The 72,089-nt window shown below is 39.4% G+C and overlaps 1 protein-coding gene, 1 non-coding gene and 1 pseudogene across 2 annotated transcripts; 2 read left to right on the forward strand and 1 right to left on the reverse strand.

Moving 5' to 3' along the window:
• The first annotated feature begins 422 nt into the window (after positions 1–422).
• Positions 423–6,471, forward strand: PLK2 (polo like kinase 2). Its single transcript, XM_061129758.1, has 14 exons — positions 423–811; positions 1,435–1,542; positions 1,689–1,805; positions 2,004–2,133; positions 2,372–2,459; positions 2,911–3,006; positions 3,117–3,315; positions 3,435–3,582; positions 3,926–4,023; positions 4,333–4,462; positions 4,691–4,931; positions 5,044–5,173; positions 5,432–5,542; positions 5,677–6,471. The coding sequence occupies exons 1-14, from the start codon at positions 542–544 to the stop codon at positions 5,866–5,868; spliced, it is 2,058 nt and encodes a 685-aa protein (XP_060985741.1). The 5' UTR covers positions 423–541; the 3' UTR covers positions 5,869–6,471.
• Positions 6,472–15,391: 8,920 nt separating this feature from the next.
• On the reverse strand, positions 15,392–15,608 carry LOC133046902 (U4 spliceosomal RNA; annotated as a pseudogene).
• A 30,217-nt stretch (positions 15,609–45,825) lies between these two features.
• LOC133046925 (U6 spliceosomal RNA) lies at positions 45,826–45,929 on the forward strand. The gene has a single exon (XR_009690618.1). It is a non-coding gene; the product is annotated as a U6 spliceosomal RNA (small nuclear RNA).
• Positions 45,930–72,089: the final 26,160 nt, after the last annotated feature.

Raw genomic sequence — 72,089 nt, forward strand, 5'->3', positions numbered from 1 at the left:
GACATCGGAGGCGTCAGGTTGCGGGGCGGTCAGCAAGGGCTTTGCGGGGGAGGGAACCTGCGATGACCGCAGCGCCGCGGGCCACGGGGCGGGGCCGAGGCGTCGGCCCCCGGGTTTCTACTTCAAACCCAGAAGTTCGGAACATTCCAAGAATGGGGTGCTGGTCACGAGGACGGCCGGACGCCTGTGTCCGCCTCCTCATCGCGGGGAACGCTCCCCCGCAGCCAGGCCGCCCGCTTTCCTCACCCGGCTGGCGATCTGAAACCCAGCGGCCCTTAGCGACCTCTCGCCTGGCCCCGCGCGCTCTGGAGGCCGGTGGGCGGGGCGTCACCCGTGACGTCGCGTTCTGTTTCGAGTCTCCGCCCCCTCTCAGCCTGTATATAAGACTTCGCTGGGCGTTCGCACTCGCACAAGTGGACCGAGGCGTCGGGAGCGGGAGGTTGGCATCGGCAGCGGGGGGGAGCTCGAGGGCAGAGGCCGGCTCGGTCGTGTGTCCGCGCCTCGGAGGTGGTAGCCGGCAGTGTCAGGCAACGAGGCGACCATGGAGCTCTTACGGACTATCACCTACCAGCCGGCCGCCAGCACCAAGATGTGCGAGCAGGCGCTGGGCAAGGCTTGCGGCGGGGACTCGAAAAAGAAGCGGCCGCAGCCGTCCCCCGAGGAGCCGCAGGCGCAGCAGCCCCCGGCGCAGGTGCAGCCGGCGGCCCCGCACCATCATCACCACCACTCGCACTCGGGGGCCGAGATCTCGCGGATTATCGTCGACCCCACGACGGGGAAGCGCTACTGCCGCGGCAAAGTGCTGGGAAAGGTGACGAGCGGCGGGCGCCCGGCTGCCAGGCGGGAGGGGGAGGTCTGCCCGGGCGTTTCCCCCACACCCCCACCCCCCGGGCCGGGCCGGACCCGGAGTCTCCCCGCTCCCCCGCCGCTTCTCGAGGTCTTAGTGGTTGGATCCCGGCGCGGCGCGGACTGCTCACCTGCCCTCCTCTGGCTTTTGTGCGCTGACAGCGCGGGGGTCGCGTTCTCCATCCTTGACCGCGGCTCTGTCTGCCTCCTCCACAAGCCCAAAGACGATGATCTTGAGGCCAGAAGCTAGGGTTTGCTACACCAGACCTAGCGCTCCAGATACCCCTCCACCCCCACCCCAGAGAATTTTCTTGACACGTCTCTTCAGACCCTATTTCATCTCCCCGACCCCCAGCCCTGCTCCGTAAAGCTCCTCTTTGTAAAAGGAGAAGGGGCACCGTTTTAACTTAACTGCTGTTAGGAGTGATTTCCTTTCGTGAAGGAGCTTTTAAAAAAAGTAGACCGCGTCCCTCTGTCTACCCTTCCTCCTCATATTTTTGTTTTTCTTTCTCATTTATTTAATTTTAAAAAATCTGCCGTCCATATTCCTGCCATACTCAATTCCCTCTCGGCTTTGTTTCCTTTCAGGGTGGCTTTGCAAAATGCTACGAGATGACAGATTTGACAAACAACAAAGTCTACGCTGCAAAAATTATTCCTCACAGCAGAGTAGCCAAACCTCATCAAAGGGAAAAGGTGTGTATGACTGTTGAGTAAAATATTTTCTTTGTGTGCAGAGATGGCCCTTCCCTGTTAGGAACATGTCTTCTGCATGTGTAAGCAGCTGGCTTTGCAGAGGTGAAGGAGGCTACTAATAAGACTGATCTTGCTTTTCCTTTTAGATTGACAAAGAAATAGAGCTTCACAGAATTCTCCATCATAAGCACGTCGTGCAGTTTTACCACTACTTCGAGGACAAAGAAAACATTTACATTCTTTTGGAATATTGCAGTAGAAGGGTAAGTCTTCACTCACCAGAGTGCGTGTTCTTCCCGCATACTGACCTGGCATTCAAATTGCAATTTATCTGGGAATCTGATTGTGGACATAATTATAATATGGAAGTATTACCTTTCATTGCTCATCCTTCATAAGGAAACTACTGATTTTGGCAACTTTGTTTGACAGATTCTCTTTTTTCCTTCTCCTCCTCCCAGTCCATGGCTCATATCTTGAAAGCAAGGAAGGTGTTGACAGAGCCAGAAGTCCGATATTACCTCAGGCAGATTGTGTCTGGACTAAAGTACCTTCATGAACAAGAAATCTTGCATAGAGATCTCAAACTAGGTGAGCCTTTCACACCAAACCCTGACTTTTGTGTCAGAGAGGTGTGTGCCCTCTCCCTTTTCTTACATAATTAATGTTCTTAGTTGGGATCTAGCCAATGCAGTACTGCTTCTGAATGATGGCTCTCCTATTAAGCAGCTGGCCGCCTGCCTCTTGAGTGGATGGATGTGTGTGTACTTGGTTAGAATATTTTTTCAAGAGAATTCAGACTCTTTTTGTTTTTTTTTTGGTCATCCAGGGAACTTTTTTATTAATGAAGCCATGGAACTAAAAGTTGGGGACTTTGGTTTGGCAGCCAGGCTGGAACCCTTGGAACACAGGAGAAGGTAAGAGTCAGAAGGATACATCTCAACTAGGGTTTTGTGGAGATCAAACATGCCTTTTATATCTTCCAATTAATGTTTCAAAGGTTAGTTGATATTAAAATGTGTTAACTGCTACAATGTTAATTGAAGGAAACAGAGCTACTGTGGCCTAGGCAGAGTATCTTTTGCCCATAAGTTGATTATGAAACAAATCTTATATTTGCCTGAAATGTATAAAAATGTCCTGTTGTACCTGGTCTCAGTTGGCTTAAAGCACTTCGTCATGTGGCCGAAAACAATTGTACATGCATTAAAAAAATTTACCAGGTCACTTGGTGAAATGTCAAGTGTTCATATGCCAAAAATCAAAAGTCAAATGTTTCCAAATAGCAATTCAGCACAGCTTACCCAGAGAGCTAAGTTTAAACAAGAGGCGAGTCCCTAGTGAAATCTTTGTATTTTGTTCTTCCAGGACGATATGTGGTACCCCAAATTATCTTTCTCCTGAAGTCCTCAACAAACAGGGACACGGCTGTGAATCAGACATTTGGGCCTTAGGCTGTGTAATGTAAGTAAATGCACCAAAAAAATAAAAAAATCAAACTTAGGTGTAGATTTTAGCACTGGAAAAGAATTGTTTTATGATGGTTCCTTAAAGAGGTGTTTTCTTGTGTACAGGTATACAATGTTACTAGGAAGACCTCCATTTGAAACTACAAATCTGAAAGAAACTTACAGATGTATAAGAGAAGCAAGGTATACAATGCCCTCTTCATTGCTGGCTCCTGCTAAGCACTTAATAGCTAGCATGTTGTCCAAAAATCCGGAAGATCGTCCCAGTTTGGATGACATCATTCGACATGATTTCTTTTTGCAGGTTGGTGTGGTTTTTTTGTTTTCTTGTTTTTTTTTTTTTTTTTTTTGCATCTTTTTATTACATGCTCTTGATCCTAATTTCCCAGCAGGTTACTGAAAGACTTTTCTTATGCTTCACAGGGCTTCACTCCAGATAGACTCTCTTCTAGCTGTTGTCACACAGTTCCAGATTTCCACTTGTCAAGCCCAGCTAAGAATTTCTTTAAGAAGGCAGCTGCTGCTCTTTTTGGTGGCAAAAAAGACAAAGCAAGATATATTGACACACATAGTAAGTTATAAGACTTTTTCTGTATCCAATATTATATATATAAAGTTGATAAGTTAGTTGAAAGAGGCTTTCATGTTAACATAATTTGGCCAGTATGTTAGTAAACTGTTGAACTTTTGGTAGCATAATAAATCTAAACTGCAAACTGTAGTTGATAGTTTTGTTTCAGATGCATTAAAGTGTGCTTCTTGGATAATTGCAGCTGATGGCAAAGATAAAACTGTTGGTTTTGCCTTGAATGCTCTTAAGCTGATTATTAACACAAAAGGAGGAAATATGGCTTGCTCTGTTTCTATCTTGTTTGGATAGAATAATGCTCATAATCCTTTTTCTTGATTTACAGATAAAGTATCTAAAGAAGATGAAGAAATTTACAAGCTTAGGCATGATTTGAAAAAGACTTCGATAACTCAGCAACCCAGCAAACACAGGACAGATGAGGTATGCTAGAGAAGAATAAAGTAGTTATAAACACTTTATATCATTTCCATTCTTTGTTAATTATCACTTGGACCATGATATATTTACTTAAAAGTTTTTTTCCCCCCGGACCCTTTAAAAGGAAAGATTTTATCTCTTAGTTTAACAATGCATGCAGTTGAGTTAACAGAAATATCTTTTACTTGGCTTGTGTCCATTGCTGTTTGATAAGCTTTCCTAGTAATTGCTATAATCTCATCTTAAACTAGAATTCTCAACTTGAGATGAATTTTAAATGCTTGACTATCATCTGGCTCTTCTCTCTTCTAGGAACTCCAGCCACCTACCACTACAGTTGCCAGATCTGGAACACCCGCAGTGGAAAACAAGCAGCAGATTGGAGATGCTATTCGGATGATAGTCAGAGGAACTCTTGGCAGCTGCAGCAGTAGCAGTGAATGTAAGTTGTCAATCACATTTTAAATAGTGACACTCTAAATGCCAGTGTTCAACACTAAGCAGCTGAAGTCAGCTTGGTTTTTGGCCTGATTTAACATACAAGAAGCAATGTAGAGGATTGGAGCAATTTTGAGTCCTCCATCCGTAGAATTAGTGGAGGGAGACCTAGCACCTGGCATTGCCTGAGGTCTTGTTGTTAATTATTGTATAACTTCCTCTGACTTTTTAGGCCTCGAGGACAGTACCATGGGCAGTGTGGCAGACACGGTGGCAAGAGTCCTTCGAGGATGTCTAGAAAACATGCCAGAAGCGGACTGCATCCCCAAAGAGCAGCTGAGCACGTCCTTTCAGTGGGTCACCAAGTGGGTCGACTACTCTAACAAATACGGCTTTGGGTACCAGCTCTCAGACCACACCGTAGGAGTCCTTTTCAACAACGGTGCTCACATGAGCCTCCTTCCAGACAAAAAGTAAGTGTGTTCAGTTAAGGAAGCCCTGTCATTTCTTCACTTTTGCCCTAAAGAAATCTGAGAACAGTGACTGACTTTTCCTGTTTCTTTTTCTTCTCTCCCTGTTCTTTAGAACAGTTCACTATTACGCAGAGCTTGGCCAATGCTCTGTTTTCCCAGCCACAGATGCCCCCGAACAATTCATTAGTCAAGTGACGGTGCTGAAGTACTTCTCCCATTACATGGAGGAGAACCTCATGGACGTAAGTTACCCTTGCTTTCAGGAAGTGATGTTTGAAGTGTGGTCCACAGACCAGTAGCATCTCTATAGTCTCAGTGCTTTTAGAAGCATAGCATCTCATGTTCCATCCTCAGTCTATGCCTCAGGATCTCTGGGTGGTGGGGCAGGAACCTCCAGGCCATTCTGGCCCTTGCTTAAGTTTGAGAGGCATTTGCTTAGAAGAACTGAGTGCATACCCTGTCAAGTCTTCCGAGGCACTAACTCTCCCAATCTCTCTCAGGGTGGAGATCTGCCTAGTGTTACTGATGTTCGCAGACCTCGGCTCTACCTCCTTCAGTGGCTAAAATCTGATAAGGCCTTAATGATGCTCTTCAATGATGGCACCTTTCAGGTAAATGAACCCTTTAAGAAAGCACATGTTTAGGTCCCAAGAAAGGATTTTTACATAGCCAGTTCAATTATTGAGAAAACTCTTCTTATTTTGACTATTTAGAGATGCCTAATATCTATGTCTACTTTTTAAAGGTGAATTTCTACCATGATCATACAAAAATAATCATCTGTAGTCAAAATGAAGAATACCTTCTCACCTACATCAATGAGGACAGGATATCTACAACTTTTAGACTGACAACTCTGCTGATGTCTGGCTGTTCGTTAGAATTAAAAAATCGAATGGAATATGCTCTGAACATGCTCTTACAGAGGTGTAACTAAAAGATTTCTTGAATGGACCCTATGGGACTCCTCTTTTCCACTGTGAGATCTACATGGAAGTCAATAGAATGATCTACAGCACGTTGAAGAAGATGGACAGGTGGTGGTACGAAAACAATTCCTCTGTGGCCCACTGGACCTGATGGAACCTGGACCAGGCTGAGGTACACAGTCCTGAACTTTGGACAGACACGCTGAGAATGAAACCGAATGCAGTTTTCCTTGACGTACCTGTTTCTAAAGGCTTTTCAGACAATTTTGCAGAAAGGTGCATTGACTCTTAACTTCTCTCTGTGGAGAGTGCTTCGGACAGAGGACTTGGAGCTGTGAATATACTTCCTGAAGGGGAGGGAAAGGGAGGACGCTCCCATGTTGTTTAAAGGCTATAATTGGAGCAGCTTTTGGCTGCTTAACTGTGAACTATGGCCATATATATATTTTTTTTGTTTTGTTAATTTTTGAAGACACTTGTGGCTGGAAAAGTGCATTCCTTGTTAATAAACTTTTTATTTATTACAGCCCAAAGAGCAGTATTTATTATCAATTTTTTTTTATGTTGAGCATTTTAAACTGTTGGCAATAAAGAGAATGAAAAAGCAGAAACAGTGGTCTCCTGTCTTTGGTATGACACCAGCACTGCATCACCAGCACAGCCAATAATCCTGGATTCTTGGCACCCTTTGGCGTGACATTGAGTGTAGAAACAGGCTAGAAAGTTAGAACTTTAATTATTCCAGTAATAGTTTCTAGGAATCTTTATTTAATACCTCAAATGAAGTCATATACTCTCTGAGTAGGTCTGGCTTGAGAAGAGAAGAATATAACAAAACTATCGCTCTTAGATCACAACCAAAATCAAGGCCTCCTGCTATGCAAAAGCAATTTCTTTCTTGAGTATTTCCCCAGGACTTGTTTAGCTTGGGGTTGAAGGCTAGAGTAATCTTGTATAAACAGACCTCTGTTATTAAGGGTCAATAGGTTAAGGAAGTTTTATATTTTTTTCAAAAAACCTGTATTTATTTGGCTGTGTCTGGTCTTAGTTGCAGCATGCAGGATCCTTAAGTCATGAGGGACCTTTCATCGTGGCACACGGACTCTCTGGCTGTGGCATGAGCTCAATAGTTGGGGCATACAGGTGTAGTTGCTGTGTGGCATGTGGGATCTTAGTTCCCCAATCAGGGATCAAATCTGTGTCCCTTGCGTTGCAAGGCGTATTCTTAACCACTGGACCGCCAGGAAGTGCCAGAAGTTTATCTTACTATGGGCAAAACTCTTTAATACTTGCACCACCTAAATGTATAGCTCAGTTCAAAGCATCCTAAACACTTCCATTGCCGCCAGAAGTGAGAAGTAACTTTGTAAATAACTCATTTTATTTTCCTTCTGGTGCATGGAGGTTGAAGAAGGGTATGAGTACTGAGCTATGATTTTAAGCCCATCTTTAAACTATGAAATTATCCAAGAGATAAATCTGAGATGGTTTTCTTTTTCAGTGGGATCTCTTCTTTGACAGGTGTACGAAGCTGCTCGTCCTGTTTACTCTGAACTTACAGTGACCTGTATAAAGTGTAAATACTTTTTTTGTTCACTTGTAATCCTACTATAAGGAAGATACTGTCCTGAGAAAAGCAGCACTCTCTCATGTATTAAGCTCTTTTTGCACAGGGCTCCTTTACAGAGTAGTGCAGAGATGATGGTTGTAGTTTTCTGAAATTTTTCTAAAATTATTACAAACTGCACCTTACATGCTTCATTAATAAACATCAAATCTAGAGAACTGTTTACGGATATTTCGCAGTTACTAGATTAACTCCTGTTGACTGGAGTCCTCTGACCAGGTGTACAACTTCAGTCTTTGTTAAATGGTAATAGCTGAAGAAAATAGTAATAGCTGAAAAAAAACTGGATAATTATACCAATAACTGGGTGTGGAAAAGTGGAATCTATTATTATCTGTGAGCAGAGATATAAAAAAATAGTTTCAAACAGTAAAAAATGTGCTTTCATTTTGAATTTTATAGAGATAGATTGCATATTACTTCACCATTTCAAAATTGTGTACTTATCCATTCTTGTGTGTACTGAGCATCTTGTGCATGTTCAGTCACTCAGCCATGTCTGACTCTTCGCGACCCCATGAAATGTAACCTGCCAGGCTCCTCTGTCCTTGGACTTTTCCAGGCAAGAATACTGGAGTGAGTTGCCATTTCCTACTCCAGGGGGATCTTGCTGACCAGGGATCGGACCCACATCTCTCTCATCTCCCGCACTGGCGGGTGGGGTCTTTACCACTGTGCTGCTGAGGATCGACTGTCTGCCAAATCCTCGGCCTGGCATTGGAGATGCCGAGTGAGCCCAAGCCTCTCCCTGCCCTCGAGGAAGTCCCAGCAGAGTGGAGGAGACAGTGCATTTACATGGCAGTCTGATAAGTGCTGTGATATTATGATAAAAGTATGCACTGGGTGTCATGGGAACCAAGAACAGGAATCACGGGGCGTCAGCCATAGGCATAGGGTGGACTCAGAGAATAGATTTCAGAGAAGGAAATTCTTTTTTATTGGGTTTTGAAAGATGAATGAGGGTTATGTAAAGGTATGAGATGGGGAAGGGTATTATAAGCAGTGGGGTTAACACGTATAGATGTCCAAGAGTGAAAGAGTTCATAGGAGAAATGGGTAAGTATCATAGATAAAGGCTGGAAGAAACAGACCTGATGTACCCCAAGTGCCATCACAAGGCATTTATGTGTAGTTACTCTAAGACTTTAAGGAAGCAAGGGAACTAGTGCATGCATGTCTAAGTCACTTCAGTCATGTCCAACTCTGTGAAACCTTATGGACTGTAACCTGCCAGGCTCCTCTGTCCGTGGGATTCTCCAGGCACGAGTACTGGAGTGAGTCGCCATGCTCTCCTCCAGGAGGTCTTCCTGACCCAGAGATCAAACCCATCTCTTATGTCTGTGTGTTGACAGCTGGGTTATTTACCATTGGCACCACCAGGGAAGCCCAAGTGATCTAGCATTTCAGTTTAATAAAATTCACTCTAGGGGCATAAGCAAGATGGGTGGGAAAGAAGAGGAATATGACCCAAACAATAAAGTATTACTGTTCTGATCCAGGTGAGAAAGGACTTTATGGAAAGGAGCATATAATGAGTCAGTATCTCCTTTGACTCATCTAGTTCATTTCAGTATCCCCCATACTGTGGCATATGGCAATCCAATATTGAATGAATAAATGATAGTAGATTTGGGAGGGACTTAGTTGATTTCAAGAGGATTTGGCACTTTATTGAATGTGGAGCTTGAGGAAGAATGTGGGTCTTTAGGATGACTGACTGGGGCATTCAGTGACAGGTCGGCAGTGTACTCTGGGGTCATTAACTGAAATACATCAGGAATCTAGAAGGAAGAGCCTGTTATTTAGGGAAATCCAGTGAGTTTAGGACATGCTAAATCAACCTTGTATGAGGATGTTCAAAAAGATCCAGAAAGCAGTTGGATATACACATCTATACCTCAAGAGTGAGCAAAACTCGAGAGTAAACAGGCTTTGGATGACAGCACACAAAAATGAGTCCTTGTTATCCTTTCTATCCAGCAGCATTTTTTTTTTTTTTTTAATACGGAGAACATCTATGTAAAATGTAACAGTGTTGATAAACCTTTGCAGTGAAGGAAGGAGGATAAAAAATTCCCCAATAAATTCTCCTCAAAATCAAGGACCCTGGATTCCATAAAAACAACTCCTCCCAAAACAGAGGGATATGATGAACCCCTTCAGTCCTCAAGAGTGTTTGTCAGTTAGCCACCCTACATCCTGGCAATCTATAGGCTGAGATATAAGGCAATCATGAAAGATGTAAAACTTTAGTTTTTGTGCCAAGTAATAGCGAACTTCAGGTAAGTGTGGTATGACCATGGCAGTAACTCAGATTCTGAGTTCTTTGACACTTATACTTTATAAAAGCAGTAAAAATGTAGTAAAAAACAACAACAACACTCCTCCCCCATCAAGAACTGCTATTGAATATAACCTTAATGCTTTCTAGGGAGGAAGTGTCTCCAGTAAGTACACTTACTGTATACGTTTGGAGAAAGTTTGGAATCGGTTCTAAGTTCAAATTCTTGTTCAACCTTGTCTTAGCAATGTGATCTTGGCAAACACCTAACCTCTCTATGTTTCAGTTTCCTCACATGCAAAAGTTAAATGATGATAGAACACTTACAAACCAACAGTGCTCAATAAATACTTGATCCTTTTCTTTTTCTGTCCCCCCTGTCTCCTTCTATACCCATCATGACAGTAACCATAGTTACCTAGAAAAGAAAATAACTGACTCATTCTGTCCCTTCCAACCTTCCTTTCTGTAACAGTCATGGTCCAGTTATGGATACAAAATTCATTTTAGACTTTCAGAGAGAAGCGATTATTATTGGAGGCTACTGGTTGTACAGATGATGGAAGAGCTCAGAAATGAAATGGGAGGTGGTTAGGCAAACAAGAATGTAGCAGCAGCAGGAAGCCATTGCCACACCTTTGGCTGGAGAGATCCAGAATACTTCAGAACTGGGCAGGTGCGGAGGTGGGGTCCCTGGAAGAATTATGGTAGAATTACGGTGATCAGAGTCTACCAGGAATTTGAAATCATGAAGCAAATGTAGATACGGCTTGAAATAATCCCTGTACACATCTGGTTTAGAAAGGGGGTAAAATATTCTGGATTCTTTCTTCCTTTTGCCTTGCAGTCTACCAGTTACCAAGTAAATTGGATGTCAGGAGAAAGAATCCTGGGGTATATAGCTGCAGGAGTCATTCTTCTGTAGTAAAATGAAGCCAGAAAAGGGCAGGGATGGATCTGAGCTTTAACAGGCAAATACCTTCCTTCTTTCCTAACTTTTCTCTTCCATTAGTTTGGGAGCCCAAGCCCCACCCCCCACCCCCATCCTCTCTTCCTCTTAAATCCCAAAGTAACAAGAGTGCTTAAGCGCTCTGGTTCACTAGGCAGAAGGATGTTCACTAGGCTAGATGTTCACTTCTAGTTCACTAGTTCACTAGTTCTAAGCTCTATTTCACTAGGCAGGGGAAGATTAGAGGAGGAACAAGATGGAGTGAGGAACCTTAAAACTGGAGTCATTCTTGCTTTAGACCTCTGTAATTTGAAGCATCAAACTTTTTTTTTTTTTCCACTACAGAGATGTTAGTCTAACAGATGTGACTAAAACTGAGTAAGATACATTTTCATAAGGTATGTAGATAAATCAATGTTGGTATCTAAACAGCAATTCCATGCATGATAGTCAGTATATATTTTTAAGTCTTGGAATAAACTCTTTTAGAAACAGAAACCCACAGATTCCATTTTGTTTTTCCTTGACTTGCAAGAGATTCCAACCTATATTTGCTTAGATTTGTGATTTCTTCTAGCACTTCTTTTTGCCTTATTAACTTTAGTAATGGAAAGTATCTCTCTGTTTGAATTGCCACAATTTAATTATATTAGTGAATTCAAACTAAAAAGTTAAACTCCCATATGCAGTGTTGGAATTTAATATCACGGTTCATCAATGTTTGGAATTCAATTGAATATAATAGATCTTGCCCCTGGAATTGGCTTTATAATACAATTATATGTAAAGCAAAATTGATTTTAATGATTGAGGTACAATAACTTCATTACCAAGTTAAGGTGAAAATAATACATTTACTGCAATATCTCGACTCTGAAATACTGACTGATGAGATATTTTAACCCAACCATGCAAGTTAGAACAAATTCTGTTTTTTTAGGCCTGTAGCAAATTAGTTAGTACTGCAAGAAACTGGCAGCAGACCTACATGAGATAAAATCAGCACTGCCTGCCTTTGGTACCATTTTGGAATCAATGGCAGCAGAATGACCTTTAAATTTGGAATCATGTTGAACATGCAGTAAAAAATTTTAAACGGAATTAAAAAATATTTTTGCAAATGGACTATAAATGCATTCATAAATGGCAGTGAAACCAAATTGAGTTGAATGTAAGTATGAAAGTTAATATATTTTCCAAGTCCTAGCATGTAAGAAATTACAGTTAACCTCAAAAAAAATCTGTTATATTTTTTGTTTATGATACAAAACTTGTGGCAAAAAGTCAGTTTCTCAAATAAGAAACATTTGTAGTAAAACAAAATCAAAATTGAACAAATTATAAACATATATGATGTAATAGGAATAGTTTGGAATTTTAATCAGCTATACCAAGCTTAACAAAACTGGTCAATGACTTGATGAGTGTAAGGAACATGACACTGCTTGATTCTTATTTTCCTCTTCTATAAAACAGAGTAATAATAATATTAGAATCTATTAGCTTGAGGAATATGATATTGTTGGTATTTGACCATTTTTGATCTACAACAAAATCCATTTCTTTTCATTCAAAAAAACAAGAAAGCAAAGGAAATTTTCTCCCCTTTCACTATTGTTTTTATGAATATTTCCTTTGTTTTATATTGACATCATTTACTGAAGAGTAAATAAGAGTAGGGCTTTCCAGGGTGGCTCCGTGGTAAAGAATCAACCTACTGATGCAGGAGATGTGGGAGACATGGGTTTGATTGCTGGGTTGGGAAGATTTCCCTGGAAGAGAGCATGGCAACCCATTCCAGTGTTCTTGCCTGGAAAATCTCATGAACAGAGGATCCTGTACCCTATGGCTACAATCCATGGGGTCACAAAGAGCCAGATAGTACTGAGCACACGCACAAATAAGGGTATGCACAATATATGATATACACTTCAGCAAAGAGTATATCTTGTGCCTAATTAAATATTATTAGAGCTTTTCAATGATTAATTGCTTCATTCACCATGCTCCTAAGAATCAAGGATGCCCTCAAAGTGCTGCTGCTGCTGCTGCTAAGTCGCTTCAGTCGTGTCCGACTCTGTGATACCCCATAGACGGCAGCCCACCAGGCTCCCCCGTCCCTGGGATTCTCCAGGCAAGAACACTGGAGTGGGTTGCCATTTCCTTGTCCAATGCATGAAAGTGAAAAGTGAAAGTGAAGTCGCTCAGTCGTGTCCGACTCTTAGCGACCCCATGGACTGCAGCCCACCAGGCTCCTCCGTCCATGGGATTTTCCAGGCAAGAGTACTGGAGTGGGGTGCCATTGCCTTCTCCGGCCCTCAAAGTGAGAGCAATTTAATTTCTGATAACCAACAAGATTGAAGTCGTCACATAAACCATTTCCCATACTGTTAAGTCCTCCTTTGCTGCTTTTTCTTCTTATAGTCCTTTCTCAACTATTTTCCAAAAAAAAAAAAATTCCTCTACTCTGTTCTAAGGAATACCATTTTCTTTCAATATCATGAAGATTCTTTGAAAAATGTTTTCCCTGGGAAAATATTTTTGGAAATAGAGATCAAATAAGTGTAAACATTTCTTTAGATCAAAACTTATCAAGAACTTGAATGTGCATTGTGAATCTGCAGAGAGAAATCAAGTATGAAGGTTTCTCCAAATTTTTTTCCCCTGGTACACACTCTCTCTCTCTCTCTCTTTTTTTTTTGGATTAACTTTTAAGAACAAAAGCAATGTTCTTTGGAATGTAGTTTGCCAATGTATGCAGTAACTATATGTGGTAACTGAAATTTACTTTTTAAAGATCTTGAACCTGTCAGATAGATTGGGATAGAAGCCCAGATCTTAATGGCGGTAGGACAGTATTTAGGTGAATGGAGAATTTAGTACCACCTGTATATCACAGATGTCTTAGACACAATATTACTTAGAAAATTTTCCCTCTGGAGGGAGGAACTTATGGCCTACATATCAACCAGATGACTGGGTAACTATGTCAATTTTGCAGTATAGACATCCCATTCCTAGATAATAAGGAGAGCCCTACAGTTGACTTTTGCCCATTTCTATTTCTTTACAATAAATTTTTAGTCTATGTTCACTATGATTTGCAAAAGACGTTTTGGTTTTGGAAGAGAACATGCTGGTAATTCTTTACACTGGGTAGCAACAGTTGTGAAAGATGTAAAGCATCTTCCTCCTTATGCCGCCTCCTGTGAAGGAGCTCCCGAACAAAGCATTTGGACTTATCATACTGAATGCATTAGGGCAAGATTTATTAATTAAGCTTAATTGTGAGATCATTATAGAGGGCAAGATTTAATTGACTTATTTTAATAGTGTGATAAGGAAAGGAAATATATGTTCAGAACGGATATAGAAACTCAGTTCCGCTTTATCAAGAAACCCTAATTGAATAAATCTCATGCTGCTCCCAGAAACAATTTTTTAGTTCCAATCCAAATGAAGAAGGTCCTTCAATGTCCACTATATGATGTGAAACCCACTACTCTCATGTTACTGCACCTTTAATTTCCATTCCTTTTCCAATGGAAGATAGGTTAGGATTTTTTGATATTGTTGGTGTCTATGACCTTATTTTTATGCCTCGTTAAGTAGAGCAGCAGAAAAACTGAATCCAGGTTGCACAAATTTATATAAATCCTGCTACATATCATATGCTTTTTCTTTTTAACTTTACCTGCTTATTTAGATGACTATGACAATGAAGGTAAAAAATATTAATGACAGTCGATGACACAGGTACCATCTGGTAAATGAGAAGGAACGAAACATATTTGGAAAAGATATGGTTTCTCTAATGACTAATCTTTTACAGACTCATAATCAATTACTTGTCATTTCAACTAGGAGGCATACGGTGGTATTAAACAGTGATGTGATATCATCCTGGCTTTAAAGTAGAACAACTGCAATAGAAATATGGAGTCCTTGTTCCAGATAAAAGTGATTTCCTTCAATTCAGGTGGATATGACTGGAAAAATAATTTGTCTGGAAAAATGAATGAATTTGAAATGTACTTTGAGAGTAATAGATCTCATCGATTTTAAAATATTTATTCTGTGAAGTGTGGTGAAGCTCTTATGGAAATAAGAGTTTAAATATATACACCTCAGCTTCTTTGGTCAATATTAGCTGAACTGTTGATACCAACTAAACATATTAAGATGTCATAATTATTTATCTAGGAAAGGAAGTTGTAAAATAATGTTCTTCTGAGTCCCTAGATACATCAAAATAATTTCACCTTGAACTTAGTAACATTGTCAATTTAGTGACACATTTAGAATTGCAATTATATTGGTACATTTTATGGGCTAAGAATTAAAACTAAGAATGCACTTTATATCAGGCATATAACAGCTGGTTTGCTTTAGTGACATAAATACTACACTGAATGGACTGCATAGCAATTTTAATTTTTCATCATGGTTTCCCAGATTCTAATTAGCTTTTCTCTTAGCATTCATGGTAGAAGACTGACATAAAACAGTTTCTTGAAGCTCTCCTTTTACTTTAATAGGCAGAAGAACAAAAATAGGAATTAAGATTGAGAGTCATAACAACAACAAAAATGAAACTTTTATTTCATTATATAAAGATTTTAAGAATTAACAGTCAAAAGAAACATTCAGAAAAATCTTTGGGTTATATCAATATTTTATTGAAAAATCTAAAAATTTGTGTTTTGAAAAATACAGATATTACAGGTCACATCACAATATTTCAAATTCCTGTAAAGAAAGTTGACCTGAGTCCTTGTTCTTCACTCTAATAGTTTAGCACCAAAACAGCCAAAGTAACATTTTTTTCAATTAGCAGTAATTGCGCCTCGGATAAACCTCGTTGGCTACGATACTGCCACTCCGCAAAGCTCAAAGTAACATTTTTTTAAAGTATCATTTATTTCAGTTACACAGACATGGTCTTAATTTCTCTACATATTTTGATGACTTTTTTCCAGTGAAACTCTGTGAGGTTTACAGAAAAAATATTAGATATATTAATGTTATTTACCTAGTGTCATTGCCACAGTACCAGTCAGATATTAAAGCATAATAGGCGTCTATAGGCACAAGTTTCTTCTCAATTTGAAGGAATTTTAGGTCAATAAAGTAGACAGAATCTCAATGATTGCTCATATTCCAATCTATGGACACTGTTGAAGTTACTGTGGATTGTTTTCCCGACATTGTGTGCTTGTTTTAAGTGGGTGTGAGATGAGTGAGTGGCTAGTCTCCTGACAGTCTAATGGAAAAGCATGGGTCACTTTAGAGATTAAAGCAAAACAACACAAAATGCACAAGCCTAACCAAAGTGTCCAAAAATTTAAGGCAGATGTCATGAGGAAAATGAACATTTTTGAGCACTTTGAGCTAGTGAAAGTGTTAGTTGCTCCGTTGTATTCAACTCTTTGTGACCCCATAGACTGCAGCCCACCAGGCTCCTCTGTCCTTGGAATTCTCCAGGCAAGAATATAGGAGTGGGCTGCCATTCCCTCCTCCAGGGGATCTTCCTGACCCAGGGATCAAACCCAGGTCTCCTGCATTATAGGCAGTTTACTTTGAGCTAGGATTCCCTGTGTTTAAGAAAACAAAACCTTATGAGAAATAAATCATTTTGGTTTTTTTTTTTTTTTATTTGGTTTCGTTTTCTTAGGGGTAGACCCTGTTTATTAGGACTAAGTGAAGCACTTAGATGTTTAAAAGACAGGTCTCTAAAAGACAAGTATTTATTTTTTAGAAGGCTTTTTGCAGTATATTAATTCATTGTCTTCCTGAAAACAAGATAAAAAAGCTAAGTGATACTAACCCATTTAGAAAAAAAATTCGTTCTTATGAAATAGTCAATATTGTAGAATATCACTCATGAAAATCCTGATTTGTGATGGAATCTTCCAGAAAAATGATTCTATTATCATTTCAAGGTCAACTTTGACAACTGATAGTACCTTTATGGAAAGCTTTTGGTTAGTTCAGGTGCTTTAGACAACCTGATCCAGTGTAAACGTTTGTACTTCTTACCTAAAAATGGCTTCTCAAGAATAAACACACCATATCAAATTTGCAAGCCATAGGTGTCTCTCCGGCTTAATAGTTTTATCCCCAGTGACTCTGGGCTGTTAGCATCATTCATTAGGAAGACTTCATGTGTCTGGTTGCTATACCCCAGCTCTTCTCAGTGATATTACACATCCTTTAGTTTCCCTGAGTGGGAGGCACGCCAGCCTGACTAATGAAAGCTGTCACTGCGATGCGACAGGTCACCAGGGTCAGCAATACTGTTGTGTCATTGCTAGATTATGGTGCAAAATGGTACTTTTAGTGTTGAAGTAAAACCTGATTCATCATCTTATACTTTTTTCTGAGGAAGCACTTTAAAAACATGTTATTGCTCATGTACAGCTGAAAAACAGAGTAATGAAGTCTCAGGTGGAGGGTATAAGATAATGAAATGTTGGTCTTTAGCAGTGGACCATAAAATGGCAAAATCTGTAAAACTGGAAAGTCCATTTACTGCCGAGGCACTTAATGTGAATAAGAAAGAAATTGTAATAATAATAATAATACAAATTTTGATGAATTCAATACAGCAAGGCTCTTTGGTAAAACCTTAATTTCTGTTTAAAAATCACATTTAAATGTACTGAATCAAAATTCATATTTCTATTTCTAGAGCATCATTTTGAAATAATCTCTTTCATGTATTTTAGAACCATTGGTTCCTTAATTCTAGAAATGTCAGTGGGTGACAAATATTACCTTTGCCATTTTAAAGACAGAGAAATCAATCGTCAGAGAAGTTAATTTGTTCATTGTTGCAGAGTCGGTGGTAAATAGAACCTGAAGACAGAGAGCGCAAATAAAGTTCATCTCTTTGTTCACTTCATCCAACATTGTAGAGAGACCATACTGCTCCTAAATCCGCTGGGAGAAGCAAAACTTAGAGATGACTCTTCCCAGCAGCTTTGGAGCTCACTTTTTTTCAGAAGCTTGACCAGAACTGGAGAGGCAGCACTTAGCTGTGGCAGGGGAAGTGGCCTGTCGTCAGGAACACTGGCCTCGCCACTCCCAAGCTGTTAGACCTGGGATAAGTCCTTCCCTGAGTCTCTTCTCATCTGCACATCCAAACTAATATTAATCCAACCTGACGGTACATCAGAACTATTATGAGAATCACAAGGATTAGCAGGTGTAAAATGTACTAAAGTAGGACTCAAAGTGCTCTACCAAGATGAGGTATTATTACTAACGGTTATTATGGGTATCAGGCTTCCCAGATGGTGCTAGCGGTAAAGAACCACCCGCCAATGCAGGACATGTAAGAGATGTGGGTTCGATCCCTGGGTTGGGAAGATACCCTGGAGGAGGGCAGAGCAACTGACTCCAGTATTCTTGCCTAGAGAGTTCCATGGATACAGGGGCCAGGCAGGTCACAGTCCATAGGGTCGCAAGGAAACTGAAGCAATTTAGCATGCAAGCACGCATCATGGGTACCATGAGCTAAGCTATGATAGGCAGACGCTCTTCTATGAAGGGGTCTAGGGAGGATACTGTGAGAACTTCTATGTGCAGCTATGAGTGGCCCAAGTTTCATGCTTCTGTTAGTGGCTGGGTCATTCTTCATCTCATGGGCCAAGTTTAAGGGAAGCCCTGGGACAGCCAGTGTGTAACTAACGTGAATCCCAGATCCTGACTGCCGCATCTGCTGTTGTTGCTTGGTCACTCAGTCGTGTCTGACTCTTTGGTGACACTGTGGACGGTAGCCCGCCAGGTTCCTCCATCCATGGGACTTTCCAGGCAAGAATACTTGAATGGTTGCCATTTCCTTATCCAGGGGATCTTCTTGACCCAGGCACTGAACCCTTGTCTCCTGCATTGTAGGCGATTCTTTACCGCTGAACCTCCAGAGAACTACACCAGTTAGTGGACTTCTGATCTTTAGGTTTTAACCTAACCTTTCCTGGAAACTTAGAAGGCTCGCTCTCTCTCTTTTTAAAATTATTTCGCTCTTTTTTGTTTCAACTGTCTACCAAGGCCAGCATGCCACTCTGACACTGCTAGCGTGGAGCTGCCTGTCTCTCTTCTAAGAGAGGTATACAGCTGGCCTTTTGCATCTGCAGGTTTCACATCTGTGGATTCAACCAACCATAGATTGCCATTTTATATGACAAACTTGAGCATCTGCAGATTTGGGTAGCCCTTCAATGCTTTGAAGATTATCAGGGATGATGGTAACCAGACTCTCATATGCATGTGTGCATGTATTCTATAATCATTCTCTTCAGAATGTCCTGCCACAATCTGCCTACTATTTTGGCCTTGAATATAAAATCTTTTAGACCATACTTGTATTTTATTTCTTTTTTAATATGTATTTGTTTACTTGGCTGTGTCTGGTCTTAGTTCTGTCATGCGGGATTTTTCGATGTGGCACGTGGACCCATTAGTTTTAGCACACAGGCTTAATTGTTCCAACTGGGGATTAAACCTGTGTCCCCTGCATTCCAAGGCAGATTCTAAACCACTTTACCACCAGGAATGTCCCCCATACCCGTATTTTCCTCTTTCTATTAGAAATAGCTGGGAATGGTCCCAGCCATGAAAAGCAACAATAAATGTTACTTATCTATAGATCCTTATAAATGTCAGAAGCATGAAATAAAGCAAACAAACAAAAAACAATGATTAGGCTTAGGTATTAGCTCTGTCGAGCCCTGTTCTGACACCTACATGGCTACTATGTGTTGACCTGTTTTCCTTGGATTATGTCCTAAACCTATGTATTAACTTTGAATGTAATTACAATGTCAACTTACTTTTTTGGTCAGAGACAATTATATGCTGTATTAAGGAGATAAACTCAGGTCTTGCTAATCACAGTGTGACATACTGCTGATAATGAACGGTGAGCCCACATATAATGAAAATGTGAGAATCAAAGACATCAAAAGTGGATGAGACACATTTAAAACACTATTTATTGGAGAGTTAGTGTACAAAGGACATTGTCAAGGGGTTAAATTCAGTTTGTGTTTTCTTGCCTTGAGAGACTCGGAGGGACGGGCAGGTGGCAAATGGAATGAGATGAGCAGTTATGATGTAGGTTTTCTGGGGTCTCACACCCCCTGTTATTACAGAACCTTTGACTTTTCTAACTTTTTATTTAGGGTGTGTGCAGGTGCTTTCTCACTGGCATTCTTTGGGTTCTTCTCTAGTTACAGGCCATTTTTGTTCCTTCTGATCTTCTAGCCCCTGTAAGAAATGCATAGGCTTCCACAAAGCCCACCCAGTCAGCACCACCCACAAGTAGTACTACCAGGTACCATTATAAGGAACATGCTGCTCTTCTGCTAATACCTTCCAGATGCCAAAATGAGAATACAGATTCTGGGAACTTCAGTGGCTGAAGACATGAAGCACATGGGATATTGTGTTGTGTGCAGAAGGGGTAGAAAAGCCCACCCTTCCCCCATTTCGTGTGGGACTCTGTTCTGTGAGTATTGAAGTATTCTTGTTTTGCGAGATTTTAGTGAAAACAGTGATTTCAGGTTATACTCACCGTGTCTCCTCTACCTGGGACCAAATCATGGGTCTATGGAGTTAAGAGTGAGGACAAATCGTAGTGACTGATGCCACGCTGAGCCCTTGGATTTCTTCTCTCTCCACTGATGAAATGGCAAAGCATGAAGGCTCTAAGGTCATACCTGAGTCCAAGTTCTAGCTCTATTAGAAATGGTTTTGTGATTTTTGGGTAATTTCCTTGACTTCTCTGCCTGACTCTTATCCACTGTAAATTAGGCATAAAATCTATGTTATAGGAATATGAACCTTCCAAGGACTGTTAAAATAATCTACAAAAGTGACCAGAACAGAGTCAAGACTCTAAATATCAGATACCACTTTTTTCCCAAAATATTCAAAGTTTCAGAAAATCTAATTCTTAATATGAAAAGGTAAGATAAACTAATCTTAAATAAGCACAGAAAAAACTTTATAGGAGATTTTGGTATGCATAGAATGGGAATTACTTATATCTTCAAGAGGAAGGATGTCATCTTCTCATGTCATCTCCCTAAGTTAATTTGTAGAGCGGGTAGAAGCTAGTCATGTAACAAATTTACATGTTGGGTAACAATTTCACTTAGGACATCTCTACAAATGTGTGTGTTTACTTTTGCTTGACTGTCTTTATTGTCCAGATAGTGCCAAATATCTTGACTGAGCTCCTATTTTTTCCTCCATGACTGGATTAACTGCACTGATGGAATGAAATGAATATTTTTGACTTAGTGTAAGCTGTAGCTTTAATGTCTCTATTTGTGATTTTCTTTATGTATCAAATGAGAGTTAATCATACATTCTAAGAGATACAATGAGAAATAACTAGTGAACCTCATCAAAATACTCTGAAGAGCAAAATGTCCCATAAATAATAATGATAAATGGTAAGTACAGCATGGAGGACCCTGTTTTATTCCTAAAATAAAGCATTTCCATTAAATTAGCATCACAAGAAACGGGAAATTACCATACATTGAGGTTAGGTTAGATTCCTGATCCATTTTTCACATACACAGGAGAAAGAAAAGATGAGTTGCAGTCAGAATGAGAATCTAGACATTTCTACTAGTATAAGTAAAACAGAGAGCTATTTTATATTTTGGGAATTGTATCTGCTGTGTCATCTCTAGGGGAAACCTATAAAATTAAAGAAAACAAGCTTCAAAAATTAAATTTCCTCTTCTTTTCACATAGGTACTTTGAAGCATTAAGTTCAATTTCCAAATGCCCTTAGTAGTGGAAGGTTTTGGTTGAAGAAATAAACTCTTATGTTATGCTAATTGCCTCAGAGGATTTCATTGCATAACATTGTTTTATTCATGAGTGGTGAATGCCAAAACTTATTTCAAAGTATAATGATGAATATGCTAATATAAATTTTGTTCTATCCATAAATGATTGAATATCTTACAGTCAATAACTGGTTCATGATTACAATGTAAAAGCTGAACTGAGGGGGTTGTTAGGAGTTTTCTTGACCTCTTTTGCATAAATAATACCACATAGAATCAGGTTGCTACAAATAAATTTGTACAACATCTGTTCTTCCCTTCATTTGAATCAACTCAAGCCATCACATGGTATTTACTAATGTCAAAACTCAGTATATTTTATATTTTTTCCATCTTTTGCTACAGTGGTGGTTCTAGGATTTTAAGATATCAAGTCATTAGCTATAAAACAATTCCTGATATTTACTTGTTGAAAGTTACAGTTTTGAGGAGAAAGGATGAAATCCAATTTTACTTATACAGAATCTGATAAAATTTAAAGATGTTCCTGAAAACAGTTAAGAAGACTGACTAATGGGCATAATATTGCCAAATCAAAAACTGTGCAATGTATCCAAAATAGATAACGTTCATTAGAACAAATAGCAACTAAAGAAATATTATTTAAAAGCTATCAAAAAAATGAGATCATTGTCAAAATAACAGCACACTCTTGATAATATGACATAGGTTTTACATTATTTTAATTTTTTCTGTGGGTATTAGGTGCAATCCACTATATGTGTGTGTGTTATTTGCTCAATCATGTCAAACTCTTTGCGACTTCATGGACCATGGCCGGCCAGGCTCTCCTGTCCGTGGAATTCTCCAGTCAAGAATATTGGAGAAGGTAGTCATTTCCTACTCGGTGGCTCAGATGGTGAAGAATCTGCCTGCAATGCTGAAAACCCAGGGTCAATCCCTGGGTCTGGAAGATCCCCTGGAGAAGGAAATGGCAATCCACTCCAGTATTCTTGCCTGGAGAATTCCATGGGTAGAGGAGTCTAGTGGGCTACAGTCCATGTGGTCACAAAGAGCAGATGCGAATGAGTGACTCACACTGGATTATCACTGGAGGTGCAATCCATGCATCTAAATTATCAAGTCTTAATATTTAAATCATCTTTTAAGCATTGAGGTTCAGAAATCCACATCACTTAAATAATCAAATTCAGCATTTAAATATCAAGCCATAGGGTATTACGCTGATTGTATTTTATTAGAGCTGATTGTCAGTTTGACAAATTTAAAGGGATTTGAGAAGTTTTTAGGAATGAGGAAGAGCTGCCTCTTGTTTGTGGGTGGTTTTAACAGACTGGTTAAAAAGTGTCCTTAGGAGAGGGTGGGACAAATGGAGAGAGCAGTATGGAACACATACATTATCCTATGTAAAACAGATAGCTAATGGGAATTTGCTGATGACTCAGGGAACTCAGACTGGAGCTCTGTGACAACCTAGAGGGCTGGGATGGGGAGGGAGGTGGGAAACAGGGAGGGGACATATGTGTACCTATGGCCGATTCGTGTGGATGTATGGCAGAAACCAACACAAAACTGTAAAGCAATTATCCTTCGATTAAGAAGAAAAAAAAAAGTGTGCTTAAGATTAGCCGAGTCAGACTGTTCCTCTTGTTCTAAAGTGGGTATTTACCATCTCTAAGATTAAAAGCCCAAAATACCGTGTCCTTACACGTCATTCATTTTGTTCAGATTTTCTCACCACTCTCTCAAATTTCTGAACACACTATGATGTTCAATGTGGGGATTTGCCATTCTCTGTGTACAACTTATTTGAAAAGCAATAATGCTATTTTCAGAAGGCAATTAATTTTAAAACTATTAACAGAAGACATTTATGGATTTGAGGCTTTAGCACCCATATTAGCATTTCTGAATCATTTCTCTAAAATTCTCAAGCTTATCAAGATTCTTGGGCTTATTTATAGACCAGTGCCTCTTAGGCAAGTACCAAAAGTTAGGCTACCTATTGGAGATTTAGTGCTCAGTGACTTTTCTCTTTCTGGCTGGTTTCTTGATATTTGTCTTTTTTAGTAAAAAAACAAAAATTCCCTGAAACCTGACTGCTCTTCTTCCTAATTGAGACATCAGTTTTTGTAAATGAGACATTTTATAAATGAAAATTACTTTACATTCAGACTTATTTTATAAAATCTGTGCTGGGGAAATTGACTGTTACTTTCATTCTGGACTATTTCTCAAATAGCCAGTTTTTATTTTACGAAATGGAGTATGTTTTTTAAATTAGAGGACCTCTTCAAAATCGTGTGCTCCAACCTACACACCTATAGAGAAGAAATTTTGTTCAGAAGACGTGATTTGATCTAGCAAGAAATCAGATCTGTGTAATAACGCAAAACAGAAGGGGCTGCTGTGATTTATTTTCCATGAGTGACATTTTACTAGCTGTTTTGTCTAAATTCAGAGTTGGATTTACCACAAAAGTAACATAATTTTGCTCACAAAGTCTCCTTTTACTTCTTTGGAAGCAGCACAGCACATTCACAAGAACACACATTTTGTAGAGTTTGCAAATTAGTTTAACTGAGATCAATTAAGACCGTAGTCTCTTACCACATCCATTTTCTCTCTTGTCAGGTAGCATTGGAGTGGCCACATTTTGGGAATTTGGTACGAAGTGATGTCAAATTGGGAATACATTTACTGTAAGATGACTTTAGAGAGTGATGTTCCATCTATTTATATGAGCTTCAGCTCTGATCTTGAATTTTTCTCTTTCTCTACACTCCAGATTTGAGAACATAATGTACCAAAGCATTTGATAGATATTTAACAGGGTACTTTATTTTATCCTTCAGTAATAGATGAAAAGGATAGGTTAGAGTGTAAAACAGAGAATTCACAGGTGGCTGAGAAATTGGTAAATGTTATTCACTATGGATTCTGTCTTTATGATTTGGATATTTGGTATTTACCCTGGAATTTTACATTAATTTTGATTTTAAAAAATAATGCATTATAATACTATCTTTATTACTGAGTTTTTTTTTGCATTCCCCTACCCCAATTTTGTGCCCAATGTGGGTACCTCACCTACCCTACCCTGGTCCTTCTTAGTTGTTGATCTCAAGCCTTATCCCACATTCAGAATATTTAATAATAATTTGATATAGCTAATAAGTCATATTTATTGATTTCCAGATTATACAAGGCTAGAGAAGATGAAATATTTAGAGCATCTAAAAAGTTGACCAAAGTCAAAAGATGAAATGAAGCAAAAGTAAAGACCTTACTTAAACTCAAAAAACCAATTGCCAAATACAAACAAAAAAGAATTAGTTTACTAAGAGCTCACGTTAAAAATGACCAGGTTTTAACCTGACAGTAAGCTCAAAATGAATTAGAAATATGATGTATGCCTCTAATAGCCAGGTTGTCCTCAGACCTCATTCTTCCCCACCTGTGCTCTGTAAATCAGTGTCTATATTGTCCAAGCTCTCCTGGACTCTAGTTTCTGGTTACATTCAGCTGATGCTGGGCCTTGGCTGAAAGCTGGAGGATGACAAGAGACGAGCAGGAGTATTTCTTTTTCCCTATCCCCAGTGTCTTGTGGCTCTCATTCTCGCAAATCATAGTTGGTCTTAATTACCAGCTTCTGCTGTGTAGACCTGGCTCCGGATGCCATTTCTAGCGGTGGTCATTCTTCCTGCTTTGGTTAATCCTTTGGATGCTTTCATATCCTCTATTTGGCTTCACAATTCGTCTATCACATGTGAAACCCATTCCTTCTGTTTTCGTTCCCTAGGTTTACAAGTTGTAGAGAGGTTTCTCTTGGCTGAATTCTGACTGATAATAACCTCAAGTTATAGTAATAAAAAAGATGTACTTGAAGACACGGGAGAACCCACTGTGCAACTGAAGTATTATACTTAAACTATGGCATTAAATATAGATGTGATGTAGAAGAGAGGTTTGGACATCTTCTTTTTAAGAGGCATCCTTTAACTCTCAGTTCCACCGCCTACTAGCTGTGATCTCGCATGAATCAATTGCTTCTGAAAGCCTGAATGTATTGACCTATAAAATTGTGATGATGGTAATATTTATTTTGAATGCTGAGATGCTCACATAAGATACATGACAGAGTTTTATAAAATATAAGACTGGTGTTACTGCTCTTGTTATGTCATTGGAGGAACTGCTGACCAAGCAGAACGAGAAGTATGAGAGAAGAAATGCTGGTAATCTGCATATATGAAGGAATTTCATGTAGAAGAGAAACGATCTTTTTATACAGTATGATAATGGAAAGAAGAGTGTCCAGTAGATGGAAATTCCAGGAAAGCATACTTTGGCTCAGCATATAGCAGAGCTTTTCAGTAAGTAGAACTCTTCAGAAATCGGAAGGGCCATTTTAGGAAGTAATGAGATTCTGATTTCTGATCATATTCCTGTAGAGCCTCACATGGGGGAGATGGTAGTTCTTTAGATAATAACAGTGACAATAGTAATAACATTTATTGAGGGCTATCAAGTGTCAAGTTTTAAGTACTTGATATGTATTAATTGATTTAATTCTCACAATGAGCAAAAGATGCAACTGAACTGCTTTTCCAGATGAATAAACTGAGGGACAGAAAGAGTAATTTCCAACATTACAAAACTGATAAGTGGAAGATCTACAGGCTGTGGTTCTAGGAATTTTAGTATATATATAAGAGGTGCTTAATAAATGTGTTTTGGCTCAAGGCATTTTTTCATAATTGTGTTATCTGAATGCTTTTCTTTTGTATTGTAGAATCTGCCTTAGGCTTTTTTCAAACTGGCTGTCTTGTTCCTCGAGTATCCCCATTTCTTAGCACAGGACTTGGACATGTTATCAGTATATGTGATAATGTTTGTTGAATGAACAAATAATATTTGAGTGATAAGTATTCACATATGAGATAATGCAGCATATGCTCTCTGGCTAGTGCATTTCTAATAACTGACTGCAAAGAGGTGGTGATCAGAGCTCTTCTTTGTGTGACCACCCTGGGGCATCAGTCTATGCTAAATACTCTAAGTAGGGCTGTTCTCATACCTTAAGTATAATCTACAGACATCATAAATTGGGGTCTCTATGAGCACTTCCTAAAAACTTCAGACCAATAAATCAGAATTTCACCAGAGGGACCCAGCTACATTTTAAACATGTTCTGAGGTGATTCTCAGATATACAAAAGCTTGAGAACCATAGCCCTTGTCCCTTCAGCCAGTGAAGAAGTCCAAGACCTCCTTTAGGAACCCTGACTGCTGTTATTCAGTCGCTAAGTTGTGTCGGACTGTTTGCGACCCCATGAGCTGCAGCACGCCAGGCCTTCTCATCCTTGACTAACTCCTGGAGTTTGCTCAGACTCATGTTCATTGAGCTGATGATGCCATCCAACCATCTCATCCTCTGTTGCCCTCTTCTCTTGCCCTCAATCTTTCCCAGCATCAGAGTCTTTTCCAATGAGTCAGCTTTTTGTATCAGGTGGCCAAAGTATTCAGCTTCAGCATCAGTCCTTCCAATGAATATTCAAGGTTGATTTATTTTAGGATTGACTGGTTGGATCTCCTTGCTGCCCAAGGGACTCTCAAGACTCTTCTCTAAAAAAAAAAAAAAAAAGAGTCTTCTCTAGCACCACAATTCAAAAGCATCCATTTTTCGGCACTTGGCCTTCTTAATGGTCCAACTCTTACATCCATACATGACTACGGGAAAACCATAGCTTTGACTATACAATCTTTGTGGACAAAGTGGAAACCTGGAATCAGACTCAAAAGAATCTTCCTGTCTGGGTGCCGGCCCCTCACTGCATGTAGCCTGTGGATTCAGGAGAGAGATGAGAGGCATAAGACTTACCACTGGAGCTAACCTCTGAAGCCCTCTGATGTTCCTAAAAATAGGTGTTAAAGAACAGAAGCCATGTCCTCTCTCACTTAGAAATATTCACTTCTTGGTTATGTGATGCATCTGTGGAAATGGTGGAGCAGTTAGCTCCAGTGTTCTTGAGGACAGGATGTCTGTGTGTGTGTGTACACTCTCAGTTGTGTCCAACTCTTTGTGACCCCATAGACTGTAGCCCACCAGGCTCCTCTGTCCAGGGGATTTCCCAGGCATGAATACTGGAGTGGGTAGCCATTTCCTTCTACAGAGGACTTGCCTGACCCAGGGATCAGACCTGTGTCTCTATGTCTCCCACATTGGTACACAGGTTCTTTACACTAGTACAGCATAATCCAGGATAAAAGGACAAAATCCACACTCTCTGACCAGAGCGTTGACCTGGAAGCCAGCTAATGGAGTTTTCACAGTAAGGGCACATTAGTTTTCTCTTAGCTGTGGTCCTATCACTGTTAATCAGCCAAATGTATATGTTAGAACTGCTTTAAGGGAAAGTTTATGCTCTCAATTTGGTGTCAAAGATGCACTAGTAACACTGACAATTGCTGATGAATATTATAGTTTTAATCATCTTGGCTTTGACAGTGAACTACATCAAATCTTAGGAAGTCAGAGAAAGTTCTAATTCAAGGATAGAAACCAACTTCAGATATATGTTGGAACAGACACAATTTTCCAAACAGAATAGAATAAGCCTTCTATATCCATCAGTTAAGTGCTTAGCTTTGTTCTGGGCACAATTGGAGAGACACAGGAAAAGACAGAACCTTCCCTCACAGAACAGTAGTTGGAAAATGAGGATATCCGTATTCAATACAACAACACACCAGGTAGTTAGGGCTACCTCATAGATCTGGAATCTTAGTGCACATCAGCTTACCTGATGGCTAGTTTCAACATGGATTTCACCCCTAGAATTTCTGATTCAGTGTCTGAGTTGGGACTCAAGAAGTTACAATTCTAATAAGTTGCCAAAAGCACAGAGGCTGCTGGTCCTGGATCACACTTTGTGAATCACTGGGCTAAATTAGTGCTTCCCTGGTGGCTCAGATAATAAAGAATCTGCCTGCAATGCAGAAGACCCGGGTTCCATCCCTGGGTTGAAAAGATCCGCTGGAGAAGGGTATGGCTACCCACTTCGGTACTCTTGCCTGGAGAATCCCATGGATAGAGGAGCCTGGTGGGCTACAGTCCAGTTTGGGGTTGCAAAGTGTCAAACATGACTGAGTGATTAAGCACAACACAGCACAGGCTAAATTTTGTGGTGCATTTGTTAAAGGCATGTGTATGTGTATATGTATATACACGCACACACACATATATTCAAGAAAGAATGACTAAGACTCATAAAAATCTTTCTGAGAACAAGGCTTTCTAAGTGAGAAAGTATGGATGTTCCTGCATCAATGGGTGCTAGGCTTAACTGTTATGAGAAAAAGTGAGACTTTTCACATAACTTGACATTACATGCTCTTAGATCATCTCTTCTCATGGATAAACAGCACCAATTCTCACAACCTTTCTTTATATGGCAGGAATTTCAGACCCTTGATCAACCCTTCAACATCCATTTTCCTTTCTCTGGAAGTCCTCCAGTCCTCTTGTCTCTTCAGGTGTGGGTCAACACAACTAGGCGGGTCTAAGCAATGTACACTAGTAGAACTCTTACCACCAAGGGGCTGGACACAGTGTTTCTATTAAGGCAGTCTGAGACTACTGTTCACTCATTCTGAGTGGGTATCAAGCAAAGCCTGTCTGTCTTGAAAATATATTACAATGTATTAAAATTGTGTGGAGTCAAATTTTTGAGCTTAAAAACAGTAATTTATTAGATCACATTGTATATAACACACATGCATCCACATATACAAGTGCAAGTGAAAACTGGCAAAATCTGAATAAGATGCCACCTAGTTACAGTACCAATGTCAATGTCCTGATTTTGATATTGTGCTATAATTATGATATATGTAATCATTTGGGGAAAATTGGGAGGAGGGTGTATAGGATCTCTCTGCTGCTTTTTGGCAACTTCCTGTAAGTTTGTCAACATTTTTAAATAAAATGTTTAAATAAAACTAGTATTTTATAATATTTGAGACCAATCATTGATCTTTGGCTCAGTTCCTCTGGTTGTATTTTCAATTATTTTTAACGTGTACCCTTCATTGTCCAAACATGATGAATTCTTGTTTCACCATTTGGTGACCTTATGCACTTTTTTTTAACCCCCTCTTGGCATTCATTTTCTCAGTTTTACAATAATAGCACCCATGTTAGTCATTTTAAGGATTCAGTGAGTAAATATGTGCCTAGAACAGTACCTGGCACATAGTAAGCATCTATAAATACTGGTAATGATGAAGGTGATGCTAATGATGATAAGATGATGTACTTGTGCTCATCCTGATATCTGGACAATCCTGTCTCCTAATTACCTCCCATTCTACCACCAGTACCAAACCCTACTGACTGCTATAGGTTCAGCTAGAGTGCCATATGTAGGAAGTGTAGATAGGCAAGGATTTAATATAAGGATGCAAGTGTTTGGAGCACTATAGGAAGCAAAGGTCAGGGAAGGCTACTGCTAGTTCTTAGTTTGCTGGTGATGTTCATAGAACTGAGAAGTTCAAACAATCACAGGAAATTACCATTAAGATTCACAGCTGCCTGGAGCATGAACATAGGTAATTCTTAGGAAAATGCCAAAAGCTATTAAAAAAACCCCTCAACTATACTATAGTTCATACATTGTCTTGCTATCAAAGGAACTATAATATGGCATTTATATTTTACTCTTTTACTTCCACATTTTTTTGTAAGTGCCTATCATGGGCAAAATCTTACCCAAAATATAACTAACAAGCAATGGATGGAAATGCAGCTCTCAGTCTTCTAGCCCCTAAGATGAAAAAGAAAGACTGAAGAGAATAGAGAGTGTTCTAAAGATGATATACAACAGGCGTTATACTTCTCTTAAATACTTTGATCATCATCGCAGCCACTTCACACTAATATTGCACCTTCTTTATACCTATTTTTTGGAGGAACTTCTTACATATGGCCCTATATTGTCGCCATTTATGAATGTGGATTACATCTCTTACTAGATATGGACTTCTGGAAATTTAAAACAACTTCCATCACATAACAGATTCCCACTACATATTTATTAAATAAGGGAAGGTATTAATGCATCCTATTTCTGTTTTTTAGTCCTTTATTGTTTGATATACATGGAAATCTACAACGGATCAAACTCTAGAATCTAAGGAACAGAGAGAAAAGGAAGAATCATTCAAATAAGGATAAACTGAGTGGTCTATTTAATATCTTCTAAAAGTACTTACAATGTTTCAATAAAACCAGGACATTTGAAACAAATGTGGAATTCTGTACAGAGGTTGGATAGCATCTTTGCAATGGCTTTCCAACTGTTGCCTTCCCAGACACCGGTCATGGCTTGGGATGTGCTCTGGCCTCCTTCAGCCTCCGCATCTCATTCTATATGCAGGCAAAGCTGCTTGAAAGTGAAGGAATGCACTGGGTTCAGACTAACTAATAGAATAAAGTAGAGCAGTGAAGACAGGTCATTGAATCAGGTATCTGGTCTTACAGTTTTACTGACTTCCATTGAAGTCACTTTAAGGATGCAATGTTCTACTTTTGGAATAACCATGCTATATGCAGGAAAGAGCAGTGTATTGCGGTTCAGAAGCAGTCACACATCTGAGAAATACATTAGTGCAATTAGCAGCTGCTTCTCTAATAAACTTTTTTCTTTTCCTGTGGGACTAAAATTTTTCACTGAGGCAGCTGTTAATTTCCAAATCAAATTCTGCTGGGTAGAGGATGACTATTTATAGAGGTTCTTTTTGGGAAATTCTGAGAAAGACACTAGCTGGAACTGACATTTTGTGATCATGAACTTATTCTGTTCTTTTAATTTTATTTTTTATCATGACCTTGTCAAAAATCAATGTAGTTAAGAATTCATCAGTGGATTGTACACTGGGCCGTTCTATCTGGGTAACTTACACTCTTTCAAAGGTAGCTTATACAAGGGTCCTTATTATTTCCTGATTACAGTTGTTGCTTCTGAAATGGAGAAAAATTATTTCAGGGACTGTGTGAGAGGATAAATCTATTAGTAATAACTTGTTAGTTGTGTCAGGTGGAAGGAATATTCCATCAACGACACAATGACTCTGCCTTCAACTGTGTTCAGTTTACAGTCAAAATTAGAAAGACACCTTTGGTACCCTTAGGTCCTTTGGATACTCTTTTCTTCCCTTGTTTCATGTTCCATCTCTCTCAGATGTCTGGTGAGGTTTTATCTATCTTTTATAATCTGCTCCTATGGAAAAAGAACCAATAGTTTACATTTTCACCCAAATGTATTCTTTAATCTAAGTAAGAATGCACATGAATTCCTCATATAAAAGAACTTAAGGCTTCCACAGTCAGGTGAATATGGTGATTGAAGAGACATCATATTCTCTCATGCAGCTTTAAAATTGTGTGTGGGCAGCATGATCTGGTGTGGGAGGAATATGGATACTAGCTCAGAGTGGTGAAAAATCCTTTCTGTTCATCCTGAAGCAGGAGCATTCCTTTCGTAACCTCACTTTCTGTCTCTGTAAGGTGAGGGAGATGCAGGAGTTCATTGTGAGGACTGAGATGATCATTGCAGTGTTCAGCTGTGTTCTTGCTGTTGGCGTATGTGCGTGCACGTATGCTCAATCATATCTGACTCTTTGTGATCCCATGGACTGTAGCCCACCAGGCTCCTCTGCCCATGGAATTTTCCAGGCAAGAATACTGGAGTGGGTTGCCATGTCCTTCTTCAGGGGATCTTCCTGACCAGGGATTGAACCCACGTCTTCTGTGTCTCCTGCACTGGCAGGAAGATTCTTTACCACTGAGCCACTGCGGAAGCCCTCTACTCTTCATATTCTCTTTTTATTTGATTTCTCACTTGTGGTTGACTCAATGACAACTCCATCCTAGAAATGGTCTTTCTCCTTGGCTTTCTAAACCCAGCACAAGTCTGGTTCTCCACTATCTCCCTGGCTACTTTCTTTCAGTCTTCCTTACTGGAATTGCCTCTCTTTAAATGCTGGAATTCTTTAAGGTGCAGTCCCAAGTTTCCTCTTCTACCCTCCTGCTTCAATTCTGACATCTGCAGATAACTCACAGTAGTGATTTCTAGCTCTGATCTCTCTTCTGAGCTCCACTGCCTAAAGTCATCTTGGAAGCCTCAAACTAGATTCAACTCAGCATATCCAAAATTGAACTTTCAATTCCTAAGCTTATTTCAGTATTCTGTTTCTCAGTGATTAACCCTTACTTTCACCTATCCAAACAGTCGTGTGAGTCTGAAAGCTCACAATTATTATTGACACTTCCCTCTCTCACTCACCGAATTGTCAATATTTTACCAAAAATATCTGTCCACTTCTTTCCATGCATGCCATAGCCTGTTATAATCATCTCCCAATCATTGGTTTTCTCTGCCCCATTCTGCCCACTGTCCAACTGCTTCTTTACTTTGTGGTCAGACTTATACTTCCCTCCACAGGCAAGCTAATCATGCTACCTTCCTCATCCCTCTCTAGACTTAGACTCTTTAACTGCTTCCCATTGCAAACTTGCAAACAAAGCTTGCTAAGATGAATCATAAGGCTCCTCAGGGCATAGCTCTGAGCTGCTTCGCCACCCCTTACTCCCGCTTGCCCTTCTCTGCTGGGTACAAGCCTTCTGGCTTCCGGTCAGTGTTTCATATTTTTTCACGTTTCTTTCTGCCACTGGGCCTTTGCATAAGCCATTCCATTTTTTTGATATGCCCTCAACTTCTACCATCTTCCATCTGGTTAACTCTTCCTCTTTCTTCAGATCTTACCTTAATCAACACTTCTCCAGGTAAACCCTTCCTAACCTCCCTTATAAAGTCTAATCTACCTGTTTTAGACTCATGATACCTTATATCTGTCCATTATATCATCTAGAGCAGGGGTCCCCAACCTCCTGGCTTCAGACCAGTACCTCCTATCAGATCAGTAGTAGTTTTAGAAGTAAAGTGCATAATAAATGTAATGTACTTGAATCATCCCAAAACCACACTCCACCCCTGGTCCATGGAAAAATTGATCTTCACAAAATAGGTCCGCAGTGCCCCAAAAGTTTGGAGATCACTAATACATCATTAGGCAAAGTTGTAACTTTATATCTGTTTTACTTCTGTTTATATGATTGTTCATGTAATTATCTGATTCTTTCACTTCCCTGTAAGGACTGTACACTGAATGCTTTTTTGTTTTATTTATTTATTTTTTGACCACCACTGGATTCCTGTAAAAGTGGTCCATCCGGTAAAGTGGTTGATGCATTGTAGGAGCTAAATCAATATTTGTTAAATGAATTTCATGGGTTTGTTTAAAAGTATACTTGTATATCTATTTAGGTAATATTTCCAGCATTTTCTTACTCAGTTCACCCTCAATGCAATTTATTCAACTCTTTCATTCTTATTTCTATGTGACCCTTCTCATCACTGTAAGCTGCCTGTCAACCTCCCGGGAGCTATATTAATGAATCCTTGCTTTCTGGAGCAGACAAGTCTACACTGGTATAAAACAAAACAACAAACCCTTGCCTACTGAGAAAAAAATTTTTTTAATTTCTAGAATTGAGAGAAAATTTGCCATAATTTCTTACTGAAGGGTATGAAAAATGAGATCATAATGTTAGAACAAAAGATCTATTTAATTACCACTATTCCTTAGAGAAAAATGTATAATGCTCTAATACACATTTTTTTTTATTTTTATTAGTTGGAGGCCAATCACTTCACAACATTTCAGTGGGTTTTGTCATACATTGATATGAATCAGCCATGGATTTACACGTCTTCCCCATCCCAATCCCCGCTCCCACCTCCCTCTCCACCCGATTTCTCTGGGTCTTCCCAGTGCACCAGGCCGGAGCACTTGTCTCATGCATCCAACCTGGGCTGGTGATCTGTTTCACCATAGATAGTATACATGCTGTTCTTTTGAAATATCCCACCCTCACATTCTCCCACAGAGTTCAAAAGTCTGTTCTGTATTTCTGTGTCTCTTTTTCTGTTTTGCATATAGGGTTATCATTACCATCTTTCTAAATTCCATATATATGTGTTAGTATGCTGTAATGTTCTTTATCTTTCTGGCTTACTTCACTCTGTATAAGGGGCTCCAGCTTCATCCATCTCATTAGGACTGGTTCAAATGAATTCTTTTTAATGGCTGAGTAATATTCCATGGTGTATATGTACCACAGCTTCCTTATCCATTCATCTGCTGATGGGCATCTAGGTTGCTTCCATGTCCTGGCTATTATAAACAGTGTTGCGATGAACATTGGGGTACAGACATTTCTCCAAAGAAGACATACAGATGGCTAACAAACACATGAAAAGATGTTCAACATCACTCATTATTAGAGAAATGCAAATCAAAACCACAATGAGGTACCATTACACGCCAGTCAGGATGGCTGCTATCCAAAAGTCTACAAGCAATAAATGCTGGAGAGGGTGTGGAGAAAAGGGAACCCTCTTACACTGTTGGTGGGAATGCAAACTAGTACAGCCACTATGGAGAACAGTGTGGAGATTTCTTAAAAAACTGGAAATAGAACTGCCATATGACCCAGCAATCCCACTTCTGGGCATACTCACCGAGGAAACCAGATCTGAAAGAGACACGTGCACCCCAATGTTTATCTAATACACTTTTAATCTCTCAAGTTATAATTCTCTGTGTCTTGTGGATATTGTACAAATATCTATTTTGGTGAGTTGATTCTGGCTTCTTCTTGGGGACAGGATTTTCTCACTAACTCTTTTCATACTGAAGAGAGAGCAGTTGGAAAGAAGTTATAATTAAGAATCTAAGCTCAGTAAAATTTCCAAGGTTTCAGATAAATAGACTTGGTGAAGATTGGATTTTTCTCAGAATATTTTTATAGAGCCATCATGTTCAATCTTAGTCTTCTTTCCCCCAATCCTGACTTCTCACTGTCATGTCTCCTTCTACCATCCCTTACTCCACCATTTTTGAACATCTACCACATGAGTCTTGTTTTTCAAGTGCTCTTTGCAAGTATATCATCCAGAATTAGACAAATTGCTCCAAGAATAACCTACTCAGTGAGAGACGGGGGAAACACCTTCTCTCTCTGTCAGTTTTGCTTGCTATAATAAAAGTATCATAGACTATGTAGCTTAAACAATAGAAATTTACATCTCTGTGTGTTGGAGGCTGGGAAATCCAAGATCAAGGTAGTCACCAATTTGGTTTCTTGTGAGAGCCCCCTTCCTGGCTTTCAGATGGAACTCTTCTTGCCATGTCCTCATATAGAAAAGAAAGAGAGAGAGATGATTAGCAAACTCTCTTGTGTCTCTTCTCATGAGAGCACTGATCCCATCATGAAGACTACATCCTTATGAGCTAATTGCCTCCCAAAGGCCACATCTCCAAATAGTATCCCAAAACATGTGGATTTGGGGGGAAGCATACAAGTGCAGTCACGGTATCACAAAATTTACTACTATAACTTCAGGGAATCCTCAGTCTACTTTCTCAACACTCAGATCATATCAATATCTTGTACTGAGAAGATTATTTTCCAGGTTCTTCCACTGTATTGGGTCAGTTCCTCCCCACTATCACCCTCAAAATACACAATCTTCTTATTTATCCTCACATCTATTAATAGTACAGCCATCTCTTTCCTGGATCACTGCAACAGCCTCATGTCTACTCATCCTGCTTATATTCTTATCTCTTATCAGTTCAGTTCAGTCGCTCAGTCATGCCAGACTCTTTGCGACCCCATGAACTGCAGCACACCAGGCCTCCCTGTCCATCACCAACTCCCAGAGTTTACTCAAACCCATGTCCATTAAGTCGGTTACGCCATCCAACCATCTCATCCTCTGTTGTCCCCTTCTTCTCCAACCCTCAATCTTTCCCAGCATCAGGGTCTTTTCAAATGGGTCAGCTCTTCGTATCAGGTGGCCAAAGTATTGGAGTTTCAGCTTCAACATCAGTCCTTCCAATGAACACCCGGACTGATCTCCTTTAGGATATCCAATTGGATCTCCTTGCAGTCCAAGGGACTCTCAAGAGTCTTCTCCAACACGACTGTTCAAAAGCATCAATTCTTCGGTGCTCAGCTTTCCTTATAGCCCAACTCTCACATCCATACATGACCACAGGAAAAACCATAGCCTTGACTAGGTGGACCTTTGTTGACAAAGTAATGTCTCTGCTTTTTAATATTCTGTCTAGATTGGTCATAACTTTCCTTCCAAGGAGTAAGCGTCTTTTATTTTTTTTTAATTTAATTTTTTAAAAATTTTTTATTTTTTTTCATTTATTTTTATTAGTTGGAGGCTAATTACAATATTGTAGCGGTTTTTGTCATACATTGACATGAATCAGCCATGGATTTACATGTATTCGCCATCCCGATCCCCCCTCCCACCTGCCTCTCTACCCGATCCCTCTGGGTCTTCCCAATGCACCAGGCCTGAGCACTTGTCTCATGCATCCAACCTGGGCTGGTGATCTGTTTCACCCTAGATAATATACATGTTTTGATGCTGTTCTCTCGAAACATCCCACCCTCGCCTTCTCCCACAGAGTCCAAAAGTCTGTTCTGTACATCTGTGTCTCTTTTTCTGTTTTGCATCTAGGGTTATCATTACCATCTTTCTAAATTCCATATATATGTGTTAGTATACTGTAATGGTCTTTATCTTTCTGGCTTACTTCACTCTGTATAATGGGCTCCAGCTTCATCCATCTCATTAGAACTGATTCAAATGAATTCTTTTTAATGGCTGAGTAATATTCCATGGTGTATATGTACCACAGCTTCCTTATCCATTCATTTGCTGATGGGCATCTAGGTTGCTTCCATGTCCTGGCTATTATAAACAGTGCTGCGATGAACACTGGGGTGCATGTGTCTCTTTCAGATCTGGTTTCCTCGGTGTGTATGCCCAGGAGTGGGATTGCTGGGTCATATGGCAGTTCTATTTCCAGTTTTTTAAGAAATCTCCACACTGTTCTCCATAGCGGCTGTACTAGTTTGCATTCCCACCAACAGTGTAAGAGGGTTCCCTTTTCTCCACACCCTATCTAGCATTTATTGCTTGTAGACTTTTGGATAGCAGCCATTCTGACTGGCGTGTAATGGTACCTCATTGTGGTTTTGATTTGCATTTCTCTAATAATGAGTGATGCTGAGCATCTTTTCATGTTTGTTAGCCATCTGTATGTCTTCTTTGGAGAAATGTTTGTTCATGGCTGCAATCACCATCTGCAATGATTTTGGAGCCCCCTAAAATAAAGTCAATCACTGTTTCCACTGTTTTCCCATCTATTTGCCATTAAGTGATGGGTCTCTTATAGTAATTATTTATTGTTGTGTATAAAAATTCCCTGAAACTAAACAGTTTAAGATAACAAACATTTATTATATCAATCACACAGTCCATGTGGGTCAGGAATCCAGGAGAATTTTAGGTAGGTAATTTTGGTTTAGGGTAACTCATGCTGTTCACCAGCATTTCATTCATTTGAAAACTTCTCTGGGGCTAGAGGAAGCTAACTTTCAAGTTCACTCATGTGGTTGCTCTTCACCATGTGAGTCTCTCCACAGAGCTACATGTAGCATAGCACCTGGCTTCCCCCAGAATGAGTAATCTTAGAGACAGACAGAGACACCAAGATAGAAACCACTGTGTCTTTAGTACTAAATCTTGGACGTGGCAGGCCATCACTTCCGCTGTACCCCATTGGCCACAGTGATCAATCCTGGAACCATGTGGGAAGGGAATAGACAAAGGTGTGAATTCCATGAGGTGGGGAACATTAGGGGTCTTTTGGAGACTGGCTGCCATCTCTTCTTACAATCCACCCTCTACCAAAGCGATTACAGAATTTCCCTGTATCAGTCAGTCAGTCAGTCAGTCAGTTCAGTCACTCAGTCATGTCTGACTCTTTGTGACCCCATGAATCTCAGAACACCAGGCCTCCCTGTCCATCACCAACTCCCGGAGTTTACTCAAATCCATGTCCATCGAGTCGGTGATACCATCCAGCCACCTCATCCTCAGTCGTCCCCTTCTCTTTCTGCCCCCAATCCCTCCCAGCATCAGGGTCTTTTCCAATGAGTATAAGACCCTCCAATAATTTTCCCTGATGCTTAAGATAAAATTTCTAATTCTGTTTTTCCTACTGGGTAGAAGTTCAATTCAGGAACCCAGACTTCTTTCACTTTGTGGGTTTACCTTAGTCTTTGTACTTGACAAATGGTGAAAGAGACAGCAGGGGCGTACCTGTATCTTAAACTTTTTAACCTCTAAATGGCACATGTCATTTCTGCTCATACTTCATAACCCAGAAATCAGCTTGTAAATCCACACACTCATACATAAGGAGGTAGGGAAATAACTTGCCGTGTTCAGTGGGTGCTACTTTTAAGGTATGTTTTACAGCTTGAGTTTTCTGACAATAAGTGTTTCTACAGGACTAGGAAGGAAAATTTTAACCTAATACTAGATATCCTTATTAATTAATTATAATAGAAGTCACTATGGCGTACTGAAAGAGAATGTGGTAACAGTGAATGATATAGCAAAGCGACATCATCAGTCTGGGAAATCCCACAGTGGCAATTTCAATACTTTGGGCACTGTTTTCTAGCAGTTCTTTACACACTAATGTCATTTTTCATTGACATCCTTTGGGGGCAGCTTCCTGATCACTTGATACATTATTTGCCTCTCTAGATGACCCAGCCCAGACACTATGAGTCTAGCACCTCATTCTCATATGGAAAATGGAATTCATGTGACTGTCACCCAAAATGACAGCTTATATCATCTCAGAAGGAGATCACTTAATTTGTGGGACATTTTATCAAAGACATTAATTTAGAAGTCAAATCATACAATATATCCTCTGTTTTCATTTAAAACTTCCGAAAGAAGTTTACCTTGAATTTGTAATGAGAATTAACTATTACTTTAAAAAGAGGAAATGAGAGAATGTCTTAAGAAATAAGAGCAGTTTCATTATGATTCAAATGGTGTTATATTTCCCTGCTAGTTATTTCATAAGGACAGAATACTAGGGGGAAACAAGGGAGACTAAAAAAAATTTTTTCTCATCATTTTGAACTTATTTCAATGTATGATTTAGCACTCTCTTCTTCAAAATTAGTGGACATTTACAAAACTTTGTCCCTTTCCATGATTGGCAACTAAAGAAGAGAAGTCTTTATCAACTTTAAAAGGTACTATAGCTGTGAGCGTGAAACCCACAAGTTATCATTATAATAAAAATTTATTTTAATAGTAATTTTTATAAATTAAAATGTTTAACTTTTATAAATTAAGAATATCAAATAAATCATAAATTTATTTCTATGTACTGATACACATTGAAAGGGTGTACTTGAAATGAATGAAAATACACTGTTGCAAAACATGCAATATTGACAGTCATTGCAAGGCTCATTAGAAAGCAAGATAGGCAGGTAAAGCAATTTAGCTTCAATCTTCAAAAATACTGCCATTGAACTGAGTACTAGCTTGTTGACTGACCAAAACAATGCAAAAGTCTTCCTTTCTTAGGTCTTTTAGATCAGATTGATAAACCTGGAGTTAGAACTATGATCTAATTGTGAGATGGAGACAAAAACATATGAAACATTGTTTTCATATTGCTTGCTAATTTAACCTGCTAAAATACATTTCACCTGCAAAGTGAAACTTGAATTAATAAGGCATGTATTAATATAGAGATAATATATAAATCTCTATTCAACTGCTGGAGTTTTACACACATTCTAAATTTTCTCTGCCAGCCTTCAATGCTACTACCTTCAGAACAAGCTTAATAAATTGTCATGAGAATTTGTATAGGGTGAGTGAACGAGCATCATTTTCATTATCATCATGGAAGAAAGGATCCTGATAAAGATACTATGTTCATTAATATATTGACAGCATGGCCAAACATTAAAATGCTTCAAAACAACAATTTCTTTGTTATGCTTCGAATTTTACCAAGTCTAATTTTTTTTCTGGATTTGAGTTATATTTATTTATATGAATATTAATTCATTTAGTGCGGGTAAGCTTTAAGGTCCACAGGCATCAGGGCAGAAACTCAGCTTTACTTTGTAGAAATTGGCCAAGATCACATTCTGATATGGGGGGACTATTTCTTGATAGTTAGGACCTAAGTCCCATTATTATCACAAAAGAAAAGGAAAAGCCTCAAAGAGGAGATAGTCAAGTTCAAACAGAAAGGCAAAAAAATATTTATGATTAGAACATATTAAATATTTACAAAACCCAATGGGGCAATGGGGCTTTTTTAACATTTTGCAGTATGGTCTTAAGACTCTAATTCTTTCATTAATGAAACAGATTCATGTGGTAACTAAAGATCTTTGAAAACTTTGACTTTGATAAATATCCAAATGAGCATATTTATCAAGTATTGTATAGATTCACTAAATATTTTGCTTGCATTATGGCATGAAACACTTATAAAGCACATATGACTATTATATTTAAGTTTGAACAGATAAGATTCTCAAAGAAGCAAAATTAACTTTATTTTTAGTCATACAGCCAAAAAAAAAAAGAATGAGAGAGGGAGAATCAAACCCTCATCTATATGAATCTAAAATCAAAGCTTTTAACCACTACTGTACATCACCTCTGCTGAAGTGGTCTCTTAAAAGAGGCCGTCTCAAAAAATAATACATGAAAATCGTGGTTGTATATTCATTTAGTATTAATACGATGTCTGAATCTACCAGGCAAGCTAATGGATCAGATGGTGTATGTTTAGACCAAATCCAAAAACAATTTTTGTTTCCCACTTCCCCCTTAAATGATTTTACTTATTCTTTTAAGACCGTTTTAACCCTTATCTGCTCTTCATAGCCCTTCCTAACCCATCCCACTGGGCTAATGTCTCACTTCTCTGCCTTTTTAACAGGCAGTGTACATGCTAAGACAGAACTGATTATGTCTTACTGTAATAGTCTGTTCCCACTCTCTTATTTCCTCCATATTGTCAGCAAAGCCCCTGAGAGCAAGTTAGGGTCCTAGTGAAAAACAAATTTGAAGCCTAAGAGGAAGCAGATATGCATTGGCATATAACAGTTGACTGTTGTATATCATTATCCCCTTACCCCCAAACTCCCCACCTCCCTGTACAGTTTTAAGATAACAATTATCTTTTCTCTGTGTTTTCACCATCCAGTATGCTGTATTTAGTCATTCAGTGATGTCCAACTTCTTGCGACCCCATGGACTGTAGCCCGCCAAGCTCCTCTGTCCATGGGGATTCTCCAGGCAAGAATACTGGAGTGGGTTGCCATGCCCTCCTCTGTGGATCTTCCCAACCCAAGGATTGAACCCAAGTCTCCCACATTGCAGGCAGATTTTTTTTTTTTTTCTTTTTTACCATCTGAGCCACCAGGGAAGCCTCCCATTCAGTACAGTGTTTAGTATATACCAGACTATCAGAAAATGTTGCTTCAACAGATGGCCCAAATAAGAGCTCAGAGAAGACATATGATGATGATATAGTTTTAATTAGGTCTTGAATCTTGAAAAAGAATGAATTTATTCTATACCTTTGACTTAGGCTTGTAATGAACACTAAAATACATTTTTTTTTCTTTGTAATTGATCATTTCCTGCATAGATGGTAAACATAGCAAGGTATTTACAAGCACAAATCCTTAGACCAGACTGCCTGGCTTTAAATCCTGCTTCTGCTACTTCCTTCCTGCGTGACTCACAGAAACCTTCCTTAACTCCTGTGCCTCAGTTGTATAATATAAGAAAATATAGGAGTTATAGTAAATTTTTCTGTGTGGATTTGTTCAGAGGATTAAATAAAATAAACTTTGTAAATTTCTTAGAGGAGTGCTTGGCATATAGTAAGTAACAGACATATAAATATTAAGTAACATTTGGTTGAAGTCTTTTTTTTTACTAGGCTCTAAGCTCCATGATGGCAGGAACTGGAACTTTGTTTAATTTCTCATAGTTGTATAACTACCATCTAGAATAGACACCTAGGAAATAATAGTTGAGTAAACAGGGTTTTCCTCTTAAAATGTGATCTTTAAATTCAAACTTTCATTTTTTTCAACTAAATTCTATGGCATATTTTCAATAATGCCAATACTTACCCAATGCATCTTGAATTCCATTTTGACACAGCAATAATAAAAGCTGACCACCAAAAAGCAGTTAAATGCAGAAACCCTGATTTTTAATTGGAACATGTCCTATTTATTTTTTTCAAGTTAGATAAACAGTCCTTTTTTTTAAAAAAATTTCCTCCTGAAATTGTTTTTTTTTTATACTCTAGCATTATTTCACTTTTAGAATATTTCATTTTAAAATTTCACGATAAGAAAAGAATATTTGCACTCATCCCTTAGTACTATCAAAATCTTTGCACAAATCTAGTAGTCATCCCCAAACTCAGAGATAAGGAATGCAACTCACTCTGCCTTCACGCAACACATGAAAACCTTATGTGATACTTCGCAAGCTGAGCAGGACAATTCCTTTCCGTAGTCTGCCTTTCTTCTTCCTCCTCTTCTTTTTTTCTTTCAATGTACTAACTGCCTCCATTTTGCCTTCACTGGCTGAATTTTGGGACCTGACTTTTCAAGGGGCTAATAGGAGAAAAAAATGACAAGCGAACAAATAAATATAATAAAATCTTATAGGTATTTGGATAGCATTATCACAGTCTCTCAAGATATGGGCAGGAAGGTGGGTTGGGCAAGAAAGTAAGAAAAAGGGAGAAGCTGAGAATTCAAGAAAGCTATGGAAAAAATAACACTTGACTTAGTTATCAAATATTTAGTAGGCATTCAGTAGGGAGTGTGAATGAGATAAAGAGGTTCTGAGGTAAAAGGAGCAGCTGAAATGCAGAAGTGGAGGTGAGGGGAGCAGTGAGTGTTGGCTCTGCAAGCGGGGTGTGACTGCTGCTCAGAGACAAGGGTTGGGAGGGAGGTTTGTATGCAGGGCTGGGTTCTGTCTGATTTAAGAGTCACTTGATCAGATCTCTCTGCTGGCAATAGGAAGAGGGTCAAACAGGGAGACCAGCACAGGGACATTTAGAAGAGAAAGAAGGATGAGCAGCACTGGTGAAGAAAAGAGTGAGGCTAATGGGACCGTTCCTGGTGACAGAAGTGGCAGAGAGCATGCACTCTATAGGGCCAACCACAGAGATTGTTGTGAGTGGACTCTAACCTTTGCAGGGTGTGGGCTACATTAGGGGAAAAAGCAACAGATGGCAAAGCTCTCAGGAACTGAACAGTGGAACACCGTGAGGGAGCAGGGTTTGTGGAACCCAAGAGAGCTGTAGAGCTGGAGGTGTGGCTGGACATGGGGCAGCCTCAGAGTTCAAACTGTGAGATCCTAAAGCAGTGCCAGAAGCCGACCAAGCGTGGGAAGGGGAGTGGGGGTCGGGCTTGAGCTTGGGAATCAATACCTTTATCTCTCTTTTGCCGGCAGCCTTCTCATCAACAGGGAGGCTTGGCGTGCTGCAGTCCATGGGGTCGCAAAGAGTCAGACTTTGCTCGGTCATGACTGAGCGAGTGAACTGAACTGAACTCACCAACACTGGTCAAACCCAAGCAGAGGACAAAGGTATCTGAGTGTCACAATCAGCAAATGTCAGACCTTAGGAGCCCAGGACAGGAGCTCAGGAGCCCAGCCTTAGGAGCCTTAGGACTGAGAAGGGTGGAGGGTGAATCTGGAGGTGCAAAAAAACTGACCAGCATAGGAGGCCCAATCTCAGTGATGACAGTGGGAGGAAGCACAGTTGGGGGTCTGGAGTGATTCTAGAACTAGAAACTTAAGTGGGAGGACAAATGTTTTGCTTCAGGGCCCTAAAATTCAGAAAACACAAAAAATCTGATGAATGATTTTAAAAACTTGATCCAACTATGAAGGGTTCAGCCTCAGCAAATTTTTGGTCTCTCTGACAAAAGCCACATAGCATACTGTGTCTGCATGCTGCTTGCAGAGCCACTGGCAACGGTGATGGCTGATATGATGCCCTCAGCTCTGCTCTGATTTTGTCCTCCCAGAGTGAGCAGCCTTTTGTAATTTGCACAAAGCTGCCACAAAAATAAGCTGTATCTTTGAGCTGTCACCATTAGAATGAGAATTTGCCTTTGACCCTAAAGGAAGTGAATAAAGATTCAAGGTTAAGAGTCAAGGTCAAGGCAATGAATAGAGGCATTGGTATACACTCACCACCTGGGAGAATATTTGTGCAAAATAGGTTACTAGTAGTGGGTGCTAAATTACATGATAGACTTTTTAATAAATTTTATAGATTAGGGCCACTATATGGACTTGAAAATTTTCCAAAATGTCTGTTATTTTGGCTTTGACTCTAGCCTGGAGGAACTCATTATCAAACTTGTTTACCTTGTAAGCTGTAATAATTGATATTAACAAAAACATTCTTCTCGTAGCTTTATGCTGTTGAGCTTAAGAGTTCCTCAAAGCTCTTCTACTTAGTCCATGTCTTCCAAAGATAGATTTGTTTCCAAGTTTAAAGCTAAATTGAAAATCAAACTAGGTGTGGGAGAAGAAATGTTTGAAACTGGTTGTTTTCAGGTTTTCTGGGCATTGGACATGCATCTCACATTTCCAAAGAGGAAAGGTGAAAGTGATGAATGAATAGGACCTCCTATTCTGGCTTACACAGGCCACAGTTTTCAAAATCATAAATAAGAAAGAAAAGAATATTTCTTTGACTTCTTCCAAAATATAGGAGTAGTGTCTTTGTCATGTTCATTTATACACTCTCCTCCTAGGAGAGCACAAGATTTCCTTCTAATCTGTAGGAGCTGGGACTATCCAAAGCTGCAATCTAGGGTCAGAGAGCAGGATATTGACAACTTTTTGAGGCTCTTTCTATCTGAGATTCTTCTATATAATTTACAAAAAAGAGTCTGAGGACATGTATGTCTGGCCTTGGATTGTGTGTGTGGGCTAGGCCGCTAAGTTGTATCCAACTCTTTGTGACCCCTTGAACTGTAGTCTTCCAGGCTCCTCAGTCCATGAGATTTTTGAGGCAAGAATACTGGAGTGGGTTGTCATTTCCTCTTCCAGAGGATCTTCCCAACCCAAGGATTGAATCTGTGTCTCCCACGACTCCTGCATTGGCAGGTGGATTCTTTACCACTGAGTCACTGGCTTAGTTCATATAATAAAAAAGTTATTGAGTGCTCACTTCAGCAGGGCATATACTAAAATTGGAACCATACAAAGAAGATTAGCATGGCCCCTGTGAAGGATGACACATAGATGCGTGAAGTATTCCATACTTTTTGAAGGTCCAGACACTATAAAACTCTTAGAGGAAGACATAGGCAGAATACTCTTTGACATAAATCACAATAAGACCTTTTTGACCCACCTCCTAGAGAAATGAAATAAAAGCAAAAATAAACAAATGAGGCCCAATTAAACTTAAAAGCTTTTGTATAGCAAAGGAAACCATCAACAAGATGAAAAGACAACCCTCAAAAGAATGGGAGAAAATATTTGCAAATGTAGCAACTGACAAAGGATTAATCTTTAAAATATACAAACAGCTCATGTAGCTCAATATCAATAAAATAAACAACTCAATAAAAAAAATGAGTGGAAGACCTAAACAGACATTTCTCCAAAGAAGACATACAGATAGCCAACAAACACATGAAAATATACTCAACATCACTAATTATTAGAAAAATTCAAATCAAAACTAAAATGAGGCATCACCTCACACTGGTCAGAATGACCATCATCAAAAAAATCTACAAACAAAAAATTCTGCAAAGAATGTTTAGAAAAGGCAAGCCTTTTACACTATTAGGAATGTAAATTGATACGGCCACTATGGAAAACAGTATGGAGGTTCTTTAAAAAAGTAAAAACAGAATTACCATATGACCCAGCAATCCCACTACTGGGCATATACCCAGAGAAAGCCATAATTCAAAAAGACACATGCACCCCAATGTTCATTGCAGCACTATTTACAATAGTCAGGACATGGAAAACACTTAAATATCCATCCATAGAGGAATGGATAAAGAAGATATGGTACATATATACAATGGAATATTACTCAGCCATAAAAGGAATGAAATTCTGCCATTTGCAAACATAGAAAGATCTAGAGACTGTCATACAGAGTGAATTGAGAGAGAAAAACAAATATGTAAATTGTTTGTATATGGAATCTAGAAAAATGGTACAGATAATCTTATTTGCAAAGCAGAAACTGAGACACAGACGTGAACAAATGTATGAATACCAAGAGGGAATGGGAAGGAAAGGACGAATTAGATTGGGATTGACATATATACACTATTGATACTACGCATAAGATAGATAACTAATGAAGACATAGTGTTTATCATAGGGAACTCCACTCAGTGCTCTGTGGGGACCTAAATGTGAAGGACATGCAGAAAAGAGGGGGTATATGTATACATGTGGCGGTTTCGCCTTGCTGTACAGTTGAAACTAACATAACATTGTAAAGCAACTATATTCCAATAAAATTAAAAAAAATAGTATGAGGAAATGTGGGCAGATAGGGCAGATTCAGAACTCTAAGAATTTGTCAATATACTAAACATCGCTGAATTATATACCCAAAAAACACTATTGAGAGAAAAGCCATTTTTGATTTGCTCATCTGTCAAGACTGCATTACATCTTACTGAAATGTGTGGTACAAATCTACAAGTCTTTTCCTCCAATTCTGAAATTCAAAAAACCTGAAAAAATAAAAAGATCTATATAACTTGTTTGGTGATAAAACCTCGCTTGGCCTAAATTATTTGGCAGTAGAAGTTGACATAAATTATATGAGTCTGTGTTTAGTATTTATTCATTCTTCTTAGAGTGAGTATTAATATATTTAATTGCAGTAATGCAGTAATTAATTATAAGGTGATGTCCCAGACCTTTGATGGATTATATGTAATAAGGAATATGCAATGTATTGCCATTCAAAAATTCCACAAAATTGTATATTACAAAAATATCTAGCATTACAATTTTCAGACTCTCAGAGTGTCAGCTGTCAGATTGCAGACTTATGTTGACAGAAGACATGGTTACCTGTGGAATGCTGGCTTCTCTCTCACAGAAGAATGAAAATGTTTCCAATTTTGCTGAACATAACAGATGCTCGATGATTTCTTACTGCATATCATATCTGAAGGTGCAGAAGAAGAGGCAGGAATAGATTAATGGAAATATGAGGATATAAAGATATATCTTCAAGGTGAGAGAAACAGAATCAATTTTCCAGGTGAGTACAGTTTAGAGGAGGTAGAATTTCAAGAGGTAAGTTTTCCAAATGCAAAGGTTTTTTAAAAATACCTTTTCTTTCATAGAAATCTAAAATTGATTATTTTTATTCTGTGTTTAATATTGGAGGGATTCCTGTAATTCCTTTTTCTTTCTTTCTTTTTGGTTGCATGGATGAAGAATCTTATTTCCTGACTAGGGTTCACTGCAGTTCACTCACTGCCCACTGCAGTGGAAGCATGGAATCCTAACCGCTGGACCACCAAGGAATACCCTTCCTGTAATTTCTTAAATATTTTGTTTTCTTTAGGGACTAAAGAATAGGGATAACTATTAAAATTAGTTTATAAATCAAATCTCAATTATTTTAACCATTTATTGAGCATGAGCAGGCCAAGTGCCATATATTCATAATTTAATTTAATCCTCACAAAAGCTGTATGATATAGAAGTATTATTTTTCCCATTTTTCACATAATGGCATTTCTAGATAAATCAAATAACTTATCTGAAGTCATATAATAGTAAGCATTACAGCCAGAGAGTTCAACTCAAGCAGAGCCCCAATCCTTTGTTCTTAAACTACTACATTGTACTTTATTCTATAATAACCTGAAGTTCATGGTTAAAAAGAAAAATGTGGGCAGCTCTTTAAATAACCACACAGTACTGTATAATATGTTCTGGGCTATGTTCTCTTATAAGGGCATAGTTGGGAGTTATCAAAAAGGCCCTCTTGGACATAAGCTATATTGTTAAGCTATATAGAGTATTCAGCTGTAATGAAAACCAGGAAGTCCAATAATAGTGCTTAAATAAACAAGCTCACAATATTATGCTCAGGCTTCCCAGGTGGCTCAGTGGTAAAGAATCTGCCTGCTAATACAGGAGACACAGGAGATGTGGGTTTGATCCCTGGGTCAGGAAGATCCCCTTGCAACCCACTCCAGTATTCTTGCCTGGAAAATTCCATGGAGAGGAGCCTGGTGAGCTATAGTCCATGGGGTCGCAAAGAGTCGGACATGACTGAGTGCACACTCCGCACCCCCCCCCCCCACACATACACACAATATTATGCTCACATAAGAAGGCTGGAGGTAGGTTGTTCTCAGCATGGATATCATGGATTAAAGGTGTCAGGTTTAAGAGCTTTAGGATTTTTTTTGGCTTTTCGCCTAATGCTCCCAAGTTGTTTTCTGTAGTTTCAGCTTTTGTATCCCCATTCAAGGCCGGAAGAAGGAGGGAGGAAGATGGATTGGCTATGGCTACCCTTTTATTCAAGGAAATTAAAAACTCCCCCAGAAGCATCCCAGCAGTTGTCCAGTTGTATGGTCCTATGGTCACCGCAGGTGTGAGGGAGGGTGGGAGAATGAAGAACCATGTCTTACCTGCATCAGTCCAATCATAGGTAATTATCTAGGACAGGGGTCTGCCAACTTTTTCTTTAAAGGGCCACATAGTAGGTAATTTAAGTTTTGCAATCCAGATGGTCTCTGTAGCAGCTGCTCAGTTGTGTGGCTGCCATAGTATAAAAGTGGCCCATAGACAATGTGTAAATGAATGGGCTCATTTGTGTTCCAATAAAACTTTATTTATAAAACTGGCAGGAAAAAAAAAAAAAAACTGGCAGGAGAACCGATTTGATGGGATGCTATAATTTACCAGCCCCTAACATGCAACTCGGAGAAAGCAATGGCAACCCACTCCAGTACTCTTGCCTGGAAAATCCCTTGGACAGAGGCGCCTGGTAGGCTACAGTCCATGGGGTCGTGAAGAGTTGGACACGACTGAGTGACTTCACTTTCGCTTTTCACTTTCATGCATTGGAGAAGGAAATGGCAACCCACTCCATCGTTCTTGCCTAGAGAATCCCAGGGACGGGGGAGCCTGGTGGGCTGCTGTCTATGGGGTCTCACAGAGGCGGACACGACTGAAGCGACTTAGCAGCAGCAGCAACATGCACTTTGGCACATTGCTGACAAGTCAAACGGATATTCATTTTATAAGCAAGAAAGAAGGGAGGGGATGATGGGTAGAACTAACAGTGACTGTGATTGAGGATAGAAATATTCTTTTGACCTATTCTTTTCCCCCTTGCTTTCCACGTTTGCAGCTGGAAGTTTTATGCTCTTGTGCTATGGAGCTGTAAAGGTAATAGATGTAGCAACCTCCATCAGGAGAGCTTGTGGGGGGTTGGTTAAATAGACTTGAGGCCACCTGTTGGCCCACACAAACTGTCAGCTTTTGAAAGTGGATGCCACAGACTGTTGGGTACCAGAGTGTGGAAGACAGTGATTGCCGCCTGCCCATTTCCCACACTTCTTCTTCCTTATTATTCAGCAAGGGGAAGTAATGCGCTCAGGTAAAAAAGTTTATTTACAGCCTCCCATGCTTCAAGAAGTGGCCATGAGCATCACCCTGGCCAATGAGACACGCATGGAAGTTTCTGGGCGAGAAAGTTTTTTAAGGTGGCAGCTTCCTTGGCATGAAGTTTTGCTTTTCTCTTATTTCTCTGTGCCCTTTCTGCTTGGACAGCACCATCTTGCAACCACAGTGTAACAAGCACGAGGGTAAGGGCCACCCACTAAAATGACTGAATCAGCAAGTAGAAGCAGCCCAGGTACCTGATGACGTCATGGAGCTACTACACCGTGGGCAGCTGGACACAAGGAAAAGGAAAGCCCCTTAAATTGTCTAATCCATTGCTTACTTGGAGTTTCTGTGGCTTGAAGCCAGATGCACTCGTGACAGATGTACAGGATATCCTGTGTTCAAAGGAGCAAAAAGAAATGGCTCTCTTTTCCACGTAAAGTCAGAGAACAAGACTCCTCATTTTCTGCTTCTGACTCCGTGGTGAGACATTCACATTCTTCTTAGTCAGGGTTAGTCTCTCCTAGTTTTTAATGCTTTCTGGCTGAGATTGGCTTAGTGTGTCCCATTGCAGAGAACATGCTGTGAGCTGGTGCCTGGGATCCTGATTTTCCACTTTGGTTCCCACCACACCTTATTTGTTTATTAGGTCACAGATGTGTCTTCAAACCCATTCAAGCAGTGTACAGTTACTGTGACTATGTTTCCTCAGCTCAACTGTTGAGTATATTTTAACAAGTCAAGCAAATTGACATGTTTGCTAATTCATTCACTACAGAATTAGGAATATTTTGTAATCCTTCAATTGATGTACAGGCTGGTTACATATTTTCTCCATTTAGAAAAAAAGAAAACAACTTTAATTCTACTATGAGGAGATAGACACTGTTAACATTTAGTAGTGTTATCTCCTAGATGTACAAAAAGACAGATACATATATTATATACACATTCACCTATTTGAAATCTTGATGTATATTGAGTTTTGTATCTTGCTGGTTTTTCACATTATAAAGTGAACAATTCTCTGTTCTGCTATGTCAAATAGTCTTTAAAACATGTTTTTTTAGTGGCAGTATAGTATTACATCATATTACCAGTGTTTTTTCTTTTCTTTTTCATTATAGTTTATTATAAGACATTGAATATAGTTCCCTGTGCTATACAGTAGGACCTTGCTAGTTATTCATTCTATATATAATAGCTTGCATCTGCTAATCCTTTACTCCCAATTCAACCCTCCCTGACTCCTTGGTAACCACAGTCTGTTCCCTATGTCTGTTTTGTTCATTTGTGTCATATTTTAGGTTCCACATATATACAATATCATACGGTATTTGTCTTTCTCTTTCTGACTTACTTTGCATGCTATGATAATCTATCCACATAACTGCAAATAGCATTTCATTCTTTTTTTTTTACAGCTTAGTAATCAAACTATGTTTTAAAGCTCACTATAGATAGATGTTTTAGTTGCTTTTAATATTTGGCCATTATAAAAAATATGAACAACCTTACATGAAACTTTTTTCCTTTGTTATATGGGAATACTTTCTAGAACAAATTACTAGAAATAAACCTTCTGGATCAAATACTGACAGTTTTTATATACTGCTGAATAGCCCTCCTATAGCATAGCTGCTGTTGTTCAGTTACTCATTTGTGTTCAGCTCTTTGCAACCCCATGAACTGCAGCATGCCATGCTTCTCCGTCCTTCACGATCTCTCGGAATTTGATAGCACTGGCATTTAATCCCATTAGCAGTGTATATGTAGGTTTATGTGTCTATGCTATTTTCTACACTTTCATATACACCAAGTTAAAAAAAAGTTTGAAATCATTTCACAGGGGAAAAAAATCGTCTTTAGATCTTAACATCTTTTTAATGGATGAGATTGAGCATCTACTTCATATGTTAATTTGGCTATGCTTTATTTTGCTTTTTTTCTGTATAACTTATTTGGTTGTGTATATTTCACTCATGGATATTTTAATTGACTATGTATTATTGATATAGATTCTTTCTCCTCTGTGTTTTTCATAAGATGGATAATTGTTATTTCCTGAATGTGATATGATTGTGAGCTTTCTGTGATACGCCTATGAAAATAGCAAATAGTTAATGCCCATCAACATTTAGCAATATTTTATGTTGAACTTGGAAGATGTTATTCTCTTGACATTAGCATTTTTCTAAAAAACATATGTCTCCTTTGATATGTTTTCTTCATAAATGACATGCACTTAGAGTGGTGGAGGGGAATCCATATTTTTTCTCGAGTCATATAAGTACTGTGAACAGTAAACTGTACTGGAAAAATCTCCATTCCTTGGTGTTGCTCCATCATCCGTCCTTGAATTGCAGCTTTGCAGTCTCTTAATTGTGAGAGTTGAACAGTGAAGAAAGCTGAGCGCCGAAAAATTGATGCTTTTGAACTGTGGTGTTGGAGAAGACTCTTGAGAGTCCCTTGGACTGCAAGGAGATCCAACCAGTCCATCCTAAAGGAGATCAGTCCTGGGTATTCATTGGAAGGACTGATGCTGAAGCTGAAACTCCAATATTTTGGCCACCTCATGCGAAGAGTTGACTCATTGGAAAAGACCCTGATGCTGGGAGGGATTGGGGGCAGGAGGAGAAGGGGACAACAGAGGATAAGATGGCTGGATGGCATCACCGGCTCGATGGACATGAGTTTGAGTAAACTCCGGGAGTTGGTGATGGGCAGGGAGGCCTGGCGTGCTGCGATTCATGGGGTCGCAAAGAGTCGGACACGACTGAGCGACTGATGTAAACTGAACTGAACAAGGTGTCTTGAAGTCCTTAACTCTGAATGTCTATATTACCCTGAATATACCACTTTTTGAAACTCTGTATTTGTATTTCTTTTCTTCATCTACTTTGAAAGTGGTACAATTTATCTAGAAAGGGTGATAAACAATAGGCTTTAGACATTTATTTAAGCCAGTCTGATGACTTTAATCTCCTTGAAGCTAAAACAAAGTCTTGCATGAGAATATAGTTTTCCATGTTTTTATTATAATCACATATTATAAATTAGGTAACGCTTAAGCAACTTGCTTTTCTTAAACCTACCACTTTATTCACCCCTTTGTTGTTCATGAAAAATTCTATAATTCCTGGAGAGCTTATTTCAAATGGATACTTTCTAACAGAGTTTAGAAATGCTAAAAAGTCACATTCTCTGAAACTGCTTGCATCTGCTTCTCATTCTCCCCTGACCAGCTCTATCGACTAAGATTCCTCATTGTGAAACCAGAAACTGATGATGTCATGTCTGAGAATTTCATTGTACAGTATTTACAATGGGAAGAAAAGTACTTTTTTTTCTTGCTCCTTTCTGAATAAAACACTGCTCTATCTCTCACACTTGCCTAAAATAAATGTGTTCTATGCCTGATTGTTATTCGAACAAGAACTCCATGGGATAACATGAGCCAATCTCTAATCCAGAAGAATAGGTCAGAGGCATCACACTTCGAAATGAAAATATGTGGTGGCTTCTCTCGTAAAGGAAGATTCCTGTTTTCAAAGACAGAAAAAGGCCAACCATATCCAGAAATTATTTCTGGTTAGTTTACGGGCAATAAACATAAGATCAGTAAGAGGACATTCGGTTAGATTACAATGCATTTTCTTTGCTTGTGTGTTGGTTGTTGCTGTCAACTTAAAGCCCTAATACATGGTATCTCAGTAATTGGTTCTGAGACAGTCTCTCTTTAAGGTAGTCACTATCGGCGCTCAATCATAAAAGCTGTAATAGCTAGGATTTATCAAGGTTGTGTCATGCCCTCATGTGGCCTGCACTGGTCCATACAGAGTCTTCATGTAACTTAGAAACAACCCCTCCCCTCTGCTTCCTCGCCTCCTTCCCTCAATCTGGTGGGCTCAGGGCTTAATAACCAATGGTCCCTTTGCACAGGTTAAAAAGGGTGCTGCCTACCTCTGGGCAGCCAAGGCCTAGAAAATGGAGTGTGGGCTGGATTTTAGCCTCCACTTTCTGCCTCAGCAAGACACTTGTTCATCATGCAGCCTACACATCAACACACAGTATAAAGCACTTTATGTGGATTAACTCACTTAATCATGAGAATGAGAGTTCTTTGCTTTGAGACCTATTATTGGAAACATCCTGAAGTCGCTCACCTGATCAGGTGGAGAGGGCAGGCAAAGGGCACTTCCCAACTTCCTGAGAGTGCCCTAACCCAGCTGAGAACTTAGCCTGCAGGAGACCAAAAGTGTCTTCCATCAGCTCAGAACATATGGTATTTATTTGTATGAGACACTCCCCACGACCCCTGGAAGTGACTCCCAGGTCAGGCCCAGCATTTACAACCCTGAGAGGGAAGGAGGCGTGTTTGTGACAAACTGGGAAAGCAAAGCCTAATAGATGTGACAACATTCACTTAAATTCTCAGAAAGAGGATGGCAAGATGCTGTTCACACGTTACTCAGGGTTGTGGCCCATGTGTCCCATCTTTCCCTTTAGATACACTGATGGACTCAGACCTGATGAGATGAAGCTCTGAGGAGTGCAAGTCAGTTAGATCCTTAAGTCATCCACGGACTCCAGAGTTTCCAAGAGTTATTTTGTGTCATCAGGTAGCATGGTAAACCAGGGCAGAACAGGGAAGTCATGCTGAGAACCACGTTGGAAATAGAAGAATGTCAGGTGGGCAGTCCCAGGACCACACCATGCCACACAGGGGGAGTGAATATGTTGGGGATGTGACTGTCGGAGTAAGGCAGCAAGCATGAGGGGTGCAAGTGCCATCCAGGAGAACCTGTGATCCCACAGGAGAGATGCCTGCTTGGGAGTTCAGAGATAGACTTCAGACTCACATGCTCTATTGGAATCTCTTTTTGCTCTTGGAGAGTGGAAGTATGAACTGAGGCGACATAGACTGCGGTAGATCAGAAAGGCTTGTACAAACAAGAAGGCAGGGGACAAACGTCTTCAGGGAGTGGGATTAACTGCAGAAGCTGAGACAGTGCAATGTGTTCAGGAGCCAGACCAAGCTGCTGGGATGAAGAACTTGTCCTGTGGGACAGCGGAGGTCAAGATCGGAAGGCAGGTGGGAGACGTTGCAAACGGTGTGAATTTTAGAAAGGGAATTTACATTTCTGGAGCGTGTTTTATTTACTGGGCAAATAAATATACATGAGTTCATTCCATTCTCACCATAAACACTGTTTTGAGTGTTTTTACTTATAACTGCAATTCACATTTTGCTGATGAGGAAAATGAATTTGAGGGAGGTAAAGTAACTTATGAGTCTAGGGGTAACTCAGAGATTTGAACCCAAATTTAGCTGGTTCCAAAACCTAATCACTTTTTATTCTCCCACATTGTCAGACTGTAACAAGGGGTTTCTTGAAAAACATGATGAAATGAATGTCCGAGGAGAATTAGGATAACTAATCGAGCCCAACAGACTTGAGCAGAGAGGGGCACGCAGTGTTTTAGGAAGTCATTCTAAGTAGAGGCTAGACTAGGTTTGTGGTCAAGGAAAAGAGTAAATATAAGGACATTTTAAAAGAAGAATTAGTGGAATTTGGCATCTGGCTGATAAAAGTTGAAGGAACGGGAATAAGCAGGTGGAGCAGTGGAAGGAACACTGGATGAGGATTTAGGATGTTAGGTCTGGTTCTTGCTCATAGTGTGAACTTGCAGAAAACAAGAGTCTTTCAACTGCATGTCCTTATCTGAAAAGTAAAGGAATTAGATTGGATATCCTTGAAGATTTTACCCAACTCTAGAATTCTATGAATCACTGATTCAAAGATGACTCAAAGGTTGCAAGCCTGGGTGGTTGGAAGAACATCCTTTCATTGATAGAAAGGACATCCTTTCGTTAATGGAAATACACTAATAGGAAAAGTGGTGGTTATGTTTTTGGATGGGAAAAGTATGTTTCCAGCCTTGTATAAACCATCATCCCACATGCACCCTGCTATTCACCTGATTCCCAGAATCACCAGAAACATCTTTCCAACCCTCTCCATTTACTAACCTTCCATTTTCCAGCCACAGCCCCACATTCCAATCCTGAGCCTACCCAGTCTTGTGCTAATACCACACTGAGTAATCCCTTTTAGTCTTGCAAAGTGTGTATAGTCATACTGTCAATCATCCTACTCTTTAGAGGAGAGAAAGGGAAGACTAAGGAAATCTTTCACATACATTATTTACTGAAGAAACACTTCTGATTTAATATAAAAAACTATGTATCTCAAAGTCATCATTACAATAAGATCTAGAGTATGTGTAGACACTTTCTCAAAATATTTGTGATTCCCTTTAAACTAGACAAAACATATGAAAATCGGAACTGGTAAAATTGATGAATCAGGAAAACCACAACCTTCTTGGGAAAAGTTTTTCAGTAGAGACTCTCCTAAATAGTGAAATTCTCTAGAGCATTTACAATGATTCTAATGTTAAAAATATTATTAACATAAGAGTTTTTAGGAGTTTACACCTGGGGTGACATAGGGTACACTTGCAAATGGAAAGGTAGCCATTGTGAAAGCATTAGTGATCAACCTGAAGCAATGTTGGGGAAAGTAGACTACACCTAATGTTTCAAGATTTTTGCTGATTTGAAAGGTCTGCAGGAAATAAGGGAATAAACTCTTCCCTAGCCTTGTAGTTCAGATGAGATTTGGGAAAAAAACAAAACAAAACAGGAAGTGGTGGTCATCAAAGTGAATTCTTAGACATTGCTTGACAAAGACATTTTTCCAATGATTCAGTTTATGTAGCAAACACAAGAGTCCCAGTTTCCACCATATTCTCGCAAAGCTCAGCTGCAAAGCAGGGTTATACTCTTTAGTTAGATTGAGTAGGCCATTGGCTTTCCATAGATTCTTCATTAGGAAGTTCCTTTGATGTTAAGACATTTTGACTCCAACAATATTGGTTAGATGAAAATACAAAATCTAGATAATGAAACAGATCTGGCATCAATTCCTGCTTCTATTGCTTAGTACATGTGGAGATCAGGCAATTCACATAATCGTTTTTTGTCTCTCTTAGCTTCACAAATTTGCCTCAGATGAGACCTTCCTATAATGAAGCCCAGCAGAATTATTTGATTTTCAAATGGATTTTCAATATCACCTACTTGTTGTGGAATCACAGAGTTGGAGCTGAATATCTAAGAAACTCTTTTATGCTGTATAAGTGACTGATCCCAAAGAGGCAAAAGAATATACCCAAGTCACACTACTTTAATGGTAGAGCAGAGACAGGTTTTCAAACTGTGTTCCAACGATGCATGAACACATGAGCTGGCGAAAGGCAGAGGAACTCTGGGGAGTGCTAGGTCCACTGTCAATGCTTAGGAAGACTTGAGAAACCATATCAAAAATAACACAAGAGTGTGTCAAAAGAGCAGAGGCAAAGTCAAGACCGGAACTTCTGAAATTGAGATTTAGGTTGCCATCGCCTAAGCTAAGCTCAAGGAGAAGGGTTAACAGGTGCAAACCTCCATTCTAACATCGCACAAAGATTCCCCTCTTGGGATCCATTCAGGAAGGGGTCTGTCGGTGGGTTTGGGTACTTCACATATTATAGCAATTATCTTCTTTACTCAAGGATTAAAGCAGAGATGTTTTATCTCGAATCTTTCTGGTAGAAGGAGAAACTGCAAGATTCCAGGACAGTAGTATTGTATAATTTTTTTTTCCTGATATTTCCACACCCACGACTGCCAATCTCACCCCAGTCACTGAGTTATTTTATTGTTGCCTCTTGCACATATTTTTCTTGGCAGCAGAGAAGGAAGAGAAAGGACAGGGGAGGGAAATAGAGGAAGATGGGAAAAAGACGGAAGAGCTGGTTCTTTCCCGGCTGTAGGCATTCTCTTATTTCCTCACTCAAGTCAGCAATTGCCTGTACAGGCAGGCAAAGATGAAGCTCCCTGGCAAGTGAGGGCTCCTAACCTTGCCAAAGTCAGTCCATGAGGATCCTAAGAGAGCTTCCCCTCTCTTGCTTCAAAGAAACCAGCCCCTGGAAACCTTGTCATTCATAAAAGCTTTTGAAAGCTGTTTTCCCAAGCTTGTGTTTTGTATGGAGGAACTATCTCCATGACCGTTTCCCCCATTATAATTTGATCACAAGTTTTCACCTAGAATTAGGCTTGCCAAGCTAGATAGAAATGCTCATTTTCCCCTCTTCGATAGTGCCCTGGGTTTAACAGGCCTACCTGACATCTTCCAAATTACGTGCTACTGAAATGGTTGGATGTATGTTCATGAAACCATATGGAATTCACATTTTTAAAAGGCCATTCCCTGAAGGAGATAATCATCTTTCCAGTAAAACATTGTGTCAAGCTACAAAGTGATGATTACCTTTGGGTGGGGCTTTGGTATTTCTAGTTGGCAGATAGTTTGTTCTCTCAGTCAAAATGACAGGACATATGAAGCCTTATTTTCCCCAGCAAATGAATTATTCAAACCTGTTCAAGTAATTAAAAATGAAACAAAGGAAAGTAAAATGTGACATTTTCTAATGTGGTGAATCATACTGTATTTGCACTTTCTCATGCCAAACCCAGGCAGCCACATATTTGCAATCCAACAATAATTGCTGATACTTTCATATGAATAGTGTTGTCTTTGAGACATCATTTGATGAAAGATGCACAAAAGAATATATGCCACAAAAACTCACACACTGCCTAGTTGTATGAATTTGACATCTGTAACCCAGCCCTTAGGTTTTATGAGCAGCAGAGCCCTCTCTTTGTCAGATTCACATTATCTTAAATTTTTCATATTGAATATCAAGTTCAATTAGTGGTTTATATCAGACCAATAAAAATTTTTAAAGATGAACATGTGTTAAATAAGAAACATATTGATGCCATTAAAGCACAAATAACTACAGACTTTTTTTGAGACGTGGAGTCTGGGGCAAGTAGAAAGTGAGAAATATTTCCTCGCTTATGGACTTAAAAGCTTTCAGTTTGGTGTATTTTCTTTTCACAAAACATGTTTTTTAAGCACTCTACATCCATATATTTATAAAGTAGAGTTGTATCCATGTTACACACATCCTTTTCACTTGAGATCTGAGCACTAAGATATCTGAATCATTTCACAATGATTCATGTCCTAGCATGTCTTCTTACTCAGATACAGTTTTACAGTGAGCTCTACTCACGACTTATAAAGCTTTGTGATTTCTAAATGTTACATTTAGATACCAATATAGACTGACCAGTGTCATTCTCCAGTGTCACAAAAATTATGATGAGCTTTATTTCTTCTTAGTACCTGAAAGATATATGAGAAGAGTTTTTCTACCAGTCCTGAAGTCTTCAGGTGTCTGCCCGGGTCAATGACTGAGGTGCCATCCCAGGGGCTGAAGAGGTGAGATAAACTCCCTCATCATGGTACCCTCCAGAACAACCTCATGCACAGAGGAATGCCCGATTTGTGGACTACCTGTCAAAGGCTTCCTCCAAGGAATCTTTTGTAGAATAGTGGGGATGTTTTTATAGTTCTCATAGAATATATTTTCTTCTCTACTGATGACCAATGATCATTGTACGAGACACAATTTTAGAGAGCCAAGGCAACCCTCCAGTACAAAGTATATTCTTTATATGTTTGCAGAGAAAAATTGTGTTGATATTGTGTACAACCTGGGCTCCCCTCACAGAGAATTGTACAAAACCATAAAGAAATCCATTGAACCCATTGTTTGGAGACCTGGGAGTCTTCCAAAGACATGCCACTCTCCCCAGTTATGCTATTTAGTGGACTTAAGTCTATGATGTTCTCTCATCCTGAACAAACAGATCTCAAAAGGAGCCTATTAGGGTTAGATAAGTAGTATTGGGAGCTGAAAGGAAAGATTCTAGATTGTGGAAAGAAGGTCTAGAAGGCCTATAAAGCTAGTTTTTCTGTTATATGATGCATTTTATTTTGGGGAAAATTAAGCTTTAGGAGTGATTAGCAAGGTTTGCATATATTTCTAATTGCCACTTAATAGCAAAGGAACATAAAATCACTAAGTTTCTTAAGATTTTCTCTAAGACTTGAATACAGGCACTAGTAAAGCAATAGTATTTGGAAATAAACCTGAGACATGATTTAGGGGGAGTCTGTTGATCTTGGATTGGATTCAGGTTAGTGGTCTAATAAGAGTTGGAATGTTTACCTCCAACTTATTATTCCTTTTCATTCAGGGCAACTCTGGGTCACTTCGACCCCTCTGGTTGGCACAAAAGTAAAGAACCAAGAAGTGCTTTTAATTACTCAGCACATATAAAGAGTTTATTTTCTATGGCAACTATGCTATAAAGTCAAACAAACAGCTTAATAAAATAGTTTACTAATTCTCTAACATGTAGCTGACAACAGAAGATGAGATTCTACACTTTTATTCTGCAGTTTCCCCCCTTTTCCTACAGTTTCTATATGTCTATCAGTTGCTTCTGTTCTTTCCTTCCTCCTCACCTCCATGTTGAATTCATATATCTGCCTATTCCCTGACCAGCAGTGTAATTCTGGGGGGTTTACTCTGCCAAACACACAGTGATGCTGGTTCTAGGACCATTACATGTGAGCCAAGAGGGAGTGACAGGGAAGGATTTTGCAAGGATGTTTTAGGTGCTAGTGCAGCCCACACATTACACATCATGTCTTATTCATTTAAGAGAAAAATGATGGGAAAAAAAGGAGGAATGCAGCAAACCCAAATCATAACCCATTTCCCATCTTCTCCCTCATATATCTGTTCATGCACTTTATATGTCACAAATTCTAAAACTTTGAACTTGCTGACACAAAAGTTTATTGATGCAGCTTGAAACTTTTCAATAGTAGTCATGTTGCATGGCAGGAAACACACAGATAAAGAAGGCATTTTACCTGCCAAGGAGTTCCTAGGAACTTGAATGGAATAGCCTCTGTATCTGCATTATTAAGCCCTATATTCATGATTGTCAGAATCTGAGGGGGTCCAGTTCTTGAGAAGGAATCCTGGTTATGGGAAAGAAAGCCACTGCTTTTCTTTTCCATGTTTCTTCCACGCCAGGGCTTCAGATGTTCTGGGGAAACTTTACACTCATCTGCTGCCTGCAGTCTGTTCTCAGTGACCTGGTGAATGCGTAAGGGGCTCCTTGCACCCATGCCACAGGAGGAGACTGCAGTCAGAGTGACAGAAGTTCAGGGTGGCCTGAGAAAGGAAGTGGTTTCTGGTCCTTGGGGTTCGAGTAATCGTGAAAGGCTTATTACGGAAGCTCTAGAACCACGAGTGGGAGAAAGTCCATTCCCTTCTTCATTGAGGGATATATAGGAGTCCTCTCTTCTACCCCCTGGTCATCACCTTTGTGATAAATCTTGTCAGTCCTCCAAGGCTTTCCTAAGAATGCTGCCTGCTCTGGGGACCTATGAGAGGCTCACAGCAGAGGTCCACACCCAGGGTAAGCTACCCTACCATCCAGGGTAGCTGTGGTGTGGCAGAGTTCTGAGGCCTGGGTGTCAATCCTGGCTCTCTCTCTAAAGCCCTCTGTCATCTGGATCCTACCACTTGGGACTGTTTCTGAGACACAATGAACTTATGAGATTTAAGATTATTTTGGGGATCATGCCAAGACAACTTGTAACAGCACTTGGCAAATAAAACTTGTTCAATAAGTAATTTGTTAGAACTTAGGGATCACTGGCCAAAACCTACATCCCACTTGCAACTGGAGGGAGGAAGCCACCTCTGAGTTTGCAACACGATCAGGCCATGCTCATCGATTTGATTCATGAACTGGTCACTGAGCAAGGACTAAGGCAGTGTACCGAAGGGTTGGAATAGTAGGGAGACACCAGCAAAATGATGGGCAGATTTTCCATAGGCTTACATCTTCTGAATCAATGTTTCTCTTTCCTGTCCATGGATAACTAGGGCTGGATAGGCTTGGTGGTTTAGATGGTAAAGAATTTGCCTGCAACTCAGGAGATCCCGGTTTGATTCCTGGGTCGGGAAGATCCCCTGGAGAAGGGAATGGCTATCCATTCAGTATTCTTGCCTGGAGAATTCCACGGACAGAGGAGCCTGGTGGGCTACAGTCCATGGGTTGAAAAGAGTTGGACACGACTGAATGACTAACACAGGACACAGATGATTCCATTCTGTGCTTCTTCCAAGGAGGTCTCATTCCTCCCTAAGGAGGATGTGAGAATTCTGACAGGTTTTTCTTATTCACAGTATCAGTTCCTTTCAGTCACTCAGTAGTGTCCGACTCTTTGCCACCCCATAGAATGCAGCATGCCAGGCCTTCCTGTCCATCACCAACTCCTGGAGTTTACTCAAACTCATGTCCATCTCATCCTCTGTTGTCTCCTTCACCTCCTGCCTTCAATCTTTCCCAGCATCAGGGTCTTTTCCAATGAGGCAGTTCTTCTCATCAGATGGCCAAAGTATTGGAGTTTCAGCTTCAGCATCAGTCCTCCCAATAAATATTCAGCACTGATTTCCGTATAATGGCATGTTTTCTGAGGAAATTGTGGCATGGCCTTTGCCAGATAAATTTACAAATTCACAAACCTTGTTGTTGAAATACTGGCATTTCAACAACCCAAACGGAAAAAGTAGGGACCATGACCTTCACGACTGTTTGTTTTTCCAGAATCTGGTCTAAGTTTCTGTCAGAGAAACCATGCTTCTCTTCAGAACAAACAGTTCTGTTGGAAGATCAATTCCTGGCAGCAGTTAGAGCATGCAGAGTCTCAGCACTCTGGAAACAGTTCTTTTAAACTAATGGTTGGCACAGGTAAGAGTTTCCCGAGGTTGCTGAAAGCTCCTTAAATAAAGCTGTAGCAACTTGGGATTTCAACAGCTCTTGAGTGTGAATTTGTTTATGCCTTGATTTTTACGACTCCTGGTGCCCATTAGCCTACAATCAGTGGTGACCAGGACTCTTAAAAATAAAGCTCAAGACCCCTTTGGTCTTTCAATGAAAATACCAGTTAACAGACATTCATCTGCCTATTCTCAGACTTCTACAAAGGAGGAAAACAGAGCAATAAGCAGGACCAAAGAAACTCTTGCCTTCTTGGAGCTTATAGTTTAATAAGCAAGACCAACATTGAACAGGTAATAATCAATGTATTAATAATAAAAGCTGTCAATGTGGAAGACAGCTGGGAATATGTGGCAGGATTTCACTGCTAGAGTATAGGAAAGTCTTCCCAGAGAAAATCTGAGATTTGAAAGTTAAGTGTTAGCCAGGCAGTGAGGAGTGGCTAACAGTTTTTTCCCCCCCCTAGGAGCTTTAATACATGTAAAGCATGAAAATTACATGATCAGGTTTTTCTTTATAAAACTGTTACCTTTCTATGACATTGATATGAATGAGATAATGTAAGAGTGATTACAAGAAGAATAATTAGAAGGCTATTACTCCAGCCTACAGGAGAGAGGAATGTGGATGTGAATATGGATGTACATATATGGAAGTAAAATGGATATGACTCAAGACTCAGTCAGATACAAGAAACTAATGATGCCATGTCAGTCCTAGGAGGCAAATCTGCATTACAAAATGAGGTAGCGAGTTCACGGTAATGTTGTTAATTTGATTCATATTGTAGATAATAAAGTTGCCTTATTAATAAATCAGTCCTGAATATTTATTGGAAGGACTGATGCTGAAGCTGAAACTCCAGTACTTTGGCCACCTGCTGGGAAGAACTGACTCAGGTGGAAAAGACTTGGAAAAGACCCTGGATGCTGGGAAAGATTGAAGGCGGGGGGGAGAAGGGGATGACAGAGGATGAGATGGTTGCATGGCCTCACTGACTCAATGGATATGAGTTTGAATAAGCTCTTGGAGTTGGTGATGGACAGGGAAGCCTGGTGTGCTGCAGTCCATGGGGTCACAAAGAGTTGGAAACAACTGAGTGACTGAACGGAATAAAGTTGCTTAAAACAAAATTTTAAAATTTCCTACAATTTGGGTCAAGAATGACCTGGTCTGGCTTGCTGCTTTAATAGTATTATGTGAGTACAGAATCTGCCCCTTAACGATGTATGCATAGTCTTGCTGAGTGAATAGAGTTAAACACTGAACATGTCAAACATCTGGTTCTAAAATTTCAGAGTGGGTCTAAAACAAATGATTTCCACGTTGAAGGACCTCAGTCAAACATTAACCTTACATCCCTATTTTAAGGATTTCTCTTTTCCTGAGAAACATGAGCAAAATGTAGAAATTATTTGTCTCTTTCCTGGATTTGTATTTTTTTAATTTCAATCTTTAGCAAATCGAGGAAGTAGTAGGTTACAGTGCTAAGTACCAAGAATCAGACTTGGATTCAGACCCTGGTCATCATTTACTGTGTCAACTGGGCAAGTCAACTTCTTGGCTTCATTTTCTTTTTATTAATCCAAGTCTATTATTATTTTGAAAGTGATCCACTGTCCTCCATTTCCTCTCCCAATTCACTTCTCTTTTTTTAGCATCACCTGTATATAGGCTCAAGTACTGAGTTTAGTGTTCTCTGGTTCTTCCCCCTGTTGCTTGGAACGGGTGTTTTTTGCTTCTGATCTGTGATTAGGGTTGCTTGTTAGCAAAAGATCTCTTGTAATAGATAATATCTAGAGCAATAGGACTGGCTGCCCTATGGAACATTTAAGATACTGCAGGACATATTTTATAACACTAATGATTAAATCTCAGTCTCAGGAATAAGTTTGGGGGTAAGGATGGAGGAGTATCACATGATTTGGAGTTTGTGTGATCTCTTGAATTGCTGTGTGTTCCATTACTGTGCCTGCTATCTGACATGTCATAGTTCAAAGATAAAAGCTTGAAACTGCAAAGAGTTATCCCTCTTATTTTATAGCCACCTTTCGCAGTTTCATAACAAGCCAGTACAAATGGGAGGGCTTTATCTGGTATTCTAAAAGATACTTTTGAGCAGGATTAAAGATAAATTTCTATTAAAGGCATACATACACTTTATGTCTTATTACTCCTGCTTTCTTTTCCCCTTTTAGCTGGATAAATTAACATTAATCACTTTTCAGTAAGTTGCATGAAGAAAAATTAGAAAACTTCATAAACGTTTGTTTTTTCTGTCTCACAAAGGAAAGGTAATGATAGCAAAGCTCCTCTTTTTACAGTATCATACATTATGCTTCATTTTGCTTCTCAAAAAACTGATTTCAAGTTACATGAAATTTCATTCTTGATCTGGAAGAAACTTCTGGAAGACTTCAAGAATAAAATTTCATGCAACTTGAAATTGAAATCTTATTTTTATTTATATCTTTATTTTCTTTCTTTTGTAAGGATAATAAAGTTACAAAGAACAATACAATTTCTATATAATCTACTCATTAGAATGACTCAAATCATCAACACCAGAAATGAAATGTTGTCTATTGAAACTTGATCTCTTCCTTACAGACCCACTTACAGACTCATTATTGTTACACTATTATACATTTCACATTATTCACCTTGTTTACAAAAGAAATATGTGTGTACATTCACTTTATAGCTATATATTTTCTTAAGGTAAATTACATGTTTCTGTGCTCATCTAGTTTTTCATCAACTATGTCCTGTCTGAATTCTTAATTTCACCCATTTTTAGGCTGAATTTTGGCAATATTCTTCTGGAGTCTTTGCAAGTTTAAAAAGTCTTAATGTTATTTATGTAGATGAATTGCAACTTTAACGGCTATAAGACTTTCGGATCTTAATATTTTCTTCTCAAAGCTAAATATTCATCTACTGGTATTATTTGGGGAATCTGTTTTATTGTTTTATATCTGATGTTCTATTTGAAATGTCTGATTTTTCCCCCTTGCTCATACTTAGTTTCCCTTTTTTAGTATTTGGATGTTTGGGCAAATCTTTTTTCTCTAGTCGGATCAAGTCATTAATTTTTCTAGGCTATGTTTAGATGTCAGTTGTTTATTATTAAATTTTTCTGATATAGAGTCCTTTCAACCCAACATTTCTTTCTTCCCATTGGGAGATGGGATTCTGCTGTAGTTGTGGATGCTATTTTTGGGTTATTTATCCTAATTTTTAAAATGAGAAATAATTTTTATATTGTATTCTTACTCTGTTCTATATTTTTATCATCCTCTCACTGATGTTTCTATATCTTTATCCTTTTTCCTCTGAAACCTAAGTGATTATTTTCAAAACAATATTTATTGGAAATTCAGTTTTCTACAACATTAACTGTAATTTTTTATTGATACTATTTTAATCTGCAATGACTTTACTCTTTAAAACTTTTCATTAGCTCTGTCAGCTATCATTTTATCTCAAGCCCTTGTTTTATTATTTTCTTTACATTATACCACATTTTCTTAATTTTTAGAAGGGGGGCAAAGCATTTTTTATCAAAAGATTTAATTCTTCTTCCTGAAGTAAATCTTCAGAAGTTTCTTCTTTATCTGGTCCTTTCATGCCATATTTATCTCCTTACATGTTGGCAGAATCTCTTCAGCAACTTGATGGTGGTATTTTTCATTCTTTTGGGTCCCCATTGTTGAATGAGGACAAACTTAGCTGGTCTGGGTAGTTGGGCCAAAATTATCTGTGCTAATCCTTTTGGAGTTTTCTTTCTTTCTTTTAAATTTGGGTCTGATTAAGGTCTTTAAAAAAGCAATCTGGATTTCTGAATGAAAATTAAGAAAAAAATTCTTTATATTACATCACAAAACTTGGTTGTCTATAGTTGCAGAGGAGCTGAGTGGGCATGGGGTACAGAGTTAGTTGTAGGAGGGCAATTTTTCTCTGCATGGTTTTCTTTCTTCGTTGGTGCCACTGTACTGCGGACCAGCCTCCTGTCTCTGTCTTTCAGCTTGGCCTGATCGGTACTCTAGATTCTAAGTGCAGCTAGGTCCTTCTGGATCTCCTCCATGGAGCAGTAGACGTCTAGTTGAGAAGCAGCATTCTGATGTATACTAGGGATGCCTCTATTTTTGAAAGTGTTCCTCCCAAGTCCAAGAGGATTGGGCACGCTGACAAGAAGTTCAGTCTTGGGAAAGAACTGGCCTTGCCATTCTCCAGCACAACTACTTTTGATGGCTCTTCACATGCAAGCAGCTCTGGGTAAAATGGTCCTCATCTCTCCACAGTCCAGTAACATCTCTAGCTTTCCCCTCTTCAGGTTAGAGGATCCCTCTTCATTTCAGAAAGTGCTGTCCCCTATTGGAGTCAACTCCTGACTCCACTGAGAAACTGGATTATGGAAATCTATAATAGCCCCAAAGCATCTGTTGGGTATAGTTGTCATTTTCTCTCAAAGCTCTGTTCCTGGAGACACAGAGTGTTCCTAATCCCTGGTTGTCAGAGGCCCCTACTGAAGTGATGCTTAATTGTCCAGTGGGCTCCAGGATTCCACCAAGCCCTCCAGAGAAAGACTTTCTGCAATATTCTGCCAGGGCTTCCACCCCAGGGTTTCTTTTACTTGTTCTCTGTAATGTTGCTGCATTTTCTTGGAATAAGATTTGTGAATCAGTCTTTGATGTTCCAAATCCACTATATCAAACCAAAATTCCTCAAATTTTGTGGTTAGGGGTTGTCACAGTTCCTTAGTTCCAATTCCAATGACAGCTTTTCACTTTAAAGATTTTTCTTTGGTCTTTTTTGATTAGAAGCTTCCTTATATTATAATCTTGTTTGGGGTTATAAATTTCCTCATATAATGGTCTTAAAAGAATTCCTACATTCTTCCAGTAAAGTTTCTAAGAAGTTTACTTGATCCAAAGAATTCAGTGCTGTATTTACCAGCTTTATTTAATTTGAGAGTTGAAAGCCTGTTGCATCAGTAATGCAAGTCAGAAGCAACAACTCTGGTTGTCTCTTCTGTTTTAGAGATGAAATGTCTATAGTCTAGAGAGTGAGGTCAGTCAACTGCGCTTTGTAGTGGCCTGGCCAACATTCAAGCCCAAGTGTCCTGACACATCTTTCACTCCTCTGTTTTATTTTTTTTTTTCTTAAATTTTTCACTATAATCTTTCCTGATAGCCTTTGGCTAAGATCAAACAGGTATATATTCTTGTTGGATCAAATAGGAAAAATACCTATTTTGGCAATATATTAGTGAGTGTCTTATTCAAAAGGTTTTAAAAATATATAATAAATTTAAAACTTTCATTATATTACTATGTTTAAGAGCATGATGGTCTAATATGAACAGAATATGATAGTAAGAGCTAAATGGCCTGATGAAGTTTGTGCTTTGCTTTCAACTGCTGACTGGTCATAGATTACTCATTACCAAAGGTGGATTTTCTAGACAGCAGTATTCATGTAGAGCAAATTAACTCAGGCTTGATTTCCACATTTGGTGCTACTTAGCTGCCTCCCCTCAGGCTTATTTTCTAGGTGTTCCAGCATGAAAGCTGAATCTACAGCCGTCCAAAGACACCCTGTGCTTGCAGCCATAAGTGGAGTTTTCTTTCTGGAGACATCTGCTTGTCTGTCACACCCCCTGTCCTTGTGTGAAACTTCTGCGCCTGATGCTTGTCTGTGGGTTTGTTGAGGTGCCACACTGTAATTCAAGCCTACTTGCAGAGAAAATATTCTGAGATGATACATTTCATAATTATCTGATTTAATCTTGCAGCATTTGGCCATGATGGGTACCCTTTCTCTCTTAAAACTCAACTCTTCCAGAGAATTCCCTGGTAGTCCAGTGGTTAGGACTTGGCACTTTCACTTCAGGAACCTGGATTGTTCCCTGATCAGTGAAATGAGGTCCTAAAACCTGTGTGGTATGGCCAAACACACATAGACAAAAACAAAAAACCCACAAAACCCCCAAACTCAACTTGTTTGATATTCCTGATATCTTTCAGGTCAGACAAGAGCACAGAATTCTGGAATCATCTATCAGGGTTCATTTCTCCATCAGTTAGCTTTTCTTACAATAATGCTGGGTAACACACAACCGTACAGTCTTGATGAATTGCAATAATAAGCATTTGTTTCTCATATTAGTTGGGATGGCTCTGAGGATCTCAGATGATTTGGTCCTATGTCTATGCATCAGTTGGGGGTCTGATCTAGACTACATTTGCTAGGTGAGGGTACCTCAAGCTACTGGTCCAGCCAGCTTCAGGTAAAACTCAGGTAAGCTCCTTGTATAATCATTCTCAGAAGAAGGCTAAGGAAACCTGCAGGCTGGGAGTGATGCCAGAAACCCAAAAGAGCAAGTGGAACCATGGCCTACCTCTGAGGTTCTAGGTTGAAACAGGTACACTATCATCTCTGCCCAATGTCCTTTGACTATAAAACACACATTGCTGAGCCCAAGGTTGAGGGGTAGGTGGTACACCTTGACTCCAGTAGGAGGGGCCACAAAGTCACATGACAAAAGGTGTAGACACAGGGCATCATGCAGGAGTGGGGTCCGTGGTTTAATCTGCTACAGAATTTCAGCAGGATTGTTCCCAGTGCTGTGACTGGGGCACATTCTTTACTCTTTTCTAAATCTTATCCATACTTTGGAGATAATAATAAGAAAAATCTCTACCACATGAGGTTGTTTTGATGATTAGGTTAAAAAAATGCATGTGAAAAGATGAACATATGTTCTAGCACATAGAAATGCCAGTAGATGGTAGCGGATGGTGGTAGTAGCATTATTCCCAGTTCTCTTCCCATCTCTCTGAACCCATCCTCTGCAGGCTACTCTTCCCTGGCCTGATCCTCACATATTTGTACTTCCCAGGATTTCAGCCTGAGATCTCTTGTCTTCTCACTCCACACGTGCGGCTGGGTGATATCTTTTATATCCATCGTTATCCATAGCATAAAACCATGTTGATTATTTATCTCAAATCTCTTCCCCAGACTTCTGTGGAAGTCCTTGGGGCACATGTCTGTGTTCTATCTTCCCTCGTGGCTTTCATTTTCATTGTACTTTTCCTGCAGTTAGAGCAGCACCTTGTGTCCCCAACAACCTGTGTTTAAAGTAGATAGAGTCTAATGGAAGAGACTTCAGGGGCATAAATGGGTCTGTTTGAGCAACTGGTCCCTTCATTTGCCTGCTAGTGACAGAAATAAGCACAGTCACTCTTTAGACTCACCCAGCGCTTTCTACAACTCCTTTGAAGGGGCCAGTTTATCCTCCTAATCCACAGGAAGGCTAGCTTTTTGCATTAGGACTGTGAGCTAAAAATTCTGTCTGCTGTATCAGTTAATAGAAGGATGCTGCAGCCATCAAGTCACACAGTCACCCCGCTATGGTGCACCCTGAGGGGACCCAGGATGAGCAGCCCAGGATGCTGGCCCCAGATAGCTGAGGTGCGCATCAAAGGAGTGATTTTAATGAGCCCAGACTCTTGTACCTTCCTACACATAGAAACGTGCTAAATTCCTTAACTTGAGATATCTGGTTTTCTTTAATTAACAGTAATCTTTTGACATTCTATCCATCCTGGTCTTTGGTACAATAACTCCCATATATCCTAGCTGTCCCCCTTGCCTCTTCGGAGTGTTCCTTCAGCGTTATCTGAGACGCTGCATCTCAGGTTTAAGTCCTCAGTTTCGTCCACCAAGTAAAACATAACACTCAACTTTAAGATTGTGCTTTTTTTTTTTTTTTCCAGTTGACAGGACCAATGAAAATTCCCCTTAAAATGCAAACATGGCAAGAAGGAGGAGTAATACAGAAGCCCATTTTACCTGCACACGTCATCACTGAAGATTGGTTTACCTGGCTAGCTTAGTTAAGTGATCAGACCAAGGGGTAAAGGACAGGTCTGGTGTATTTTGACAAGAGAGGTAGAGCCTGAGAGACCTGGGAAGACTGGGATGGAGGAAGCTATGTGAGTGAGTAGGTGCTGGGAACAGTCAGGAAAGGAAGAGCTAAGGGCTCAAATAAGCAAATAAATACTATTAATTATAATATATAATTTCAGAGATTTCCCTGATGGTCCAATGGTTAAGACTCCATGCTTCCACTGCAGGGGGCTTTCAACTGTTCAGAAAAAAAAAAAAAAAAATTAAGAAGAGGACTAAAATTGAAGCCGAGAAAAGCATTAAGGGATTAAAAAAGCATTGTTTGTAGAGTCTAAGGAGAAAGGAAATATTTGTTAAAAATTAAAATGAAAACTGATATAGCACAGTCTCAGTTCAGTAATACTTCATGGTAAAAATAGAGGCAAGGGAGGGCTGGGGGACTTCAGAAGCGCTTCCAAAGTGTGCCTGTGTGAACCCAAGTTTCCTTATGACAGTTGTCTGTGTCTAATGACAAAAGCATAACATGATGTTCTGTCCTTCTAGTGGAAGTTGATGCTGGCTGCCTCAACTAAGCAAATGGCCCACATGATTGTTGACACAAGTATTTATTTCTACTCATCAGGTCTGGAAGAGCATTTAGCAGATGTCTTCCATCAATGTGCTCTAAGAATTCCATCTTAAAACCTATTGAAAGAGGAAAAAGGAAATTTCTTCAAAAAAGACACATGGGCACTATCTTTATAACCTAGGGATGGTGGTGTTTTAGTTCCTAAGTCACGTCTGACTCTTGTAACCCCATGGCCTATAGCCCGCCAGGCTCCTCTGTCCCTCGGATTTCCCAGGCAAGAATACTGGAGTGGGTTGCCATTTCCTTCTCCAGGGGATCTTCCTGACCCAAGGGATCGAACCCGGGTCTCCTGCACTGCAGGTGGATTCTTTACCAACCTAGCCACCAGGGAAGCACCATAATCGAGGGATAGGAAAGAAAATATTTAAAAATATAGAAATCACAAACCATAGATGAAAAGAATAGTGATTGACTCCATTAAAATTAGTAA

Source organism: Dama dama, chromosome 25 (genome assembly GCF_033118175.1).
Source record: "Dama dama isolate Ldn47 chromosome 25, ASM3311817v1, whole genome shotgun sequence".
In the NCBI taxonomy this organism is placed as follows: domain Eukaryota; kingdom Metazoa; phylum Chordata; class Mammalia; order Artiodactyla; family Cervidae; genus Dama; species Dama dama.

Bases quoted from the DNA above. Each gene is read 5' to 3' on its own strand.
- PLK2 (XM_061129758.1), top strand. From the start codon at position 542: ATGGAGCTCTTACGGACTATCACCTACCAGCCGGCCGCCAGCACCAAG. The intron at 3,316-3,434 runs GTTGGTGTGGTT...TATGCTTCACAG, and splicing joins GACATGATTTCTTTTTGCAG to GGCTTCACTCCAGATAGACT. The intron at 4,463-4,690 runs GTAAGTTGTCAA...CTGACTTTTTAG, and splicing joins CTGCAGCAGTAGCAGTGAAT to GCCTCGAGGACAGTACCATG.